Here is a 72,089-nt window from a genome sequence, read left to right on the forward strand (position 1 = left end):
CAGTTCATTTGAATAAGTCCTTGACTTAGTTGATAAGCAATTTATGTTGAGGCACAACATAGCGATTTTTTGAGCGCGAAATTTGACAACGTATCGGGTACTTTTTTGGTATGCCACCTAGGTCAAAAACTCGTTCCCTCTCAGTCTGTATTTAGACAGTAACACTTCACTCTAGAGCCTCAGTTCATTTGAATAAGTCCTTGACTAGGTTGAAAAGCAATTTATGTTGAAACACTATATAGCGATATTAGACCGCGAATTTTGACAACGTATCGAGTGCTTTTTTCGTATACCACCTAGGTCAAAAATTCTTTCCCTCTCAGACTGTACTCGGACAGCGACACTCCTCCCTAGACCCTCAAGTGATTTGATTAGGTCCTGCTAAATACTAAGGAAACCAAAGCCACCGAGCATTCAGTCTCCATGCCCTTTTTTCAATTGGTACCGAACGCTCGTTCTGTTATAGTTTCCCGAAGAGCCAACCGAAAACGTTCAACATAGTCTTAACAAATTGATACGATGATATTGTAAATCATATTAACCAGTTATTAACATAAACACTCTGATTGAAGGAAAATTGAAGATCGACCAGTGAGCATGTGGTCATTTCCGAAGGTTCGAGTTCGAAAATTGTTAAAAACTTCTGCAATACTAAACGAATCAAAACGAGACATAGCTCATTCTTCCGCTCTCAGACTGTACTCAGACAGTAAGACTCCACTCTAGACCCTCAGTTCATTTGAATAAGTCCTTGACTAGGTTGAAACACTATATAGCGATATTAGAGCGCGAACTTTGACAACGTATAGAGTACTTTTTTCGTATACCACCAAGGTCAACATTTCTTTCCCTCTCAGACTGTACTCAGACAGTAACACTCCACTCTAGACCCTCAGTTCATTTGAATAAGTCCTTGACTAGGTTGAAAAGCAATTTGTGTTGAAACACTATATAGCGATATTAGAGCGCGAATTTTGACAACGTAGAGAGTACTCTTTTTCGTATACCACCTAGGTCAACATTTCTTTCCCTCTCAGACTGTACTCAGACAGGGACACTCCTCCCTAGACCCTCAATTCATTTGAATAAGCCCTTGACTAGGTTAAAAAGCAATTTATTTTGAATCAGTATATAGCGAGTTTTTGAGCGCGAAAATTGACAACGTATCGTATACTTTTTTCCTATGCCACTTGGGTCAAAAATTCTTTCCATCTCAGACTGTACTCGGACAGTGACACTCCTGCCTAGAGCCTCAACTCATTTGAATAAGTCCTTGACTAGGTTGAGAAGCGATTTATGTTGAAACACTATTTAGCCAGTTTTGAGCGCGAAATTTGACAACGTATCAAGTACTTTTTTTGTTTACCACCTAGGTCAAAAATTCTTTTTCTATCAGACTGTACTTGGACAGTGAAACTCCTCACTAGACCCTCAGTTCATTTGAACGAGTCCTTGACTAGGTTGAAAAGCGATTTATTTTGAAACATCAAAATAGCGAGTTTTGAGCGCGAAATTTGACAACGTATCGAGTACTTTTTTGTATACTTCAGTTACCACAGAAAACCTTGCACCAAATTTTCAAGAAAGTATTGGAAAAACAAAAAAAATCTGATCATTGTCTTTTTATAACCTGGACAGTGGTCTGAATTTGGGTCTGATCATAGGCGCACTATAGTCTGGACAAAGATCTGTGTTTGGTCTGAAAAGCGGTCACTTTGGTCTGGAAAGTCTGATCATAGTCTGTTTATAGTCTGGACAATGGTCTGAATTTGGGTATGATCATAAGCGCACTATAGTCTGGACAATGGTCTGGTTTCGGTCTGATCAGAGGACATTTTGGTCTGGAAAGTCTGATCAGAGATCATTTTGGTCTGGAAAGTCTGATCAGGGGTAACTTCGGTCTGGAAAGTCTAATCAGAGGTCATTTCAGTCTGGATAGTCTGATCATAGCTCAATTTGGGTCTGGACCAAAACCTGGGTGGCAGTCTCCCCTTGTTTTCTCGAGTCTGGTGTTCTGCAGCTTGAACATTCGTCTCTCGTTTATTTCTAGCAGGTGGTGATTTTTTTTCGCCCACAATCTTGGAGAGAGTCAGGAGATTATTCATTTGAAGTTGCATTGTTAGACAGTTAGTGCATTCAGAAGCCTTAGTTTGCTTTTGTATGAGACCAGTGTTCCTAAGATCTACTCGACACTTCTTTTCAGCTAAAATTTTTCAGCTATATCAAATATTTTTCAATGGGCTGAGGCATGTAATACCGTATAGGAGTGGGAGCCTGGGAGAGCGAAAAACAATGCCGGTTTGGCGAAGGTTTTCACTTTCTACTTCACATTCCGTCAGATGCTGTGTAGTATTTTGTTCAACTTCTTGTGTCATTTTTTTGTGTGTTACCTAGCTGAAATTTTTGCTGAGGTTTATTCCACGATTTTTTTACTTCGGGGGACTATAGCACATTTTGGTCATAAGGACGTTCTTGTCCTCGTGCTTTCAAGGTCTAGACATTTCCCTGTGCTAGTTCCATTCATAAACCGAGTTGGTATCCTATTAGGATATTCACTTTGAATCTTACCAACAATCAGCGTCTTCATGTCGCCCGTACACAGAAGGGGCACTCTGAAATGAAGTTCCAGAAGAGAAGGTAACTAAGTGAAGAACATTGATATACCCCACCGGACACTTGCATCACTCATGAGCAGGTATTTTTAGCTCTTACGTACCGTCTCCTATCAAATATATAGACAAAGAGTATTTCAGGAAGACATCCATCAATTCTTACTTGGTTGATTTTATTTTACTGAAACGTTTTGTGAGACCCTTTGTCGATAACTTTCGAGAAATTTGAGTATAAGTTGGTTGTTATTAGTCGTGTTCTGATTAATTGTCTTGAATGACTTCTATAAAAAATTGTAGCATGTTCGAGCGCACTCTAATGGTTTTCTTAAGAAGACCAATGGTTTTCTTATTAGGCCATATTGGTTCTTCGTCAGAAGTTTCCGAAAGACCAGAATTATACTTTAAAGACATCCCAGGTTGAGGTCCAGACCGAAATGACCTCTGATCAGACCATTCCAGACAAAATTGACCTCTGATCAGACCGAGCCAGACTGGTTTGAACTCTGCTCAGACTAGAGTGCGCTCTAAGCTCCGTGTGCGCTTAGAGTGCGCTCGTAAACTTCCTCTGATCAGACTATTGTGCGCTCGAATGTCACCCCTGATCAGACGAGTGTGCGCTAGAATCCGCCTCTGATCAGACTGAAGTGTGCTCAAAATTGCCTCTGATAAGACTGAAGTGCGCTCGAAGTCACCTCTGATCAGACTGGAGTGCGCTCGAAATCGTCTCTGATCACACTGAAGTGCACTCGAAATTGCCTCTGATCAGACTAAAGTTCGTTCAAAATAGTCTGATCAGAGAAAGGTTTTGAACATAAAAAATCTCTCAATATTGTTATAATATATTCATTTCAAAAAAATTGATGTCTTCAGAAATATATTCAACTAAGGAAAAACCTATGATAAAAGTATTGCCAATTAAAAGAAATCCGAAGTGATGGAAAAACAATTTGTTGAGTATGACAAAAATTCATGTTGTTGACCTTATAGATGAACTTAGACAGCTTTACATAATAATGTCTTGATCTACAGTTAATCGCAATCTTTTCAAAAGGGGACCGGTAGCTGCTATCAGCTGGGCCTCTTGTTTCTGATCAACCCATCAGGCTCTCGATGGGCCTCTGATCAGAATGCGTCTGTATTGGGAGACTGCGTCTGTATTGGTATTGACTCTTGGGAGAGACAGCCTCAGTCAGCAAAAAAAAATTGAAAACAAAAATTCGCTCGAATCGGCCTCTGATCAGACTAGTGTGCTCTCGAAAGTTTGCGCTCAAAACTGCCTCTGGTCAGACCGTCCCAGACCGACGTCACCTCTGCTCAGACAAGATCCAGACCATTGTCCAGACAAAAGTGCGCTCGAAGTCTTCTCCAGACCATGTAATTCGAGCGCACCGAGAACATGTGTGCGCTCAAAGATGGTCTGATCAGAGGTCACTTCGGTCTGGCCATCTCGACCTGGGATTTCTCGAAAATACTTATGTTGTTTTTTAGCGGAGATAATGGCCTGTAGTTTTCGACTCGCCGTTTAGCGTCTTTTTTAAAGACAGTTTTGATTGCCGCAATCTTCCAATATCTCTGAAATTTTTTGAGACTTTTGCGTTTTTCATGAAACTCTGTAGAAGTGATCTGCACCTTTTGCCCTCTTCTGGAAAAACATGGGTGGGTAGCCAATTGGGCCTCAGGTTTTTGTTGCGTCAAGCTCTACCAGAAAACGAGACGTTTCTCTCCTGGAGACATCGGAGTTTGTCACCGTTCGATTCCTGTGTTGTATGTCCTGTACTTCGAAGAACTTCGTGGTTGACTAAACAAATCGTAAAAATTTTTAATTTTTCACTTTTCTACTGTGGTCAATGCGTACTTTTTACAATTTTTTAAGGCTTATAGTGGGTTCAAGTATTTGTTTCAGCTTTTCAGGTGCTTAAATATCTCTTTTGTTTCCCTTGTAGAAATCTATTCATCTTGGTAGTGTATTATATCTATTTCAGCAGATCATGTTACCATGTTTTGCAGTTCGGTAACAGCTATTCTCCGATAGCTTGTGGGTGATCCATTAGAAGTATTTCTTGCGTTTTCCTTTTACTCAAACTTTTGACGCGTTGGATTGACATTTGGGCAGTGACTGCCAAGAACTTGTTTGTCGAAGGACTGTAGTTAAGCTCACAGAGTCAAAAATCCTAAAGTTGTACATTTTTTAAAAATTGAATGGCACGTTGAAATGATTTCAACCTTCCCTACCATTTCATTAGTGTGCGCATCATCAGCTCTTACGAAGTTGCAGAAATTTTTTCTACCACCGTCTTATCCTCAAAATTTCTGCTTTCCACAAAAAAAAACTAACGACTTTCTGTTCTGAGTTTGTTGATATAATGCATTATCGATCAAGTCGGGAACTACTTTTTGGCATTATTTTCACTTATCACACTGTTCCAGTTTGCTTCCAAAAAATTAATCTCGTCACAAGAATTTGTAGTGTGTTGATTCTGCGGCATTTCAGCTAGCAGAGGACAGAGATTTTGTTTCTCCGGCGCGCTTAATGTTCAGTTGACAGAGTTGAATTCTCGGTTTTTGTCCACAATTTGCCAAGTCTTTTCAATTCCTCTATCTGTAATGGAACAAGCATGACTTCCAGTATTTTGTTTACTGCTTTCTCAGTTGGGATGAAATTTTCTGATTTTTCTGAATCCTTGTAGGCTTACAATTTTTCGGATGTTGAGATGCACTTCGCTTTTTGCCATGTCGGTCACAACCAAAGTGTTGTTCCTAGAACTTTTGGTTAAACTGATATGGCCTCAGCAGAGTTCTTGTTCAAATTATGGCTCAATGCTCGATGGCCTCATCAAATTTTGTGTCCACGCTAGTCTTGAGAGGATTTTCCATTTTCCTCAGGCAATCTTTTATCTCCTGTGTTTCAGGTTTATTCTTTTTGTTCATGTTTTCTATGATGCGGCATCTTGTGAAATTGACGCATTCATTGTTATTCACAAAATTGTCGCAGAGAAGCATTACAAGCTGTCCCAACTCTTGATACTGTTTTCTGCAACTTGTTATAAATTTTGCAGCTTGATTTGAGATCCAGATTCATTTGAACATATTATATGACACACTTCTTCTGATCAAACTAGCGTCGATAGCTTTCCCACAGGTAGAGCAATTTAGTCCTTATCTAGCTCAGTCAATTATGATGGTAGAAAAAGCCAAAGTAGAAGGCGTTCAAAAGTAATGATTTGTTCAGAATCTGGGCAATTTATTCCACTCTACTGCAAAAAGATAGGAAACAATTGTAGCAATATTGCTAATCAGGAATTTGTACATCAAATTCAATTGTATTGAGAATATTACATCAACTAAACTCACTTTATTTGGAACCAAGTTCTTGGTCGACTGTTATCCCTCGGTTTACTTTCTATTGTTTTTTATTTTTTTTATTTTCTCTGCAAAAGTCTTTGCAGGTTGGAACCATTAAATATAACATTTACAAGAAAATGAAACTCAAGGTCCTAGCCCTTGTGAATTTTTTGACAATAGGCCATGCTTTTCCTCAATTCTTAGACGAGGTCTTTCACAACGTGGACAAATTTTATGTGCAGGGTTTTCAGAACACTACGGGCGAGGATTGCACCGTAAAGTTTGCAGAACAGGATACGTTTCCCTCCCTCCTCTTAACGTTTCCCTCCCTGCTCGTGACAACCTGCAACGGAAACACAGCACTGGGCAGACACTTTTAAATTTGCTATCCAGTAGCTTCTAAACGTGCTCTTCGGTCGCCCCCTTAACATGCATTTTTGATCATCGTTAACCATAGTGCCTTATAATGTCATGCAATAGGGATGTCATGATATAGGAATGTTTTTACATATATTTTGTGGACTATTAATGGACTTGCGTGTTTGAGGTGGGCGATAAGTATGATGGGGGGGGGGGTAGTTGGAAACGTGAGGGTATGGAGGTTAGGGTTAGGTTACCAATTTTAGAGTTTTAAAAGTTGAAAACTTGTTTCAAACTCGATTTTTAGTTTCATGCAACCCAACAATTGTCCATGGAACTCCGAAATTCGGCTAAAAGCAACTAATAGGTACTGAATAATTAATTGTAAGAACTACGCTTAGAAAAGCGAAAATAATTAAAATCTAATCCTTGACAACCACATCTCTATGTAAAGTCTGCGTTTAAAAATGCAAAAAAAGTTATATGAAGTGTGACGTTACACTCCGACTTATAAAGAGTGCAATTCTTAACAAAATGAGGCACAGTGGAAGAAGAGTTGACGAGCATCCATTAGGTCAGTGGTTCGAATGTCATGCGCAGATGTCAATGCGTTGAAAATTTGTATGATCAGAGCTAAACTCAACACGAGATTATGTAAGGTCTACGCTAAAGTCAACGCGAAATATGCAAGATCAAAGCTTAGAAACCAAAAATTATGGATACATAATAGAAAACTAGCGCTGATAAATTGGACAATTCAAAAGAGATTTTATACTAATTTTGCGTCGAATGCATTCAATTTACGTCTCTAAAATCAACGCTTTCACCGGAAAATTTTTTTGTAGAAAAATTGCAGTGAATTTTCTGACTTTTTAAAACTTGCGGCATGGGTACATCTAAAAAAAATTAGTTCAATCTAGTTGAAATTGGAAGTCTATCTTGATTGCGCAGTTTCTGGGACAACATCCGTCCTCATATTTGTACAGAGGTTTTAAACTTTTAGGTGCAGATGTTTTATTCCTTTAATTAATTCCAAACATAGAGAGGCTATTGCATCTCTGTCATTTCTCTTTATTGTCATTTTTGTCACCGGATGGAGGAAAGGAGATAAGATCTCGCTCATTGTTTTAGAGGTTCTTATAGTGATCATAGGTATGAGAATGGCCCTTTTTTGCATATTTTCCAAAAACTCCTGTTCTTTTTTTCATTGTTTCGTATTCAAATGTCATCTCTCTGCAAGGGTATTGGGACGTTGAAACCATTAAAATTAACATTTAAAAGAGAATGAAACCCAAGGTCCCAGAGCTTGTAAAGTTCTTTACAATGGGCTTTGTTTTGAGTGTTCTTTTTCTTAAATTTTAAGACAAGGTCTTTCACAATTGGACAATTTTTATCTACAGCGTTCCCAGATCCCTCTGGATGATGATTGCACTTGAAAGTTTACAGTACACGATAAGTTTTCTTTCTTCCTGGTACCGCTTTCCTTCAAGCTCATAAAGAACCTGCAACAGAAACACTGCACTGAGTAGAAACTATGAAATATGCTCTACAGTATCTCCTTAAAGTGCTCTTCTGTCGCCCCCGAAACATGTAATTTTGCTGTTCGGTAACCATGGTGCCTTATAATGTCACGCATATAAAAAAGAGGACTGATTTTACGTAGTTTTGGGGACTATGAATGGACTTTTGTGTTTGAGGTGGGCAGTAAGTATGAGTGGGGGGGATAATTCGATAACTGAGGGGATGGAGGGTAGAGCTAGGTTTCTGATATTGGAGTCTCAAAAAAGACTTGTTCGTTCATTTATTATGTTCATTGAAAACTCGCTTCAAACTCAAATTTTTGTTTTATGAAACCTGGTAATTGTCCATGAAACTCCAGAATTTGGCTAAATGCAATTTTTATGAATTACGCTTAGAAAAGAAAAATTAATTAAAATCTACCCCTTGACAGCCACAAAACTATCTAAAAACTGCGCTTAGAAATACCAAAATTATGCGCTGTTTGATGTTACATACCGAATTAAGAAGAGTGCAAATTTTAACAAAATGAGGCACAGGTGAAGAAGATTAGACGAGCACGCAGTAGGTCATTGGTTCGAATCTGATACACAGAAGTCCACGAGTTTTTTAAGGTCAACGCTAAAGATTGAGTAATATCTACAGATTTACGCTAAAATCAACGCAAAATATGCAAGATCAATGCTTAGAAACCAAAAAATTTTGTACATAATTGGCAACTAGCGCTGACTAAAGATAATTCACTGAAGAATTTTTACTAATTTTGCGTTGAAAGCGTTTAATTTACATCTTTATTTTCAACGCATTCAACGCAAAATTTTGTAGAAAAATTTAGGTGAATTTTGTGACTTTTAACAAGGTTACTGCTTATCTTACATAATCCTGGCAAAAATTTGCTGCATGAGTAAAAATAAAAAATCTCAAAAAAATCTAATTAAAATTGATTGAACAACTTCTGGGACAACATTCGTCCTCTTTCCGGTACATTGGTTTTTAAACTTTAAGGCGGATTATTTACCTAATTAATCCCAATTAAACAGGGGCTATGACACATCTGTCAACTTTTTTTGTCATGTTTGTCACCGAATGAAAGAAAGGAGATAAGATGTCGCTCATCGTGTTAGAGATTCTTCTAGCGATCAAAAAGTTGAGAGTGGTGTTTTTTATATTATTTCTGAAAATTTCTGGTCGCTTTTTATCGTTTCGCATTCGGTTTTCATTTCTCTGCAATAGATATGCTCTACAGTAGTTCCTTAACGTGCTCTTCAGTTGCCCCTAAACATGTAATGTCATGAAAATAACTAGTAGGATTGATTTTACATAGTTTTTGGGGACTAGTTATGAACCTGTGTGTGTTTGTGTGTGTGAGGTGGGCGGGGATATGGCGAAAAGTATGATGGGGGGAGTGGGGAAGTGAGGGGATGAAGGTTAGGGTTACTTTAAAAATTTTAGAGTCTCAGAAAAGATTTGTTTTTCCATTTGGTGCGTGACGTGCCTTGAAAACTCGTCGTTTTGAACTCAAGTTTTCATTTAATGAAATCCAATAATTCTCTATGCAACCACACAATTTGGCAAAAATCAACTAATAAGTACTGAACATTGTAAGAATTACGCTTAGAAAAGCAAAATTATTTATATTCTATTAATGGAAAAACTAAAAGATATTTTAAACTTGAGCTTAGCAATTCCAAAATTTTGTGCAACGCGATGTTACAGTCCCACTTATAAGGAGTGCAGTTCTTAAGGAAAATGAGGCACTGTGGAAGAAGAGATGGCGAGCCCGCAGCAGGATCAACTCCATATTAAACACAAGATTATATAAGATCTACGCTAAAATCAACGCAAAATATGGAAGATCAACGCTTAGAAACGCAAAATTATGTAAAGTGATAGGCAACTAGCGTTTAGAACTCGGACGATTCCTCGCAGAACTCTGATTAATTTTGCGTCGAATGCGTTGAAAATAGATCTCTAAATGCAGCGCATTCAATGCAAATTTATGCAAGAAAATTGCGGTGAATTTTCTGACTTGTCAACAAATTTATCGCTTATCTTACCTAATCTTGGCGAAAATTAACGGCCCAGTTACATTAAAAAAATAGTTAAGTCTGGTTGGAGTTGAAAGTCTACTTTGATTGCGCAACTTCTAGGACAACATGCGTCCACAAACTGGTACATTGGTTCTCTATTTTATTTCCCCATCCCAAAAAAATAGAGGCTGTCGCAGCTCTGTCATCCCTGTTTTATTGTCATTTTTGTCACCGGATCAAAGAAGAGAGATAAAATCTCATTCAATATTTTAGAGAGTTTTAAAGTGTTCGAACGTTTGAGAATGGTGCTGTTTTTAAATATTTTTAAACAAATTTTTTGAATTACTGGTTTCAAGCTTGAAAAGAATCCATCCGATTGAATCATTTAAAAATATCTGAGAATCAAATGAATTTGAAATGTGAAAAAGTGATGCAAATCGAACAAAAAATTACCTACCAACTATAAACTTTCTAAATGGAATTGAAGGCCCCTATCAGTTAGCGTTCGCTTGTTTTATGACAACGTGGCGAAGTATAATACAAAAAGCGATTTACTCTGAGGAGAACAAATTAAAGGATTCTCTTCATAAAGTTTGTGACGGCTATTTTCCCGGGTCGAATGTCCTACCTAAAATCCTCCCATTTTGTTGTAAGAGTGGAGGAAAAATTTGTCTATGGGGGGTAAATTGATTTAATTGTGGGGGTATTTTGGGGGTATTTTGATCAGAGGGTGAAGGGGTAATTCGGTAAAATGATGTAAGAGCGGGGTTGCTATGGGAGGATTTTTTGGGTTTTGGGAAAATTCAGCTCAAAACTCTTACGTCTTTTTGGGCTGCATTAGGCTTCCAACGGGGATAAATTGGTTCAAGAGTGAGGGGGTGAAAGACAAATTATCCCAACCCCCCCCCCCACTCTTACGTCTTTTTGGTCTGTCAAGGAAGGTAAAATGATGAAAGAGTTTGGGGTTAATGGAGAAATTACCCCAGCTCTTAAATCATTTTACCCCCTTGACAGACCAAAAATATGTAAGAGTGGGGGGTTAATTCGTCTTTTACCCCCTCACTCTTACACCATTTTACCCCCGCTGGAAGCCTAATGGAGCCCAAAAAGACGCAAGAGTTTTGAGCTAGATTTTCCTAAAAAAATCCTCCCATTGCAGCCCCACTCTTACATCATTTTGGGCGGAAAAAATTGACCCGGGTTTCAGACTCGGTTTTTTATTCATATATTTTGGTAGTCGTTCTACTTTTCCCTGTCAATTTGAAAATTAATTAACATACCCGGCAGATTGCCGGAAAATAGCCGCCGTTGATTCCAATAAGCATGACTGGGATTGAAATAACAGAAGATATTGAAAAAAAAAGATTTTCGTACAAAAACATTTTTTTTAAGTCCGATTTATTTTGATGGCATTTCGTAGTTGAACATACTTCTGTTTCTTAGAGAGAGGCTACAGGGGCTACTATCAATAACAATCAGCATTAGAGAGAGGTAACTAATACTTATAGGACCGACGTTCAAATAGCGGGCATCTAAAATTGGGCTTTATGGGTTTATCCCGTTTCTATTTCTGACTTCAATTTTTTATACTGACTGTTCATTTTGAATTGCTTTGCTGAGCAACTGATGTTCAAAATCACTTTTAGCAGAATGAGAGAAGAGAGAAACTAGCCTAGAGAAGTCAAAAAGATTTCACGCAAAACGTTGAAAAGGCGGCAAAATGAGGTAAAGCGAAACATTTTTTTATTCGACGAAGTAAAAAAAAAAAAATAGGAGCGCTATAATAGCCGGCTGAGAAGATGAGGGCGGCTATTAATAATAAATTCCAATTTCGAAAAGTTAAACACAGATTAATGCTATATTCATTGAAGTTCTATGAAGTTCTACTATTCAAAATTGTCCCAGCGGATGCTTTGGATCAAAAGGTAGGACGTCCACAACATTTTTTGTCTTATAACACAGTATTAATTTATCTGTTATGAACAGCCTCTTTTTATCAATTTGTGAATATTTTATCAATTTCTAAGTATCCAAATGTCTTTGCAACGTAAGTCAAGCAAATAACAACTAGAAAAGCAATTATACAGTTAACTTTGAAACAAAATTACCCTCCTTCTGAATCAAGGTCAAATAGGTCAATAGAAAACACACATAACCAATCTCAGCAGGTCAGAAACCTAAAATTTATTGTCAGCAGTTATACTTTGCCAAAAAAGCGAAAAATTGGTGCCAAGGGCGAGTAGAGAAGCGACAGAGCTCATGATATAACAGCAGGCACAGGTTCCCATATATCAAAAATATTGACAAAATTGGTCAGTACCAAATTTATGGCTCCGACAGTATTAAAACTTAGAACAATTTATAGAGAAGAAATTAAATTGTTTGAAAAACTGTGCTTATCTATTTCCATTCTTTTCGAGGAAGAATGTTTTCTTTCATATTCGTTACTGAAAATGACAGAGACAACTTTCTTGACCTTGACTTTTAAACCAGTTCAGAATCTTCGACAACTGTGATAACTTGTCATTGACTGTTAACATTACAGATCTTTCTACGAGAAAAAACACAAAGTGGCTGATAAAACCATCTATCAGTCCAAATTGTCTACACTGATTTCTTATGGTTAAAAACAAGGGGTTACAAGCCATGAGGTTAGTTTGTTCTGCTGTTTTCGGTACTGTGAAATTTTTTGAAGCTAAACTTAATACAATTCACAAAATCGAATCATGGAGAAAACAAATTTTTTCTGCAAACCTAGACAACTAACCCGAATTAAAAGTAGCAAAACAGCATTTGACAATATGACACGGCTTGGGATCATACGGCTTTCAAGATGACCATATGCTTCACTTTTACACATGGCTCGAAGGAAAGAGATAGACCACTGGAGACCCTGCTGCGACTATCTTTTAGACAATCAATAGTTGAGAGTGTTATCCAAAGCCACAAATTGTTAGTGAAAACTAGACAACAATAAGATTAGAGAAAAGATCAAAACAAATTGTACATTTTGACTAAAGATTGATTTATGCTAGCAAAAAAAGAGCAAAAACAATCTTATGAAGCGCTAGGAAAAACAGTCCTCTTTTGAGTTTTCAAAAGTTTGCAACAGTCTTAGGTCTTTGTTTTCATCAGGTTTGGACAAAATTGTCTATGAAACATATTTGGTGCTCTTTTTCAAGAAAAATTTCAATTATACAATTATTCAGCTGAAAGAACAGGTCAGAAATTTCAGCAAACATTCTCTATCAGTGACGACAGACTCAGTTAAACTTTATTTACTGTTTGGTGGAAATTATTGCAAAGTTGCACAAACAATAGAATTTTTTGAAGTCATTGCAAAACTTTTAACCTCGGTGGCTCCCCCAAAAAAATGTGAAATCAGGAAACTTTTTTTAAGTTGACTGGGCAAAAAACTACTCGGATGAGCATTAGTTTCCCCAGTAAGTGGGATCGAGAGAATGAAACATCTCAAAAATATAATGTCCAAAAAGATATAATCTAAAATGATGGAAAAATCTAAGCAAAATGAATGTTAATTGATTGAAGTTAGACCCAAAAATAGGGAGAACTGGAAGAAAAGAAACCAGACCACTGCATTTTGGAAGCGCAAATAGACTTCCTGTTAGCAAAGTAAGCGTTTTTCAGCTATTATATCAGTGATTTTCATAGATTAAGAAAAAAATGAGTGAGGACAATAGTCAAAATAGGACAAAAGCTTATAAAAATAAAAGCATCCTCGGACTTATGAACGTTTGAAGCCCTCGGGAAAAGCAAATTGAAATTTTTTCCAATTTTAATAGTCGGCACTCGATGGGAACTCTATGTCATCGCTCGCATCTTTCTACGTCAAGGAAATCGTCGGCCAAAATTGCATCCCGGGTTGAGGTTCACACCCAAATTGAGTTAAGATCAGACAATCCAGACTGAAATTACCTCTGATCAGACTTTCCAAACCGGAATGGGTTCTTTCCCATTATAGTCCCCCTGAAATTATAGCCTCCCATTATGGAAACAATGGTATGATTTGGGGCTATAGGTTATTTTACCACTAAGCTGGGGGATATAAATGGAAAGACCCCCGAAATGACCTCTGGTCAGACTTTCCAGACAAAATAACCTCTGATCAGAGACTATAGCTAAACACGAACGGGACTTTAAGTGTCTTTATAATATGCATTCCGTAAAAACTGATGTCTCCAACAGAAAATTCAGTGAAGTCAATGCGAAATCAAAATGGGTTTTGTGAAATAAAACTTTGTTAAAATTTTAAATCGAGAATTTGCATGCCATTGCTAAGTTTCGCCGGCATCAAAGATGAAGTTTGACAGTTATTTATATTTACAGCTATTTTTGACAGAATTGTCTGAATCTACAGTTGGTTTTCCTATTTATAAAGGGACCGACCATTCGTTAGCGGTTGAACTTTTTAGTCCTGATCGTTCTGATCGAAGGCAAGGGACTTCAAATGAGTGTCTGGTCGAAAAGATATCTTTTTTGGCTCGTGGCAGAGCCATTGTCACCTACTCATTAGAAAAAAATTCCAAAAAATGCTCAGATTGAAATGCGTTCGACATGGCCTCTGATAAGACTCAAGTGCATTCGAAACGGCCTTTGATCGGACTCAAGTGCGCTGGAATCCAGCTCTGATCAGATCCTCCAGACCGAGTTGACCTCTGATTAGACCTAAATCAGACCATGGTCCAGACTATTTTGCGCTCGAACCGCTTTCCTGACCCTGTATTTGAGGTCTAGGAACACACGGGTGTGCGTTCGAGTGGGTCGGATCAGGCTTAATTTGCATCTGGACCTCAACCTGGGGAACAACAAAACAACAAAACACTTAAGTGGGTCTGAACAGAAACTAGGAAATCTAATGTAATCAGAAAACAGAATGGTTCGAAACTGTTTATAAAAATTAGAACTAATCCTTTGCCATGATATTGTCTGAACGGCCCTTTCAATCAGTGTTTTCTAAAACGTTTTCTATGAAGACTAAACTAAAATATAGTTTCATTATACACGTTAATCACTTTGGACCATGTAACTCAAAGCACTATTTATTCAAAATATCAGATAACCGACTATATAGTTTTCCGATGGTTCCCTTGGTTTTTCGATGCTTCATAAAAAATATAATCTGAGATAGATTGTGCAGTAATTAAAAACTATCGCTTCGATTCTTCGATCCGTTCACAATTTTTGTAATTTTTGCAGCAATGTATCAAATCTATTTAACTGTTCAACTAACCTTCAGGTGTAGATAAAAAAAATTAGTTATAAAAAATAACTGCCAGAACATTTACCCTACTACAATATTGTTTTTGTTTTTGATTCACTACATAACGCTGTTCAATTTGTAAAATTTATGGCTACAATTCATTTTTCCGAAGTTTTTCCCAAAAGTTGAAGCTGGATTGCAATTTTTTCCTTCGAACATCGTCATCAAGAGCTAAATAACCTCCTAATGTTTAGAACTTGAAATAGAAATAGAGCAGTATTGCTGTAGTTGCCACCATGTGGAAAAATAGAAATATTCGATTCAAAATCAGGGCTAAAATTTTCCAAATTGGCTCTTGGGATTGCTGCATTGGCGCTCGAAAGATGTTATTGAAATGCTTCAGATTTTCGCAAAGAGCATCATTAGCTCCGTTTTCCAGTAGATGATTTTCCAGGATCAAAAGAGAACCTTTGTCGGCAATTTTGCTTTTGGGCTTTGAGTTGGATGGTCGTAGGCGGAGAACTTGGACAATTTTCGACTTGACAATTTTCTCTATGATCGGACTGTGGTCTTCCTCTGAGAAGTGGTGAATATTCACGACTAAAAAAAACAAACATTGACAGTAATGTAATATAAAAAGTAACAATATAATAAATATTTCGCTTGTTTTAAGTGATTTTTTTCATTAATCGAATGAATTTGAAATATAATAATTATAATAGCACAGTTCGTTTCTCGATAAAATATCAGACACCTTGAAAAATTTGAATTGTCATGCCGTTGATTACGTTAAAAGCACAAACCAATTTCGAGCGCGAATGGAATGTAAAATTTTTGGGTCCATTGTGAACAATATTTTGGGTCAGCAGCTAAAATTTGGGTCGAGAATCAAAAATCCAGAATAAAAAAAATTGCGTGTGGCCAAAGTCTAGTTGAACGATTACGTCCAGCTAAAGTCTTTTCAGGGCTGTTTGAGTCAAGAATGGTCTTTTCATACCATTTTTCAGTCGAGCATATTCTTTTTATAGGTCAAGGTCTGAATCTGGGCAGTAGAAATTTACGTGAAGAGTAACCCAGTTTGAGGTCACAGATCAATGCGACCTCTGATCATACCATCTTCGCACTCACACAATGGTCTGAACTGAATTGCACCGCAAAAGCAGACCTGAATTGCCTCGATCAAATTTTAACAAGTGTTTTAACTTTTTTTCCATATGCTATTTTTATACATAGGATTCGTGTTAACTATGCGGAATTGGGTTATTATCAATATCTCGGCTATTTGGAAGGAAAACTGGCAATAAAGTGTCTCAAAAATACCAAATTTAGAAATCGCCGAGTCCAGGTTAAAAACATCGTAGCGGTAACTTTGAATTGGATCGTAATTCAATTCCATTAAATTGCTGGCTGAAATCTGCGTCGAATGTAATTAACGTCCCCCGTACCGAACCCCCAGAGACCATCAGGCCTGATTCAGAAAAAAATCCGGCAAAGTCCGAGGCCTGACTCAGAGTCTGATCATGTCTAATACAAGGCTGCTAAGAGAACACTCCAGAGTCGATCTCTGAGGTTTCTATTGACAGAGAAAAATTGACTGAGGTTTCTATTGACAGAGAAAAGACCTTGGGGTTTCTGCTCAGAGAAATCCCAAGTCTTGGGTCTCTCTGCCAAGAGAAGGTCCAAGTATTGGGTCACTCTGTGCAGAGTACAACCAAGACTTGGTGACCTCTTGGCAGGCAAGACACAAGATTTGGGATTTCTCTTGGCAGAAAGGATCCAAGACTTGATTTTTGTCTTGTGCATTTTCTAGGTTCATGGGCACTTTTAACATAAGTTTGGGTACCCTAATGTAAAAATAAAGCACCAATTATGAAGCATTTATTAACGTACTTTGCAGAAATAAGTTACCTTTAAATTGGCCATTTCAATGGTAACTTATTTCTGCAAAGTGCGTTAATGTAATTGATGATCGCAGATGCACACAAAGAAAACGTAAAAGATAATTTACAGGACTTAGTTGATGCTTTACAATCTTTGCAGCCTATTTTCCGCCAAATATGTAACTTAATTCTGCAAATTAGTCCTTAATTGTTAATGGTCAAAAACATGTAATTTTTTGAACATAGCTTATAAGCTTAAATCAACGCTCAAAGCCTCAAGGTGATATCTGGAAGAATGTTTAACAAAAATTTTTCCGATTTTTAACGTGATTCAATTCCGCAGAACTATGGAATTCCAATTTTACCGCAAATATATAACTGAAATGACTCCAGCTGATTTTGGTCGAGCAAAATTCGGTTAAGTGCAATTGCAGAACTCAAGCTACATCTCTTGCCGGATTATGCCAAAATCTGCTAGGAAAAAATCAATTGGAGTCATTTCAGGTATGCCTTAGCGGTAAAATTGATATTTCATAAGAGGTCGCTCTGATCTACTACGGTCGGTCTGATCAGATAGAAGTACCTTTGCTCTGGGACCTCAACCTGGGATATGTTGACATATTTGGAGGCAAAATCCGTCAATAAATTGAACTGAATTGCTCTATATAGGTTCAAATCAAGATTTTGGATAGGATTTTTGCTTTTCTGGTTTTACACCATTATGCAAATAAGAAGATAAAAATTCACAATCTTTTGGGTCAATATGACAGCGCATTTTACCTCATTTATATGCGAGAAACAGGCGCAAAATTTTGCAAGAAAAATGAGGAATGGGATAGAAGTTGCTCAATGACATAATCATTCCTTTTGACTTCTTAGATATATCTGAGTCATATATTTAAGTCAGCGCACTTGTTACGTGATTTTTTGCATGTCTTCCGCAAAGTTGGCTATTTTCAACGTATTTCAGCGCGCAATTGTTTATGTCACGCTTTTTGAACACTTGGATTTCAATGTTTCAAAGCATTTGATGCTGACCCATAAAATGAATGAAGGGCGAAAAACAGATTGAGGTCGAATTTGAGGCGGGTTGTAATTGATTAATAAGAAATTAGCTGAAAGCTGGCTGAAGGAGGCAGGTATTAGTCTGAAGGTCTTGAGCAGCGCATTTCTCTCATAATTTTCAGAAAAAAATCTCGGGTCCCGGTCCAATAACACAACGTTCCAATAGCATTTTTTGGTCCGGAAAATTGACGAGGAGTCACCCAAGGACACAAATAATTGTTAAGTTGTGAAAGCAGAAAAATGGCGGAATCATTTAGTCTCCGGTTTTGTTATAATTTTGATAATTGCGGTAATTTCTCACATTTTAAACAAAAATTATCCACAGAAAAAAGCGAACAATGCAAACTCTGAATAAAAAAAGCTGAAAATTTTCCGCCGTTTCCATTAAAATTTCCAAACATAAAAATATTGCTGTGTTCGAAGCCAGAAATTTCCCCCTTTAGATTTATAAAAGTACATTTTCTAAAAATCTCAGCATTTTTTTACGTTGATTATTGATCGGTAAAGATTTTTCATGCTCGAAAACTTTTATTTGATCATATTAATACCCAGTTAAGAAAGACAAAAACGCTACAATACGTCTCCGCTGAAATACAACAACTTAAATTTGAAGCAATTGATGGCAGAAATAAGTACCTGAAACAGTAGCAAGACAGAGCAGACTCAAATGAACAGTTAATGCCGTCACAAAGTAAGCAAGAATTGGGAACCCGAGGGAGCTGGCTGGAAATATGTCACTCAAGGTACCCACAGTCACGACTTCAGCCAATAGTATTGTCACAATGTAAGATACTTTTTCGCCCGATTCTACGGGTAAGAAAAAGACAAACGTTGAGAGAAGGTAGATCAGCATGTTTGGACCTATCAGGACAAATTGGTAGAATAGAGAGCGCCTTCGAAGACGAATGGTGGCTTGGAATTCGGAGAAAGAGACTTTTCCATACATTTTTTCCTTGATGTCGAATGTGACTGGTCGAATGAGCTCCCACTGGTCGTGTTCTACATAGCCCGATAGTTCGGCTGTTCGTCTTTGAGTACCTGAAATTTCAAAAAATGACAAACACAGTGAATAGAAACTTGAAAAACACATTATTATAGATCTTGACATCTTTTCCGCCTACCCCCCCCCCCCCCTCATGGCTACGAAAACGAGCGTGCTATGTTTATACATAATGATTTGCAGCGTTCGCAATAACTACAAAGCGTATAACGCATTGTTGGGGGGGGGGGTTGTATGCAATTACGCAAGAAATCCGGATGGCGATAAAAAGTTATTTGTAGCAAAGCGTTTAGGTATATACAAATTTTGCGTGGGTGTGTTTGTGTGTTTGTGTGTGTGTGTGTGTGTGTGTGTGTGTGTGTGTGCGTGAGGTGTCTAGGAGTGTTACCCGGGTCGAGGTTTGGTGGTGAATTTTGGTAAGAAATGCGGTGAAATGCGGTGAAAAAAAATAATTTTCACCGCGTATTTCTTACATCTTTTTGGGTGAATGCGGTGAATCGCGGTGAATTATTTTTTTTCACTGCGTTTTCGGTGGCGGTGAATTCTTCTTTTTCACCGCTTGATGCGATTAATTATTTTTTTCACCGGTGAATTATTATTATTCATCTAGCGGTGAAAAAAAATAATTCACCGCTTGAAAGAAAGCGGTGAAAAAAATAATTCATCGCATTAAGCGGTGAAAAAAAAATAATTAACCGCCACCGAGAACGCGGTGAAAAAAAATAATTCACCGCGATTCACCGCATTCATCGCAAAAAGATGTAAGAAATAAGCAGTGAAAATTTTTTTTTTCACCGCATTTCACCGGATTTCTTACGAAAATTCACCGTGTCTTCTATGAATTCCCCCTGCTGAACATTTCTTGCCTGAATCAGCGCTTCAGCTGATTTTTTTGTCAAACCAGGCATCATCAGACAGCTCACTGCAGACAATCTCCATCAGCAACAATTTTTCACTGTTTAGCAACTTTTACTCAGTTTTTTCGATTATTCAAGAGTTTCAAACAGGTTGGGGGTCGATTTTGTGCTCCATCATATCAAAAAATGTTTTAAAATTAATTTTTTTTATTTTCACTACTTTTGATTGCTTTCAACATTTTCCAGTTTCACTTGCATGCAACTGATTTTTTTGAAAAATTGCAAAAATAATTTAAAAGTAGATTACAGCAAGAGTTCAAAAACTCAGGGTGGGGGGGGGGGTCGATAATTTGCTCCATCATAAAGAAAAAATGGTTTAAAAATAAAATTTTTTGATATTTTCACTACTTTTGTTTGCTTTCAACACTTTCCAGTTTCACTTGCATGGAACTGATTTTTTTCGGAAAATTTGCAAATAAATTTGAAAGTAGATTACAGCAAGAGTTCAAAAACTTAGGTTGGGGGGTCGATAATTTGCTCCATCATATAGAAAAAATGGTTCAAAAATAATATTTTGATATTCTCACTACTTTTGTCTGCTTTCAACACTTTCCAGTTTCATCCGCATCCAACTGATTTTATTTAAAACAATATCGATACTTCAGCCCACAACAAAATCTCACATAATTTAACGCTTTTTAGCGTTGACACCTAGGCCAGGGGTCGAATAGCGGTGAATTATTTTTTTCATCGCATTCACCGCATTCACCGCATTTCTTACATTAATTTGCCATAATAGTCTATGCGGTGAATTTTTGTAAGAAATGCGGTGAATTTGGCGGTGAATTTTTTATAAGAAATGCAGTGAAAATCGGTGAATTATTTTTTTACCGCAAGTAGTCACCGCAATCACCGCATTTCTTACGAAAATTCACCGCATTCACCGCATTTCTTACAAAAATTTACACAAAAACCTCGACCCGGGTAAGAAGTTAAGTATTTTACCAAGATCCTATCAAGCCCTCACGTGATCCTGATAAGGTACTACAAGTTTTCGAGAAGTTGAAGATAAGTTACTCAAGAAAAAGTTCGTTTCTTTGGGATGTTGAATGTTCTTCCAACAATTTACATAAAAAACTTGTCAAAAACATATGCAAAATAAAAACCTACTTTATAGAAATAGAACGCTTTTCAAATCCTTTCAAGTAGTTTAGAAGTGTTATCATCACCGCAAAACTTTATTGTTCCAACCCTCAACAAAATAGGGGTTAGGAACTTTATAGCACGCATACTTTTTTTGTTGAGCCTTTTTTGGCCGATAGATATAATTTGTGGAGAGATCATATCATTGAAAAATCATGAAAAAAAATGATAGTTGAAGATATGGTCTCTGTGTTTTTAATTTCATGGAAAAATATTGACGTTTAAAGTTTTGAAAAGCTTCCCTAGTTAAAAACTAAGGCCAAATGTGCAAACATTTGCAAATTTTTGCTCGATAAAGCCAAATTTGTAAAAACTTGCAAATTATCTCTTCCGTGGTCAAATTTGTAAAATTTTGCAAAATAATGTTAAGTTTGCAAAAATTTGCAAACAATCGGCCGAGTTTGTTCCGGTCGAGCTCTGCTTAAGTTAGCAATATGGGTTATTTTCCTAACCATTTCTTTGAGATGGCTTAGTTCAATTGAAAAAAGGTTTTAAGTACACATTGTTAACAATATGTGTGGTCAAATCACCATTCAAAGCCAACTACTAGCGATTAGGGACAAAAATAGTCAGACCTGTTTGCAAATATTTGCGAATTTAATCCAGTATTTAAAAAATTTTAAATTTTCTTTACAAATAATAGCAAATTTGACATTAAAGTTAAACTAGGGTTTTCAAATTTCACGAAATTCACATTTGAAAATACGATATTAAGTAATAAAAATATGTAAAATTAAAAATATATAGGATGGCCAAGTTTCAATCTAATGAAAAAAAATCTTAAGTAAGAGGACCCCAAATAGGAAAAATTAGATTCACATACGGCTAATAACTTTCAAACTGAAAATCAGCTGAGTTTTTAGAACTTATTAATGTTCATTCAAATGAAAACACATTTGTCATGCATTGTATCTACGCTTAACAGAAAACGTCTATTTTGACCCAAAAATGCAGCATTTGGAAAGTTTTCATGTTATGACAAAATGCGCAATTGTTATAACCTTCCAGCATTGAAATTATCCGAAATCAGTCTTAAGAACACCTACATAAACTTCTAACTTGTCTGTATTGTAAGCAGTATGTTTCATCCACGCTAGACAAATGATTTTTTTCAATATTTTGATACCGAATATTTTTCTCAAAAATTTTTCGAAATAGAGAGACATTCATGATCCAGCATATAATCGCTTAGTAACATCTCACCGACAGTTTGCGACGCGAAAAAACTATATTGTTGAAAAAAGCGGAAAAATTAATATCGAAGAAGAAACGACACGAAGTAACGTCTCGAGTATTCTCGTTAAGCTAGATTCCAAATACGATGCTATTTTTGTCTTTTGATAGTTCTTGAATTTAATTTGTTGAACAGTTTCGAATTTTTTGCAATATTTTTTTGCTTATCCTAAAAGTAACGGTCTATACCGAAAAGTAACAGTTGAAAACCTGTCATTTGGTTTAAAAAACATGATCATTTCCTTAGTTTAAAAACCTATAAAAACAAAAATTCCAATCGAAAATTAAGCGCTAAAGCGCTTCCGCTCAAAATGCCCGTAAAAAACGAGCATTTCTTTTGTGCAAAATTTCAAGTTTTAGCAATAAAATTTCACTTACTGATTCTGTATCCTTTTCCTCTGACGACGGTAGGGGCAAAGGTAACAGTGCAAATCTGTTCATCAACTGGAAATTTGGTGACATCGAACCCACAGGACAGCTTCATTGTCATGTCAGAGGCTGTTGTCATTTGCCAGCCATTGTAACTTGCGCCAGCGTAGTCATGTGCTTTGTATCTCATCTCAACTGCTTCTGGTATTGCTTGAAAAATAAATTAATATTTTCTAAATCGTGAGGTCTCTTATTGAATATGAGATTAAATCTTTATGATGTTTCTTGGAATTTTTTGACGCTTATTACCTTGATGAGAAACTAGGCATTAAATATTACAATTCAGTCGAGGACACTGCGCAAGTTCAGCCTTCGGCTTGCGAAAAGATCATGCTCGACGAGAAAAACGGCATGAAAAGAATATTCCAGGCCTATGAAGAGAACCTAACTCTATTTTATTTAGGATGTTGTGCTGTGTATAGTCAATGTTGACAATATATAGTCAATGTATAGTCAATATATAGTCAATATATAGTCAATATTTAGTCAATCTATAGTAAATATATAGTCAATGTTGACAACCCACAACACTTTTAAAGCCTTTTTCTTAGGTCCAGTTCTGAACCTTGGTGCTTTAACGCGGGTCGAGGATTTATCTCGGAACAAAGAGAGACTTACTGTGAGAAGCTTTTTTTCCGCTGCAAAACTCGTGTATAGGCAATGATGTGACCGAGTTTTTTTTTCTGTTCGAATCAACCAAATCGCATCAAACAGATGCTGAATAAACAGCATTTAACGCAATCTTTGCAAAATATAAATCCTTCATACAGCTTCAAAATGGACTCACTTAATCTGAAGAACCGGCTTTTGATCCGTTGCTCGGCCGGTTTTTGACATCTCTTTCTCGCTTTATATTATCAACAAAATGAGTCTCTTCTTATTAGCGTTCACAATACCAAAACTTAAAATATTGCAGAAAATCAGTTTTTAAATCGCATTCATAGCAGTTCTCAGAAAATTTTCTATTGCATTCATCAAAATCTTAGATTTTTAACGGTAATTAGCTCTAAAACGTCAATGCAACACCTGTTTGGGTGTCTTATTTTATCAGTGCAATTTGATATTACTCAAAATTGATGCAAATTTTTGGGAAAAAATGTTGTTAAAAATGCAATTTAAAACAATAATTATTCAGCAAACTGACATTCAGACCTTTTTTTTTGAAGACAAATATGGTTAAGTGTTTAAATTGTTTTCTCATGGAAATCATTTCACAGTCTGTAATTGTGTGTCATTAAAAATTGCATAGCTATTAGACGTTTGTGTATTTGTTCGTGTTATATTAAGGAAAGAGCTTATATAAGATATTATATCTGTGAAAAAAGAATAAGACTCTTCATAGTCTTATAGAAACACGTTTGTTAAATTTGTGAGAACTTCTGTGTCATGTCTGATAACACGGGTCAAAAAAATTTAATCAGTTGAATTTTAAATTAATCTTGGAACTGAAAATATACAAAAATTAGCTCGTATTTATAGTAGTTATCTAAGCGAAAATATACAGAGAAAAAGTAGATTAGCTAAAAACATTTTACTTGATTGACATGGGGATAGAACTTAGTTGCGAATCCCGGAGGTGATTTTCTATTTTCGCCAATTTTTCATGAGAATCATATATGGCCTAGGTACAATCGAGTTCATTAGTTGGAGGTCAGTGGATGTTAGAATCAGGTTTCTGTTGGTGGGAGAATTTAATTCCGACACATGATTGATAGATCAATAAGATAATGTTAGCGCTAAAAAAAATTAGAATTGAGCTTATTTTTGTAAACCATTACTTATCGACATAACAACAAAGTTTGTCCGGTAAGTTCTTCTTTTATTCTCTGAAGCTTTAATAAAAAAAATTTCTATTTTTCTTTGTGTTTTTTGAAACCATCACATCCTCCCTCCTTTTTTAAGCAAGTTTGTGGATATAGGTTCTCCAAATCTGTCGGGTTGTTTTCTGTTTCTTGTTGATGTTCGTGAAGGCTCTGATGGTTTGGGTTGTTGTTGCTCTGCAGCTGACGTGGCCGCAGGATCTTCATCTTCATGTGAAGGTCCCACATTTGTGTTCTGAAGTTGTGGTTCGGATCGAGATATGGTCTCCTCCACTGCTGTTTCAGTTTTCAGATTGTCCTCGTCTAGTCTCGCATTTTAGTTTTCGCTCACTAGAACGTGTTGAGTTTTCGGGCTGTATGAAAGATGTGTTCAAGCCCTTCCTGATGATTAAGGTAGCAGGAATTGTCTTTGTCTTTTAATTGGCCTTGAATAGAATGGGTTCGCACAAGTTGAAGTCTGCTATGCTGGTAGTCTCACTGTGCGTCCCAACAGGAGTTCAATGTACTTTTCCTCCTCATTTTTGAAGTGTTGCGATGTGGCATCAGTGCTCTTTGCAGGACTGCTCAAAATGACACATTATGGTTGGTACTCCATGCTTTAAGTGCCTGTTTCACTGTCTGAACTGCTCTTTCAGCTAGTCCATTAGCTCTTGTATGATAGATGGGTGATTCCTTTTTCTTAATTCCCGGTGATTCAATTCAAACCACTGTTTAAGGTCACCACTTACAAATTCAGGACCATTATCCGATACTTAAGTTTTTGGTATTCCGAATCTTGCAAAGATTTGACTAAGATATATTTCAAATGTTTCTGATGTTCTAATTCCCGCGGGGAAAGCTTCTATCCAGCCAGAACCCGCGTCAACAATTAATAAGATTTTGCCTTGCTCCTTAACATAATCCCAGTCCATGTGAAGACATTCCTAAACGTTGGCTTCTGGCCTCGCAGAGACTGTTTTTCGCAGGCTAGCTCTGTTCACTTGGAAATTCTTATATTTACTAATGGTTAAGGCTAGGCCACCATGCTATAATTGTGACTGATGCCTCAGTTGCGTTCTTCCCAGGATGTGTCTCGTGCGCTTATGCCAAAACCATTTGTCGTAGTTTGGTTGGAACGAAAGGAACAACACCTCTGAAGATTATTCCATTGTGTATGGTCAGTTCATCTTTGTGTTGTTCGAATCCTTTTTCCGCTTCTGAACATTGTTTCCAATTGCCGCTTTTGATTCGTTTCATTATTTCTTGGAAGATTCTGTTTGTTCCGAGTTCAGTTTTGATTTTTGCTTGGGTCACCAAATCACTCTGAGCGAAGCAATTGTTATTGATTGTGAATCACATTCGATCGTTGTCGGACTCGTCTTCGTCAAAATTCATTCTGCTCTGAGCATCTGCATGGGGTATCTGCTCTCCTGGTGTGTATATCAACTCATAGTTAAAGCCCATTAGAGCTATTGCCCATCCTGAGATTCCAGCTGATGCTGTCTTCGGGATTTCTTTGTCTGGTGCAAAGAGATATTTGAGTGGTTTGTGGTCCGTCTGTAGAGTAAATTGTATTCCACGAAGGAAGTGACCACAAACACAATGACCAGTGCTTCCTGCTCTATGTTTGAGTAGTTTTTCTCCACTGGAGTCAATTTTCTCGATTCATATATGACTGGATGTCCTTCTTGAAAAAGAACCCGCCAATGGTTTTTTCAGATGCGTAAGCAGTAACTGTTGCTTCTTTTTGTAAACTATAAGGCTCTACAAGAGGGTTAGCACATAATTAATTTTCTATGTCTTCAAAGGCTTTTTGTTGCATTGTGACGCATGAGAAATCGCTATTTCTCATGTTATTTAAGGGTAACATTTTTGTTACAAAATCAAGAATCAGTCTTCCGTATAATTTGCTTGCCCAACAAATGACTCGAGTTGTTTGTTGTCAGTTGGTGTTTTTGCATTTTTTAATTTTTCCACATCTTTGGGATCTGGTGCTATTCCCTCCTTTGAAATGGAGTATCCCAATGAACTAACGCTATCGACTGAATTTGAGTTATATTTTTTCTCATTAATAGTAAAGTTTTTCCCACGTAGTTGGCTCTTGACTGCAAGAATTCTTCTGTCAAACTGCTCCTTGGTAGTTTCATACATCAACACATCGTCTTGAAAGATTAGAACACTTTTGATTCATTTGAGTTTTGATTCGATGCCATTCTGGAAGATTGAATTAGAGTTTTTCAATCACTGAAGCAGTCGGCACATCTTGAACAGTTCCTGAGATGTTGGTTGATTGAGCATAAACCTTTTGCCTCTTCGTCAAGCTCAATTTGATAGTAGGCATCTGAGAGGTCAATTTTGCCAAAGTATGAGGCTCCATGTAAGTTTTGTAAGATCCTCTCCATGTCTGGTATTGGGTGGCCCTCATCCATCTTCTTGCCATTGATATGCACCTTCAAGTCCACGCAAAGTCTCAGTTCTACACTCTTCCTTCTCTGCCACACCACTGGAGATGCGTTAGTGACTCCTCCTGGCTGTATCGGCTCAAGGATACCCTGTCTGACCATCTGTTCCAGGTTCTCTGTCACCTTGTCTTGAAGAGGCAGAGGTATTTTTATGGCTTTGCAGAACATTGGCTGTGATCCTGGTATCAACTTCGCATGGGTTTTGTAACCCCTTAAAGCAGGTAGGTGTTCAGTTGTGATGTTGTTCACACCGTGCTTGGGTAGAAGGTCTCTATCAAGTAGTCCAAATTCTTTATCAGACTGCAAAACTGCTAGTCGTTTTTGTGTGAGCCTGATTCCGTTCCACTCAACGTCTCAAATAAGTGATCCCAGAAGCGTTAATTGATGACCACCATAAGCTTCGAGATGTCTTATCTTACCATCCAACTGAGGTTTACCAAGCTCAGTCCATATTTTTGATGATATCATTGTGCTATCTGCACCTGTGACTACCAGCATTTTTAATTTGCAGTTATTTATTGAGATTTATTCCCATGTCGCAGACATGCAAAAGATTTGTTCATTAGTATATAACATTCCCATCTCCGATAACGGAGATGCTTGCCCTGAAGAAATATTTTCTTTGCAAAATTTTTTCTGTTCATTGTATTTATCTGAGTTTGGTTGGGGTTTGCTTCTACACATTTTTGAGAAGTGTTGCACCTTTTCACAGGTGTTGCATTTTTTACTTAGCGCTGGACAAGGTCTAATAGAACGTGGCTTACCTCCACACCTAGTGCACAAATTGTTGCTTTCCTTAGCCGTAAACTTTTCATTTCGCTTTCGAAAGGTCTTTTTGAAGTTGAGCCCAACTTCTTCTTTCCCAGTAAAGGGATTATTACCTGATGAAGAACTTGCAAAAATCATTGCATAACTTCTGAACTGTAAGCTCTCGGTCATTTCAGTATTCGACATTGTTGGTTTTCCTTGAATACCGTCTAGTAGTCGAAGTTTTGCTTCAGTGACCCTCAAACCTGAGATAAATTTTATTTTTGTCAACTCCTTTTCGGGGTTGGCCGCTGTTTTGAGTTTTCCGCAGTCAAAACAGCGTGCTTCTTCTCTAAGACGTGCTAGGTGATCGTAATCTGACTCCCCTACAACTTGTATTACGGACAAAAATTTAGCCCTTTCTACCGTTACTACTGTCTCTTTAGGAGAAATATAATTTTGAATCGCCAATCTGATGTCTTTATACAGAGTGTCTATTAATTTCATAGGACTAACTAGTCTTCTAAATTTAATAATTGCATCTTGCCCGCACGTACTAAGGAAGAGATTAATTACTTGCAGGTCCCGTACAGTACGATCGGTGTTGATTTTGTCCCTTTTCTTCTCTGCTCGACATTTCGCCACAAGAGACAAAATCCACGCAGTAGCTGATTCTGCATTCTGTAGATCCAAAATATGTCTGTCTGCAGTTGGTCTGAACACCATTGTCTTGGTCGATAACATGGGTCAAAAAATTTCAATAAGTCGAATTTTAAATTAAATTTGGAACTGAAAATAGACAAAAATTAGCTCGTATTTATAGTAGTTATCTATGCGAAAATAAACAGAAAAAAATTAGATTAGCTAAAAATATTATACTTGATTGACAAGTGAATAGATCTCCTTCCGAATCGCGGAGGTGATTTTCTATTTTCGTCAACTTTTCATGAGAATCATATTTGGCCTAGGTACAATCGAGTTCATTAGTTGGAGGCCAGTGGATGTTAGAATCAGGTTTCTGTTGGTTGGAGAATTTACTTCTGACACATGACTGATAGGTCAATAAGATAATAATAGCACCAAAACAAAATTAGAATTAAGTTTAGTTTTGTGACCCTTACTTATCGACATAACAACAAAGTTCCTCAGGTAAGTTCTTCTTTTGTTCTTTGAAACTTTAAAAAAGAAAACTTCTAAGTTTCTCGATGTTTCTTTGAAACCTTGACTTTCTGGTTGATAATCTGAAAGGAAACAATACTTTAACAATCTAATTATTGCGGCTGAGAAAATGTTTAAGGCAGTTTTAAACAAAGTTGATAACACTTTTTTAGTCAAACATGAAACCACCACAGTGACAGAAAAAATCGAATTCAGAACTTACTCGAGTTCAAAACTGTTTGTGTATTGAACGGACATGAGAAACAGCATTCCTTTTTTTTGTTGTCCGATTAAAAACTTTATTTAGAATTGATTACCAATTTTCTGTTTTTTTGTTCCTGTTTCTTATAAAATGATGGCAACAAATTATTTAAGGCTTTCAGCAATAAACAGTTATAACAAATTTTTGGAAAGACTTATATTGTTTATAGTTTTTTCGATATTAAAACAAAACCCCGTCTTGTCGTTGGTTTGAATTTCAACAACTTACAGCAATGAAAATATAAAAGAGCAGTGGAATGATTTAAGTTGAAAGAAATAAACGAAATTTTTGAGTTTTAGTACTAAAATAATGCCAACTCAGTTGAGCTGCTTCGAATTGCGAGTGAGAGCGGAAGTGAAAAAGTCTGCTCAAAATATATTGGCCTTTCATAGATAGGTTTCTAATAAACAAATTTAAAATTTCCCTTTTCTAATAAATGTTTTTTGACGATTGCAAACGTATACGCTTTTTAGGGGCGTTTTAGTAGATATTAAAAATAGCTATATGAATTTATACTGAAAGTTCGTCCGCCTTATATTTTTGATTAGGGGAAGGCTGGTCAATAAACTCAACAACAATAAACACAATAAACTTTTGTGTGCATATAAAAAAATCTTACAGATACTTAACTTAATAATTTAACAGTCGAAGACATTTAGTTCATGTTAAAATATATTGTTAAAATAAGTTTGTTGTCGTTGTTGTCCGAAAAAATGTGCGCATATCTTTATGTTTTTTTAAGGTCATCATTAGATTGAGATTCAAAACCATAACGAACTGACGTCGGGCAGAATGCTTTCAAATGGCTGGCGAGCGATTGATGATGGAGGCTAAATTTGGTTTAACTGAAGATGAGCGGGGGGAGCGATGCCCACATTGATGTGGGGTTTTGAGGTTTTAGTAGGGACTGGTCAAACTTCTCCGGGTTTCAGCTGTTTATCCCGTTTTTGCGGGGGAAAAGGGTCAGACAAAAATCGGTCAAGCGAAACAAAGCTTAAAAAATGACAACAGGACTGAATCACTGCATCAAACTTTGTTTGAGTGCCTTAAAACAATTTTTTGCTTCAATTGCATCAGAAATTTTTTTGATTAGTTCCAAGTTATCTTTCTGTCGTTTGCGGATTTTTTTTCAGGAGACTAAATTTTGATAAACAGATAGGAAAACTTAAATAATTTTTTCCTTAATTTAACAACGGACAGATCAGTTTTGAAGTGTTTCTGCTATTTTTTTTACATGGGAACACTTTATACAACAACAATATTACTTAATTGTTACACTGTTTTTCGAAAAGTATTTATTTTGTTACATTTTTGAAACTAAATTCTTTTTTTATTATTATTAGTTTATAATATTAAAATTATGGCTTCAGCCGAAAAGAGTTAGATTAAGTGTGGTCATTAGGGCACTTTCTCAATCTGCCAGCTTTTTTTGAAAGCTCTTCCGTAATAGAAATTCACAGAAGATACATTGAGACTTCTAACGGAAAGACAAGAGAAATGAGGGTTTTATTGCTTTTTAAAATACAATAAGTAAATAAAAATAATTGACCTCTTTAAAACAAATGGTAGTTCATCTTAACTGATGGTAGTTAATGTAATTGCAATTGATGATGTACACTAAAATTAATGGTCAAGTAATACTTTTTTGTGACCTTGGTGTCATCTCAAGTTCGTAAATGGAATTAAAGTAAAAGCAAAATAACATGAAATTCGACAATATTTAATTATGACTAATTAAGTTATATTCATTCTGGCAGTTATCTTTAAATGTAGATTTTTTCTGGGTTTGGTTTTTTGCTAGGTTGAGCTCAAGACAAGTAAGAACGCGGCTTAAACTGAGAATTATCAAAAATTAGAAAGAGAAAAAAAGACTTCGTTGTAATCCCTCATATTTTAAAATTTTCTTTAATAATTAATCTATTTTTTTTCTGAAAATTCTGCTTATGGCACTAATTGCAGTTAATCAAATTTTTAATTTCATTGAACAACAATTTGACAATTGTTAATTACAAAAAAATTTTCAACATTGATATAAATAATCATAATGATCTTTTATGCAAAAACAGCATACGCGCTTGTAGCAGTAAACTTTCATGATCACTAAATCGGGCTTGATTTTGTATTTGCTACAACTTTTTAACAACTTTTGAAAAAACCCAGAACTATTCAGATTTCATAGACATATAAAACTGAATCCTACTACCGGTTGTTTCGGAAGCTGGAGTTATCCTCAGTAAAGCCCTCTCAGTAAATACTGCAATACTGATGCAAAAGATCCTTTTTAAGTAGCTTTCAACTTTTAATTTTTTCTTATTATTGTTAGTAATTGATGAAATACTGTTAAAACACTCACGTGCTCATTTTAAAATGTCGATAGTCTGCAGTGTCTGATGTTAAAATGCCAGAAGTTTCTACTTAGCCAGAAGTTGAATTCCGTTGACTTTGGTCATTTTAAAACGTGCGCGTTTCGGGTTGTAAGCATGGTTAAGTGACGCTGCAGAAGTCACTTCGAAATTTTGACTTAAAATCTTTAACCGCTTCGTGGTTCTCGATAGACGCCAGAAGTTCTCAGTGACTTCAAGCAGAGTCACTTAACCATTACTTCTTGACAAAATGGTTAGGGTCCAGGCAGTACTAAGAAATGACGGAGACAAGGTAAAGGGGAACTTAATATCAATCAGAAACACTTTATGTTTCGACTGTCCGTTAACAAGATTGTTCAATGCACTTTTAAAATAGTGCAATTTAAAACAAACCATACTCTAAACAATTAAAAAAGATAGAACGATATCAAATATAAACTACGATTGCGTAATTTTATAGTAAATTTGACAGTGATTAATTTATAACTTTGTTAGTTTCAACTTGCTGCTTATAATTAATATTTCAAATCTTCGAATTTGAGAAGATCCGGAAAACGAACTGATTCACTTTTGTAAAATTTACGAGCTGATGTGAATACCTTTGCGTTTTAGCTTAAATCTACGTAAGGGTCTTTCCCATTATAGCCCCCTTGAAAATATAGCCCCCCCATTATGGTATATTTACCATGATTGAGGGGGGGGGGGCTATAGGTTATCTGACCACTAAGCTTGGGGGGGGGGGCTATAATGGGAAAGACCTGACATTTCACCTCATACATAAAGTTGAAGGTTCAAAACAGCTCGCGATATAAGAACATCAGGCAAATAGTTTCCAGTTTTTTTTTCAAAAGTTTTCCAATCAAAACTTTTCTCAAACTTTTTTTTTTAACTTGGTGAGACATTAAGAGAAAAGATTGATATCTCCGGGTTTAGACCTCGATATACGAAAAGACAATGCTGATCAAAACGTGGTATGAAAAGACACTCTTCAACCCAAGTAGCCTATGATATGACTTCAACTGAATCATAGCAAACCAAGCTGGGGGGGGGGGGGGGGTGGGAAAGACCCCTACGTATATCAGAAAGTCTTACTTATATCAGGACCCCAAAACATCTTCTCTGGCAAGTAGAGATAGTCTGTCCCGTTGTAGTCATTCGGATCCCAGATGGTCGAGTTTGACTGATAGAAGAAGACTCTTAGCATCTTGGCCGTCCAGATCCCATTCTTCTCGTCAATGTCAAGGATCTGGCCCAAGTCAAAGTGAACGTACACCGAGTTATTCCTTAAGTTAGTTCGGAAATGTTTCCTTTTACCTCTAGAGAATTTTACCTCCTCCAAAGCACAAGTTTTTTTTACTCTTTCAGTATTGGCACGGGCCCCTTTTTCTATTCTTACGTCTACATATGGTTCCATGGTTCAGAATACAATACATAACTAACCAATATTTAAAGTAAAATATGTGAAAATTTTTTTAAATCGGCCAAACATGTGAAAGTCTCTATTGGCATGATGATTAAGTAACCCGTCTTTGGCTGTGAGAAATAAATTAAAGAGCTAAAAAGGCTTTCGACAATAGTTTTCGTCTGCAAAGAATTTTTTGGTTTTGTAGTACTATCTTGAGGATTTGGGGATGCTCAATTTCTCGTTCAAAACTGGTAAAATGCTTGTTATATCTAAGTTTAGAAATTTTTCTTTTTTCAGTTTTTAAAAGTTGCTGCTTTTATCCCAGTGAAACGAAACTTGCAAGACCTTAATAGTTTTGACAAAACACGGATTATCTTACCTTGATAGGCCAAAAGTTCTCGGTACATTCTTTTAAGATCTTGCGTCAAGATCTTATCAGGGGGTTTCAAGAAATTTTCTTGATTAAACTTGCCAAGATCATGGCTAAACTTGGCAATAACAATTTGGTTAAATTAAGCACTATTACCCAAAAATAAAATAGCTGAAAGCTGATGTTTGGAAAAACAAAAAAAATTGGGGGTAAGTGGATCAAATGAATTGTATCTATTTTATACATCAAACTGTCTGCACCACCTACACAGCTGGTGAATCGAACACAAATTATAGGCTCAGAGTTAATAAGAAAGTAAAGCAAGAATTAATCTATTTGATTTAAGACCGGTTCAATTAATTCTGTTCTAGTTTCCGTAACAAATATTTGATCTGTGACATTTCAAATTTCAACAATTTTTTTTCGCTATTCTTCTTGTCTGGCTCTTCATCTATTTTATCGATCTTGGTTCTTGACACCCATGCAAAGATCTTGCAAGTTCGTACATATCTTTATATTTAACATGTTTTAGTATCTTTCTTATCAAGATGTGTCAAGTTGCGTTTTACTGGGATTGTATTCGACTAGTTTGACGCTGGCAGGAAGTTAAAAATGACAAAATGACTCATTTAAGCGTAGATTTAGACTACTATTTTTGACCAAGTTCATAGTTAACAGTTATTTAATAATTAATAGTTTTGAAAAGAGGGAGGACGATAGCCTACAGAGTGAAGCCAGTATTATCTAATGTCAAAAGACAGTAGTCTAATTCTTGATTGCTCACCATACAAAAATCCCAGTAATCATACAAGGTCATATATGATCCCCGGTAATCATAGAAGGTCATCTTTGATTTGTATGATATCCTGGTAATCATACAAGGGTCATAAAACTTTTTAAAAGATGCTTAAATAGTCACAATTGTCACCCCGCTTTCGCCTTAAGTAAGTTGAATTATGATACCAGTTTCAAATTATACCAAACATGGTGATACCTCGAGGCAAAATGAAACATATCCCTCAAGTCAATAGGCTGAGTGTGTTTTGGTAAAGTAGACTTCAAATGTTGCAGTAATCTCTCTTCATTCTCAACAACAGTCTGTGCTAACGAAGGTGTAAAAATAAAAGAAATTGTAAACAAAATCAATAAAAATAATTTCATTTTCAAAACCAATATGTTTAATATAGTTGTTCGACTTTCGACAAAAAAGTAAGGAAATTTGTGATGTCAGGACCAAACGCAGGAGTCAAAAATGAAGATTATAAGTTTAATAAAAATGTTTAGTTAATCAATAAGTTTAACAATTCTAATAAATAATAACATATTTTGTTTAATTCTCAGCAATTTTGCAATAAATTTTCAATGAAAATGAACAATGTTGCGCATAATTAAAAGAACCGAAAATTGCGTGACGTAACAATAAACGTGTTTTTAACAGATAAACTTGAACGGCAGTTGTTTAGATCCAGCGTCTGGAACAATTGTAGGGATTTGGATAAGACCCTGAATTATGGACAACCTGCAAAGTGTGTTGAGTCTTTAAAATATGTCAGGAACATTTTGGGAAGCAATTAGGGAATCAATTGTGGATTTTACAATCTTAGCTATTTTCAGCTACCTACATGATAGCAAATCAATCTTGGTGATCAAATCCCCCCTCCTCCCCCCCCCCCCCCTCATAATGCCGCACCACAACAACACAACGACCCCTTGCGACATGAGGGTCCCAGCAATGTCTATGGCGCCTCGCTTTCTCTGTTGTTTTGACAATTTGGCGAGATTGCTGTTTTCAACTGGAGTTATGTATGTACAGCAAATTTCAAATCATGTCCAAATTAGGATCTTTTTGGGTTGTACTTTCACAACCTGCTCAGAGGGTGTATGCTAATCACATGCAGCCATAAGCGCATGTATTTCTTTACAGTATCATGATTAGCTCACAGAATCAGATGTTTTTGTACGGTGGGGGTGGGAAGAGTATAAGGATCTGATCGTAGGAATAACGACAAAAAAATTGCGAAATTCTTTCCAGTGATTTGGAGGAGAACTGCGGATTGTGTGTGTGTGTGTGTGTGTGTGTGTGTGTGTGTGTGTGTGTGTGTGTGTGTGTGTGTGTGTGTGTGTGTGTGTGTGTGTGTACGTGTGTGTGCGTGTGCGTGTGCATGTGTGTGCTGGGGGGGGGGGTGGAAGTGAGACAAGACAGGGGTTAGTGAGTTTAAGAAAGGGTTAAGTGGGTTTAAGGGGACTAAAGGCTCAAATATAGAGTTTGGAGTTGAAGCTGTTTGCATTTGTAAAGCTGTTATTTTTGACAGAGCAGAAGGAAGACAATCAAATTGTTTCCAGATTTTGGCTTAATGTCAAATCGCTAAACGCAAGACGAATCTGGGTTCAATTATAACCGGACGTGTTGCTGTAAATGTCTATAAAGTCAAATTTATTATCTTTTTTTTGGGTCTCAGGTTTACTCCCCATTACGATGTGAGAGGGGGATGTTCTGACACACAAAATCCCCTTTCTCTATAGTCCGAAAGAAACGGTTGTCGTGAGGTAGTTTTCAAACATTTAAGTAAAGTAAGTTATTGCGAAAAGCTGAATGAAGCGAAACGAAATTTGACATAGCATAATCAAAAGTACCTCGAGGAAGTTTTTCAGTCTAATGACTGTGGCAGTATAGGGAGAGGAGGGGGGGTGATGTTCCTGTCCAGTTATGAAAGAGACAATAGTATTCTAAATCAAGAACTCTTTGAATCAACGCCACCACCAATTAAGGTCAAAAATATTTTCAGATTACTTGCAATTTATAATTAAAAAATTGTTCCCACCTATTATTTCAGGACGAAGAACAAAAAGTTTGTATCTGCAAAAAGTGAGCTTTACCGCTCCTCTCCAATCAATAATCAACTTTTTAAATTCTTTAGGCAATCGATGCTCGAGAGAATTTAAAGAAAACCTATACAAGAAACAAGGCGGCTCGGTAATGTGCAATGGCACATAAGGTTCCGACCCCGCCCATCCACAATTTTGGCATAATTGTCTACCAAATGAGGAACAGATAGAAAAAACCAAAAATTATTTTTTGCGAATCCCAAAAAAGCCCAAGTCTTTTTCAAAAAATTCTGTATGAACGATAAGATAACCTCCAAAACAAATAACTCAGTGGAGTAAAAATTGATACATTAGATCGCTGTAATATGTCAATATTAAGAAAGCGAGTCAAAACGAACAGCAAAATCAAACAACAACAACAACAAACATTAATTACATCAAAAAATTTATGTCCCTCTTAAAAACTAAATTTAATAACAAAGTCAACATACCGCCAGATAAACCTGAAACTAAACAAAAATAATTTTTAAATCACCAGAAAACACGTGCGACCAGTCCATAAAAAGGTTTGGTAACAATTATACAAAAAAGAACAAAAACAGAAAAGTAAAAAAAATTAACTTATTTTTTTGAAACAATTAACTTCAAAGTAATAAATACCATTAGGAATAAATTAATATTACCACAAATTTGCGATTACCACTGCTTCTATAGAAGGGCATTAGGACCTGACCATATTCATTTTTTAGAGCGGCTAAAAAGAACAACAAAGAACAAACAAAATTTCAATTGAAACTTGCCAGAAAACGCTGTCAAAACCGTCAAGCCAAATTTTGGCACTCAAAATATATTTGATTGCGCCTTCTTCAAACAGCTATAATGTAGTACGTGGCCATTCATTAGTAAGACTAGGTAACAAGTAGACAAAAAAGCGAAGTGCTAAAGTATGTAAAACTTTTTATTTTTTTTCGAAACAAAATTACATTCAATGTCATGAAAGGCATTAATTACAAAAAGAGCTATTTAAATATCGTCGTTTTTTCATGAAAAGGAAACCCTCGAGACCTGTAATTATCCAGAATATTTCTTGCATCTACAAAAAGAACGTCAAATATGACAAAAATCAAATTAATTTATTTGTTTTTTGTGAAAAAGCGGTGTCGAAGCCAGTAAGGTCATAACAAAATCTTTAAAAAAAAGATTTTGGGACACCAATCCCTTTTATTCCCTTGACACCCATAATGTCATATTTGACCTGTAATCAACTAACGAGATTAGGTAACAAAAAGAAACATAAAAAGAACCATTAGAAATAAATTAATATTACCAAAAATTTGCGATTACCACTGCTTCTATAGAAGGGCATTAGGACCTGATCTTATTCATTTTTTAGAGCGGCTAAAAAGAACAACAAAGAACAAACAAAATTTCAATTGAAACTTGCCAAAAAACGCTGTCAAAACCGTCAAGCCAAATTTTGGCACTCAAAATATATTTGATTGCGCCTTCTTCAAACAGCTATAATGTAGTACGTGGCCATTCATTAGTAAGACTAGGTAACAAGTAGACAAAAAAGCGAAGTGCTAAAGTATGTAATACTTTTAATTTTTTTTCGAAACAGAATTACATTCAATGTCATGAAAGGCATTAATTACAAAGAGAGCTGTTTAAATATCGTCGTTTTTTCATGAAAAGGAAACCCTCGAGACCTGTAATTATCCAGAATATTTCTTGCATCTACAAAAAGAACGTCAAATATGACAAAAATCAAATTAATTTAATTTTTTTTTGTGAAAAAGCGGTGTCGAAGCCAGTAAGGTCATAACAAAATCTTTAAAAAAAAAGATTTTGGGACACCAATCCCTTTTATTCCCTTGACACCCATAATGTCATATTTGACCTGTAATCAACTAACGAGGTTAGGTAACAAAAAGAAACATAAAAAGAACAAAATTGCGAAGTTAAAAAAGTTTTTTTTTTAATTTTGGAAAACGATGGGTTTGAAAGTCACAAAAGCCATCAGCTATCTGCTAATATCAGAATATCAGTTTTTCTATTCTTCCATAAAAACCCAATGAAAGCTATCACTATACAGGAAATTTCATACGACCGAAACGACAAAGTATAAATGACAGTTAAGACAAAATTAAAAAATTCAATTGATTTCTTCAAGAAAGAGGCGTCGTGGCCATTAAAACGATTATTTATATCTTTCAGGATTTTAATATGTTCAATTGTGCTTTAATTTGAATGCTAATAAGGTGACATGAGAACTGTCAATAATGTGATAATGTGACAAAATTAGAAAACGTGAAAAACTGGCAAATATCAAAACAAACAAAAATCTAAAATCTTGTAGTATCAAAGCCAGAAAACAATAATTTCAGGCTTAAAACTGCAACCGAGAATAAATGTTAACTCAGTAGAAAGAAGAAGCAGTCTTTTTTTGCTGACACTAAGCTGGAAGTTGAACAAATTAAGAAAAAAATAGAGGAAAAGTTAATTAAGCCATTATTTATTGAAAAGTCAATTATTTTTAAAAAAGAAACGACCATAAACTTTCAATTAAAAAACTAAATGCATTAGCCTGGAGCTGATTAGCAAGCGAATTGGTTGGACCTATCACTCCTGAGCTTTGATTTGATATGTTCTGTTCTTTATTATTAAAAAAAGTCTTTTTTTTTAAAAAAAAAGACCGACTGATTACAACCCGAATTTTTTTGGATTGTGACAGTCCAAGAATGGCCCAAAACTACCCCTGTTAATACTTATTGTCCGTTAAGAATAATTGATTTTTCGAATGTTGTAGATATAGATAATTTCTGAGTTGAAACTCAAAATAAATTTTGCGTTTTTGATAATCAACGAGTAAAGTTAGCAAAAAACGGCAAAGTTTTAACTACAAGGCACTCTCTGCGGACTCTGAAGTAGAAATAGCCCCCCTCTGAGTCTACAAAGATTGTATGAGTGTTGTTTGGGGGTGTACTGTAGGCAAATTTAATCAAAGTGGACTAAAGTAGCTTATTTCGTGCTGTTGTTGATGAAAAAGGCTAAATTTTGAAATGTTTATCCAGATTTTTTGACCAAAAAATTAAATCAAAACAATCAAAAATGCTTGTTCGTCTTCAAAAATAAAATCAACGACACTATTCTTAAAAATTATAACAAATTTTAGCAAAATTGACGAAAATTTAGGCAAAAATTCCGGAAAATGTGAATAAACACAACGTGAATTCACTCTTCTTTTCTCAGAAGTTTAAGCCTCGATAACTCCCTGTAGAAAACGAAAATTAAAAAAATCTTTTTAGTTCCATATTCTACGCTGGACGAGCTTTCTAATGATACCAGTCTCAACTCTCTACGATGAATATATCGAGCGGCGAAAATTCACGGAACAAAAAAAAACCCAGTTGAGTATATAGTTCCTCCCCCCTCAAGAGGGTCGGAACAATTAGGAGATTTAATTCCTAATAACGATAGGCTCCCAAAAAATTAGGAGATTTTTGCTGTTTTGCTGTAAGCAGACAGCAGATTATATGAAATTGAGATCTTGGTGATTTTGATCATGGTAAAATGAACCTGTTATATTTTATTTGATTAAGGAATCAAAAATGAAATAATGTCCCGATTGACAACAAAAACTTGTGTGGTCTTAATCCTGCTCGGGCTAAGACGTGTTTATTAATTGGACACCCTTCCAATGATTACCTACCAAGCAATTTGCTTCCGAGCAAGAACCGCCTAAAAATGTGGCATGATTTTTCCAGCCCTACAAATTTATTTGGGGATTACGAACTTAATTAGCAGTTCATTTGACAGTTGCCAACGCCAGCTTTTAGGAAACCATTTCTTACATTTGAGTATTTTTAGTGGCGAGAGAGAAAGAGAGAGAGAGAGAGAGAGAGAGAGAGAGAGAGAGAGAGAACTCAGGAAAAAATTCCGACCAGAAAATTTTCATTCAAAAATTGTGCACTATTACGAAATTTCTACTATTAACGAGAAATCAAGAAAAATGCGTTTAGAAAAAATTATCTTTACAGGAATTTTTAATCTCTGAAAAAAATCAAAGATTAGTAGAGAAATAAAAACCTGGTGTTCAGGAATACCTCTTGGCAAAATCTAAAATTCTGCAAGGAGAGTTTTTTTTCTAATTTTTTCTTCAATTTGTCATCCAATATCAAAATTAAATTTAAAAAAATAAATTCTATGAGAGTTAATCTAATATTCAAAACTTCTAAGACGGTTAGATAAAGTATATGCGGTTAATACGGACAAATAGTGAACTGTTTTACAAAAAATAAACATAGTCAGCTTTCATAGGAAATTTTTCGTTCGCAATCTTAGATTTAGTTTTTTTTTGAATTTTAATTCAGTGGGATTTTTTTCTAAATTGTTTGTTAACAAAAGGGCAATGCTCAATTTTAAAGTTAAATATTAGGAATCAATTCTTTTAAGTAAGAACTTTTTATTAAATTTTCAGGTATTTTTACTAAATATTCGACACAGAATACTTATCTTCTCTCTAATTCGTCAAAAAATTGTTTAATTGTATAAAACTTTCTTATAGGTTTTTCATTTCTGGATTCAGAGGTTTTCTGGGGCTTTTGGGGAAATTGCTTAAAAGAGAGCAGAAAACACTCAATGTCAATTAGTTTTAAGAGGTATAAGGTTTTTGATCCCTGGCCTGATCCTTGAACATTTGCTGATCTTTTTCAATTTATTGGCTTGAATTTTAAAACTGCAGGTCCAAATGAGGCCATAGTTTTCTAATTTCCAGGATCTCAGTTGCTAGTTTTCAAAATGTTTTTCCGACTCGTTCCATCTAATTTTGGTTGAGTAGGAGCGGATGTAATAGATCGGTTGAGATGATTTTCAGCTATCTGATATCATCAAAATTTCACGGAATTTGTGCTTAAATCTTAACATTTTTATTAACCGCTCTTCAATTAGGCACTAATGTTCACATTTGATGATCGTTAATTAATTGAAAAAAAATAGTGAGGGACAAAATTAAATTTCCATGTCAAATTGGTCTTCTGCAAAATTTTTCAGCTTTTTTCATTATGATTTTAGATAACTGAATACCAATCAAGATGCGCTTTATTGATAAACATATTTTAATTTTTCAATTAAGGTTTTCATTTTCATAGGTTAAAAAATTACTCAAAAACTTATATTATCAAGAGTGCTTGTCTTTTTGCAGAAAATCGATCTTTGAAACTGTGGTTTTAAACTTTGAATCAGGCTGTTTTATATCTGACCATGTCTTGCAATCTTTTAGCTAACAAAGTGGACAGCAAATTATTTTAGTTGTGTCAGTTTTGCTGCATTTGGCAATATTTTTTGGCATGTTGAGCCGCAGAAGAAAGACAATTGTTCAGCTTTAACAAAAATAAAAAAAATGAATCCTTCAAATTCTTGCAGAATTTATTGTTTTAGTAGCGGTTTAACTTTTTATATTTCCATCCCTAAATTTATCAGATTGAATTAGATAAATTATTTGAGATTATGTTGTTAATTGATGTTGTTGTCTTGAGTGAAGTGACTGGAAACTGCCTAAAATGAACTTTATGGAAAATTAACTTCTAGATGAAGACGTATAACTTACCATTTATAATAGAAAGTTTTGGTTGAATGCTATTTTTTCGTAATGATCGGCCAAGGTACCAATCATCAAATCAACCTATTAAGCATAAAAAAGCCCACCATAGAGTTTTTAAAAGTTGGCCACCAATGATGTATGTTCTTTTTCGTAATTGTTTGTCTGTTTCAATATGAAGTTTTCTTAGAAGAGGCAGTAAATCTTTCACAAATTTCACTGAGAATGATAATAGCTATGAATCCAGGTCTTACAGGTCGGTTTTTTCTCATAATTTTTTCTGGAACCATTTCACAATGTCGTAACAATAAAGCGGCCGTTACTTTGCAAAGTTTTAAAAAAGGTTTTTCCAATTATACACATTTTTTGAAGAGCTTTTTGGGTGTCTTTCGAATGCCAAAATTTGCCGTTATCTCGAAAGAGCGCACAATGAGTAAATATTATTTGCGAGAGTTGACAAAACAAACAATATAGTCTAGATACTTACAAAGTACATGCCAGACAAGCGTTAATGATTTGAATAGTGCCAATGCGAATTCTAACCCAAATTTTGATTAACCCAGATTTTAATATAGTAATCAAAACTCAATTTGATATTTACACTAACTCTTGGGAAAAATGCGGAGGGTAAGAATAATAACAAGCAAGACGGATAAGTTGTAACACTAAAAGATCTCAGCGCCAGTTGAAAAAAGTCAGCTATTATTTTGGACCTCCTAAGAATTTCATTCAGTTGAAAGCTCGGACAACAATATTAGCTTCGCAGGTCCAATATATGTCTTAACCAAACTAAAAATGGATATATTAACCACCGAGGGTGGTATTAATTCGACGACACTCTACTCTTAAAAATTACCATATAAGGTATTTGTTACAGAAAATTTGAGTTCTTGTAAAAGAGTGAACTCAAAAAAGGTAAATAATCGAAATTTTTAATGAGATTTAGGGATAAAGGAAGGGTAATGTTTATATGTTCTAAATAAACCCATCTGAGGGAATAATTTAAAAGTGACGCTGAAATCAGCAAACGGTAATGAAGCTCAGATGGCTTGCGAACATTTTCTGGTCTTTAACTTAATTATCATCCAAACATCGAAGAGGTAGCGGCTTTTTGTCCCAGTTGTTGGACAAATTCTGGGTCTATTCCTCGCAGCTTGAATGATTGATAATGTTGTGAGGATGAAATGGTCGGAGTGAACAAGTTTCCTCAAGGATTAACTTTGGTCGCAATACATAATGTCTGCAGCTCCCTTGGGTGCTAGACCACAATGACAAGATTGCGTTGATGGCGCAGACATTGGTGAAAAATTTTACAACCCCCCTCCCCCTTAGCCCCTCCCCCGATCTTAAAAATCCCCCAGGATCCCCAGTCATATTAAGCGGTCTGGCTCGGTTCATGTTCAAAAAATATATTGGGATTTATGGAGAGAGAGGGCAGATTGACAAACTGGAGTGAAAAAAAAGGCAGGAGTTAAGTAGTAAAAGTATTCACGCTTTAATTAAGTTGCATACAATTACATTAAGTTTTCTTAAGCAGGGACTGGGTGAACACGCATGTAGTGGCGCCAATTTGGCGATCAGTGAGGCGATGAAATATTGGTGGGGGGGGGGGGGGGGGGGGTGGGTAGGTTAGTAGGTTGGGTAGCATTTGGATATTGGAATTCGGAGAGAGAAAGACGCATATTGAATTTGAACTAGAACTGGGTTAAAATTCAAGGTGGTAATGTTCTCAGAAAAATTCATTAACATATGGCGTTTTACGGGCAATGTTTATATTAACCGTAGTCTATAATTTTATTTACCAAAATCATATTTTGTTTTTTTTGCACCTACTGCACCCCAAAGAAATCTATAAATCTGCAGCAACCCTATTATTTGCATTAAAAGGAAAGCACGTTGTGTTTGCTTTTGATATAGCCAAGATATCTATCCCATTTAATATAGAAGCACAAAGATTAGAAGCCTTCTAGCCGTGATCAAGATAAACATATCTCTTATCACAGAGAAAAAAGAAAATAGGTCTCAAAACATAACAAAATTAGAGTAAGAGAGCGCTTATTACGTCTGAGTAGGGCAGTTGAGGCTGAAAACAACCTAAAAATAATTGAAAAGGGGTGATCAAACCCCGTTGTCATCATCGGAATTCCAGAGGTAATCCCCAAAATTTCCGCCTTAGTAAAATTGGCTAGAAAATTAGATACATACAATGAACGAAAATAGGAGACATCCTTTGTATCTTACTTTTCGCAAAAGGGGTTCCGCTAATTTTGCGAAATAAAAGAACATTCGGAACGAAAAGTAGGTTACAAGTCTTGTAGCACGTTTCCGCTCAATTTAGGTATTTATTATTCGCACGCATTTTGAGCATGCAATAAGCATTTTAATAAAGATTTAATTGAAACTTTCAAAGCTGTAAATTCCTTTAAATACATGCAACCACAAAAACGATTTTCTAAAAAGTAGTAATAAATAGTACCAACAACTAGTAATAAAGTACTATAAGTAGTAATAAAGTAGTAATAAAGTACTGCTAGTAGCAATAATTTAGGCTTAATTAAATAAGTAGTTAATCAGTTAGGTTTAATTGGGGATTATATTGCGAAATCCAGCTACATTGCGTGCGAAAAATCGACACATAAATGGAGCAGATGCGTGATACAAGCCCTGCAAAAAATAGGTTATAAAGTTTGTACTTGTATTTCTGCGTCGTCCTCTGCGTCGTAATGATTCCAGAACAGATGAAAATTTAATGACATCAGCACGATACTTAATACTGAAGAGACCGTGAAGGAACAAAAACTATGAATCAAGTTATAGGAACAATCAAAACTACTGAATATATTCTAGAAACGTCGAAAATGGGGTGGCGTGATGGCCGAGAGGTAAAGTGTGTGATTAACATGGCAAGAATTGAGAGTTCAATCCCCTGCCTCCGTGAAGCTGTCTGTGTAAGGATGAGCTCTTACTTAACCATAGCTTCAAGTTGACCATAGCCTGACCAATGTTGGCTGCAATGATGGTACCACGTAAAAGTTTCAGACGGTTAAAAAATTGGTCATAGTCATTAAAAAAAGAGCAATGCTGCTCAAAGAAAGAATAGTCTGAAATGTGGGGAATAATAAGAAAAAAGGGCAGCTGAGAGACGAATAGTCTGAAATGTGGGGAATAATAAGAAAGGGCAACAGGCTATTGTAGGCCTAATGCTGTTTCGCTGCGATTATGCAGGAGCCAAAAGTATTATTACAATGAAGGAACTGAATCCAATCAAATTACCAGCCAGTACAGACCTCTAAAAATCATCCGTGTTTGAGCTTTTTTGCCCACGGATTTCAATTACAAAATAGTTGATTTTACTTGAAAACCTTTTCGATTGAGGATAATAATCTCGCAAGATTATGCATACTCTTCCAAGATTAACAATATTTTGCAAGGTTTTCTTGCAACATTAACATCATTTTGCAAGATCTTGCAAGATTAATTTATTTCAAGATTGAAAAATTGTGTATACTATATTCTGGTGTCTACTAAACTATTTACAATTGATGTATGCAGTATAAAAACCAATTTTTGAATCATTTTTCTGGAAACAAGCGTTTTGAATAAGTTATCACCGGTAAAGTGCAAAAGAATTTTTCTCTCTTATTACTACTAATAGTACCACTACTCTTACTGCTAGACTCTTGAGTTTCTTATAGGAGATAGGGTAAGAAATGTTTGAGTATGGCTGCTTTAAAGCGTCTTCCTGGCACTACCAACTAATGATTCAGTAGGGCAGGTTCTTCGGTTTTAATCTTACAAGATCTTGCAAGAGGATGCTAATATTGATATAATCTTACAAGATCTTGTAAGACTAACAACCTCTTGCAATATTTTGCAAGATTAACATACCGTCTTGACAAGGGTAGCGCTGCAAAACTCTGCAAAACTCTTGCAACGTCATGTGCAAATTGACGTCTTATAATTAAGATTCTTTCTTTCAATTTTACTGCGAAAGATTATTTTGACTACACCTATGATTTCTGCATTAATCTTCACACATCTTCAATTTGAGGACCATTTCAAATTTTGATTAATTTCATCTTATTTTAGTGTAGTTGACGTAGAAAGAAGAACGGGGGAAATGTGGATTTGGAATATTTTAGAATGTTTATTTCTCAATTTTCCAATGAACAACGCGAAATATTGATGCTAAAATATTTTTCCTGAAACAGACGATTTTTTAGAAACTCATATATGTTTTTTTTTACATGACAATCGTTATCCTCACATAACGGCTATATTTGATAAGTGAAGATTATCTTAGTCATTTTTAAGAGGCATACATTATAATAGTCCTCAACAAAAATTCAAAAAATCTTTCGCAAGAATCGTGCTAGATCTTTCAAAATAACACCCATTGATAAATCTTGTCTTGAACTGTCTTGAATAGGTAAATATTATAATCAAAGTGGGAGTTGATTTGGGGAAAACCTGTCGGAATTTGTTATGGGAAGTCAAATGACTGATGAAATTTAATCACGGGAAAATGTAGATGAAATGTAAAATGATAGACATAGAAAATAAAAGTTATCCACGTTAGATGTGAATTCTTAAAATTGGGCGGATTTTAGCCCCAGGAATAAACAAAATAAATAAAGCTTGAAGCTCAAAATTTTTCTTCACTTGACATAGTTACAAGTTGAAACTAAGAGTAATTTGAGTTGGATCAGGGAAAATGAGTTGGGGTATATTTCAGCTCTTTAGAAAATTTCGAAGTAACTAAATTCAGACATGACGAGAAATGAAAACGGATTGTTTTCCTACGATATGCTTTTTCAATTTGAATCAATTTTTCTGATGAAATTAAATTTGAAGTGGTCAACAATTTGTTCTCAAAGTCACCGTCAATTAACTGCACTTGCTCTATGGAAAGTTTTCGGTTAAAATTTTTTGAAGGTTTCAAATTGTTTGCAAATCTGCTTTTATTCTGAGAACTAAAACTGCAATTTAAACTATTAAGAAAAACGACTATTAAAGTCGCTGGCCAAACCAGTGCTCTTATAAGCAGTTACATTGAAGCAATTCAAAACCGCAAGATAAAATAGATTTTAAAAAAGAAATAAGCCCGACGAAAGGCATATAAAAACTTTGTTCGAAAATTGGGTAAAATTTTTTAATGGCCACTGTGAAAAGTAGTAGACCATAAGTCACTAATCCATATCTGAGGTCTCATTAGAAATATTATTCCAAATTGTTTTTAGGTAGTTCAGTGTAAAATTGACAAAAAAGTTGGCCTCGCCCGTTGTTCCTACAAAATTGCGCTACGATTTACTAGACATATATAATTATCAAATATATATATATATATATATATATATATATATATATATTTGTATATATATATATATATATATATATATATATATATATATATATATATATATATATATATATACTCAATGATCAAACAGTATAAATTGCGGTTTTTTAGAGTTAGATGCACAATAGTTGATAGAATTCGTAATTTGAACCTTATTCAGAGGTCGTAAAAATAGGGCAGGTTGAACAAATTTTAACTGAACCGAATTTTAATTCCGTTTTTTCAGAAGAATATCACTAGCGAAATAAGAGCTTTCAAAAAGACACAGATTGACTTGAAGTTTTCACAACTGAAACAGGAAACGATTGTGACGTAATTGACTCTAATTGAAAAATCTGTGAAAGGTCGAAAGCTTAACTTTCTTTCAACAAAATTACGGCTTTAGACAAAGTTATAAACCAAGTAATTGGTAAAAAAAAAAATAAAACATTATATAAACTATACTTTAGCTATTGTAAAGTCAAGCATTCATAAAACAAAACAAAAACTACTTTGTTGTGATTTTAAAATTTCTCTAATTAAGAGAAACGATAGGCGCCCTTTGGGCTAACCTGGTTAATTATGTCTGCGGGTAGAAAAGGTTAAAAAAACATAAACACTAGAGGATCTTTTAACAGAGGACAGATTTAAACTTCCTTAACACCACATAACAGATTACATGCACAAATACAAAAACTATTTTTAAAAGATAAATTTAAAAATAATTTGATGAAATTTTTGGTAATTTATAAACGATTTTTGACGAAATTAGGAATACAAAACGCGCGAACTACTAACCATTGAGACTTTTTCTTTCCATATCTACTGCGCGCGTTTAGTTTTGGCTCATTAAATACTGTCAAGTTTTTTAGATTGATTAATTGCTGATAAGTCAAATAAACTGTAGTTGAAAAAATGAATTGCAAAAGTAAACAGAACGCATTAATTAGTTCCCCCACACAGAGCTGTCAGTGATAAATGCGTATTTTTTAAACAAAGTGATCACAAGGGAGAAATTCGTTATAAGTTATAAGTTATTATAACCGATAAATGCAAAAAGTGAACACTTGAGCAATGTGCTTACGCACATCAAAACGGAAATTTTCCAAACATGATTAATTATAGGAATAGCGGGCGAAAAAATGCCGATAAATTTAACATACCTTGATTTCTCCGGAATGCGAAAAACTTCAATTCAAAACTTGAACATACCCAGGCTGTTATGGTTTAGAATAATAAAATGAAATTGAAGGTAAAATGCCACAGGAACCTTATAAAATAGTGGAACAAAATTTGGACGAGAAATGGATGAAAGAAAGCAATAAAACTATTTGAAACTACAAGATTTCTCTGGCGACTAAACCGGGGTGTGCCCTTTTTTGAAATGAGAACTGTTGGCATGAATGTAATAAATATACTCCTAATCAAAAACGTTGAAGCAGATCAGTTTTGGGATTGTCAATTTGTTGCGGGTCATGGGAAATAGAATCAAACGGTTGATTAAACTTTTTGGGGCAAAATTTCATATTGTTAACTAGCTAAAATCTTGAAACGTACTAATAATAGCGTTGCCTTATACCCATATTAGCTCTCAGCCAAGAGAGAATTCCAAAGAAAAACAAAAGTTCAAATAAAATTTCTTACTAAGGCAGCGGTTTAGTCTCCCGGGTCACCCATTATACAAAATTCTAAGAAATCATACTTAGCCACATATTATCATTGCAAGTATTCGTACCACTCAGAGAACCTAATAGTCATACAATTTTTGTTCAATTTTGTTAAAACTGAAAACAACTGTAAACGAGGCTCAAAATAGACAAGAAGTACAACAGATTTAAAACTTTTGTTTGTGCCTGCTTTCAAATAAAAAAAAAGATTTTAAAAAAACACGCCCTGAGGTTTTCAGACGGTATTCACACCTTCTCTAGCCAAGGAAATGTTTTTAAATGTTTTTTTTCTTGAGAAGAATAGTGAGCACGAATTTAATATTTTAACTTAGACGCAATACTGGGCGCGTCTAAATGGATTCCTCATCAATACTGATTCATGTAGAGATTCATGCCATTTTACTTGCCAGACCTGCTTCATCCTGACTTTACGATTGTCAGACTTGCATTAATTCTGATTTTTACTCGCCAGTGTGGGGCCAATTCTAATTTATCAAGGGTCAGACATGCAACAAATTCTCTATTTTCACTTGTCAGAATGCAGCCAATTCTTTTTTTTATACCAAACTGGCAGCAATGCTTATTTTTTTTACTAAAAAGGCAGGCCACAAATACGTTTAAAAAAGTCGGAAAAACAGTAGAACTAATTGAGGGCAACATTGGCTCAAGGTCATGAGGCATTAGCATAATTCGGGAAATTTTTTCTGTTGCTGCTGATTTCGGGACCCATAAGTTTTTGAACCAAAAAATGATCGATTGGCACAACTTGATTTTGGATTACAGGGCCCCAGGCCAGCCAGGGGAATCTGTTTTTGATCCCCACTTCAACGTTTTCCTGACAATTAGGTTAGTTTAACACTTGGTTCTACTAACGATTACAAAAATTTGCTATTTTTTTCTAATTTGTGGCTAGCTCGGCTAAAAACTGCTAGAATTAGCTGAAAACTGGCTCAATACCTCCCTCGTACCATTAGGGTGCCAATTTTCTGTTTCTCATAGCGCTGGATTGTTTTACAAGTACACAGGAAAAGTGGCAAAAATTAATTAAAAGAAATCGTCGCACGTTGCGAACTTAGTTTCAAATTCAAAATTTCCACACTAATTATTTTGAAAACTTGGTTTTGACTTGGAAAACAACCTGTTAAGTGTTATTCGTGTCTGTGATGACTAATACAATGACGATATTGTAATGATTTGTACTGAATTTTAGAAAAACTTGCATTTATACGTACTGAATCGTACTTGAAGTTCTGTTTGGGTAGTAGGCTTGTTTGAGGTAACTTTGTCGTAAGTTGAGATGTTTTGCTCCAAACAAACTTCTCAAAGCTAAATGTTTCCTTAATTGCCAAGTCACCAGCACTTCTGTTATGTTACTCATAAGACTTTCATAATTTTTTTCAGGAAAACTGAAAAAAGATGAGAATGTTTCTCAAAAGTATACAAAAGTACGTTCGCAACCTCTGAAAAAGGGAAAAATAAATGTCGAGCATAAAAAACAGCAATTTAAACTGGACGGAAATTTGTTGGTTGGATGAACCCACAGAAGGAGTTAAGAAATTCAGGAGATAGCAAAACTTTATGAAAACTCAATTCTCGCTTTTTTTCAACTTGGGAATGTCTGCGGAAAATTATATTGTATGTTTAAACATAAATTTAACTTTAAATCTTAAAAAGAAATATCAGATCTTTAGATAAATGGTACACTATCATTGATACGCGTTCAAAAGGATTAGCAATTTTTCATACTGCAACTTAGCTATATTGAAAAATAATTGTTAAGCTATATATGCTTTTTCTACGCATACGATGATTACCAAGTTTTTTACAATTGGCGTAATAAAATTTATCTTTCGTAGAAGTGACAAAACAAATGATAAAGAGAATCTTGTACATGCGTTTTTCATGTTTTCCAAATTTTATATTATGGCAAAGTTGAAAAACATTTTAAGAGCAATGAGAGGACCAGATTTTATAATTATATAGATAATACTTTAATTTAGGACTTTTAATCTCTGCATAAATGATTTTCCTTGCAAAATTAATTTTTGTTTCAATTTGTTTTCGGAAAAAATGACAGAAAATCAAAACTGTTTTTCCTTCTTAATTCGAATTTTTGACAGTCTTGGTCACTGATCTGATGCATTAATTAGGACTACATATCAGGCATTTCAAGATATAATTTTACAACAAAGTATTTTTTTTTCTCGTGACTTCAAAAATATAAAGCAACGCTTATCCTTTTCTGCTCTATAGAGCAGCCCTCATAGTTGTTCCGAAACACTTTTGTGGGGAGAAACTATATGCTCAACTGATGTTTTTGTGCAGTGAATTTTCGCTGATCGATATATTCATCGTCCGTGACTGTCAGTAGTATCACTAGAAAGCTTGCCAAGCGTAGATATTGACTTTTTTTCGAATTTTGTTTTTTCCGAGAAGTTACGGACGTTTACAGTTTTGCGAACCTTAGCCTAACTTATGTTGTTTTGTTCACATTTTTCGTAATATTTGCTGGAAGTGTGATTTGCGATCATTTTTTGAAAAAATTTGATAAAATTGTTAAAAATAGTCTTATTGGTTTTACGTTTAAAGATCGCAGAGAGTTGGCGTATTGTTTGAACCAACTTGTTTGACAAAACTTTCAGCTAAATTTTTGAAAACCAGATTTAAAAAGAAAAATGCGTATTTGGCCCAGTTTTTAATTTGACCTTTGGTGCATACATAAAAATTGCTGATGCAATCTTCCATTACTTAAGTTTGGGCTAATTTTACCTCTGGTTCCTCACAAGAATTTCTGGAAATAACATTTCTGGAAGTAACGTTTCTGGAAATAATTTTGATATAGTAGAATTTTTGTTGGGCAAAAAACTATAAGAAAATATTTTGGAATAATTGTTTATTAACAGACTCGCAGCCATAGTATTGTCAGTTTTGGTCTCATAGTTGAGTTATGAAGTTGGATTAAAAGGATTCGGTTTGTTTTTTGGGTCTGTCTTTTATGAAAAATCTTTTTTTGCAATTTTTGAACCCCTCAATAGAAAGTCTTTTCTCATTCACAGGTGCAAATAATAGGAAGTCTCGTTACATTTCGACAAGGTCTAATGAAACAATTTTGGTTTCCGTGAGTAAAGCCCATGTTAATTGCGGCTTCGATAAATTGTTTCCGTAAATTTTGAAAGAATTCTTCAGATTTTCAAGCCTCTGATGTTCTTATTGTAGTCTTAAGACTGCGTCTACTTCATAAAATTTTTAAATGAATATCTGGGGAGCTGTTAAAAAAATTATGTGACCCTTTTTGCTTATACATAGCTTTGTTTTCTGGTAAAATAACTCGATAAGTATCCAAAACTCATCGTTTACCTTGATGTAATGACTTTTTGGTCAAAGCAGCCATTTCGTTTCATTTGTTATTTATTGGTTCAAAGTAGAGGCAACGAGAGCTTGAATAGCTTTGTTATAGATGTGGAATTTTTTAGTTCAAAAATTACGCTGATTGTAATGCGTAGTGGTACATTCTTTTGGAAACAATTTTCCCATTTTTATGTTAGTTAAAGAACGGAAATATTTCAAATTAAACCTCAATTATTGACAAGTCAAACATACGTGCTCAAAGAGGCCAAAGATTATTCTTTAAAGTTCGGAGAAACTATAAGGTTTCTGGCTTCAACAAAAATTGCACAAAAATGTTCCTGACGTTTTGAGTTGCCTGTATTCAGTTTTAATATGCAGTCTTTCGACTTAGTTGTGCTAATAATATGATCCATTCGCTTCCCAAACAGAAATTAATTGAAATATCTGCCATTTTAATTGGAAGTTTACCGTTTTTTGTCTTAAAGTTTTTAAAAAATGTATTAAAAGACAATTATTTAGACTTTCCACTTTTCATTTTACTCCATTTAGCGTAATTTTATTGAAGAAAAAGAACGCATTCTTTTGCAAGTGAAATGTAATGTAGTTTTATATGCTGTTTTTATTCGCATAATAGTTTTCTGGCGTTCATACTACTAGTTTCAATTTGAAAATGTACCACAACGCATTTGTTGACGTTTTCCAATTTTGGAAGTGCTTTGAATGATATTTGGGATCGTTACATCAATTTCATATTATTGGCACGTCTCTTGTCACAATTGTGGAATTCAAATAACGTGCTATTGAATATACTATACTCACTATTTTTAGTAAATAGATTTTATCGTATAGGCGTTGACACCGTTTACTCGCATACTTGAAATAACTTTTGGACTTATGCTTTTTTTCTTTTTGTATTTGTATGACAATTTGGATAGAATTTTATTCACTTTTGTTTGATGATATAAAAGAAGTATTGAAGGATTTTTTTGATAGGTAATTGTGTCCCGACTTTAAATTTAAAAACTTTCAAAAAGTGTTAACGTATTTTCTATCTTTGCCCTTTTTGTTTTCTGTCTACTTGTCAGGTGTTCTCAATAAAAAGAGGTCTCATATTTTTCTGGTGAACTTCACTACTTTTGGTTGAGTTTGGTTTTTAAGATGTTATTTTAACTTTATCATTGTTTTTTCAAAAAGAAATGGATAGACATTAAGCTTTGGTCGTAATTACTGCTGGTTGTTTCTATCTGAATTTGCTATTGGTCTTCTCCCTTACGCTCCCTAATGGCAGTTGTTATCGGCCATCTAATGTTTTATTGTTTCATTTTCTTGGTGGTTAGAGCGAAAGCGATTTTTTGAATGGATGAACCAATCATTTTCGAACAATAATTGATTTTTGAAAGTTTTATATCTGTTCCTCAAGTAATGGACATTTAGGTCAAATGCGTGGTTGAGCGGGCTGTAAGTCAAATGCGTGGTTTTTAAAACAAATTTTTCATGAGGAACAAATGGGTTCCTTAATTTTTCTGTTATGAGTTTTAAATAATGACCAATAACCGTTTTGGCAAGTATTAGTGTGACTAGTGCAGCAGGCTCAATTCTTTTTTCAAAAATTAAATCAAATTAAATCAAGTGCATCAGAATTTCTGCTCTTAGGCGAATGAAGTAATTCCCAATATTTTTTTTTGCGGGAGACGTTGTTTTTTTTTAAAATTTTTCGTTTGAAAGATTAAAAATTGATACCAACTGTTGCAACTGTTGGAAAAATTGTGTGAGAATTTGAGGGGAATTCAAATCCGCCCTTAGCACTTTGTTTTTCCTGAAAAACTCAAGTTTTTTATATTAGTTTTTTTACTTTCTTGTTTTACCTTCTGTAAAAATGGATTTCATTTGTATCTATTATTGTGCGTAAGTGCGTCGCGCAAATTATTTTCTTATAAAAAGCGAGGACTAGAGATAGCTTTTGATATTCTTTGCCATGTCAATCATGATGTCACAATTATTGAAATTATTCCACGGGACGCAATGATTATGATAGAATTGTTCAGAAAAATTACAATAAGTTTCAGCCGATTGTTTCATTATTTATTATTGGAAATAGCGGTTCTAATTATGGGTTAATGTACTGGGTCAAATACGGGGTTAATGTTTTGAAATAGCGGTTATATGATTCGAAGAAGCGGAATACGATACGGTTTAGTTCAAAACCGAGAAAACAGCGTAGTTGGAAAAACCGAGAAATTTGTTCTGCCATATCGTGTTTTGAATGATCCACAATGACTCCCCCCTCCCCCCCCCCCTAGACGATGTTAGGTTGAATCATCACCCCTTCGTTCCTAAGATTGATGAAACTAAGCTGTCTTATTTAAAACTAATGCGATGCCCATTTATGTGGGTCAAAGCAACTTTTTGGCTGCGATCAGAATTATCCGCAATCCAAGGACATAGAATTAAAATGAAATTCACTAAAAAATTGAACCAAATATAAACAAAATTGTGACGAAAACGACGCGAAACTAGACAAAATTAATTAAATCTGAACTACAATAAAGTCAAACAGAATAAAATGTTGACAAACTTGGCCAGAGCAAACTGTCGGACAGAAGCTGTGCGCACTGTTTGAAACCAGAATGCTACACTTTCACCAAACCACTTTCTAGTGTGAAATTAGCAACTTTGGCGTGAAGTTATAATTTGATCAGAGCTTTATCACGCTTAATAAAATGTGTTTTCAACACTATAAGCTCAGCTTGAGTTCGCTGTGACAGATAAAGTTAAGAAAATATCCAAATATTACACAAAACCTCAATTTATCAGCAGTCAAAGGATAAAAATATTTTTGAATTATTGAAACTGAACTTTATTAGAAAGTTACGTCATTTGTGATATAAAATAGAAAATATTGAAATGAACTTGGGAGAATTGCGATTATATACTATTCGATAACTTTTTGGTAACTATACACTATTTGATAACGAGTAATAAAAGAAACGTTTTTAGTATGTTTTACAAAATTTTATTTAAAAAGGCTCTAAAACATTGACATCCCATAGTTTTAGTAAATATATCTCAATTTTCGTCCCTATTAATTGAAACATATGATAGACAAAGGAAAATAAATGACGGCATTTTTTAAATAAGTGTCTAACAAAATTGACAACAAAAAACAATCAAAAAGAAGGTTTTAATTGATGTCTGGAAGTCAATTGATGTTGTGACGATGTCTGGACTTTTAAAAAATGGTTCTCAAGATGGCTTGAAAGACAGCGTAGTTTTTAATTTAAAAATAGGCTTTCATGAGGAGCTATGAAAGACATTACTTCAGGAAATCGACATTTTTGAGTAATTTTTAGACTTTATCAATTATGTAAGGGACGCGCCAAAATTGACAATTTATACAGTTCTGTCTCAAATCAGAGTATTTTATAAAAGCTAGGGTGATTAACTCACCTGAAATCAATGGATCAATCGATCTCTTCCACTAAAAATTCTTAATTTGATAATCCGAATTGAGCGTCCAATCTCAATGAGCGCCGGTTTAGAGGAATTGAAAGGCTGGAAACGGTTTGTGATCAAAACCTAAACGGTTTTTTTCACAGTTAAGACTACGTTTATTTTTGTATTTCTTTTTATTTTAATTTATTTTTGTATTTTTTTTCCATTTTTCCTCGCAAAGGAAGTAACAAAATAGCAGTTATGTTAGTCGTTTCCCCTTAACATCGTGACAATGATTGAAACGCAGCTGGACATTTAAATATATTGACCAAGTATCCTCCCACGTTTTGCATAGTAGCAAGATGAAAGATTGCTTTGCAAGATTTTGAAAGATGAATGGTTATTTTGCAATCTTTTGTAAGTTCTCGGAAAAAAGTCTTGCAAGACTATGCATCACCGTATGAAATCTTCAGTCTTGGCAAACGCAGACCTAGTAAATCTTGAATGGCGTCCTAACTAAGACTTGCCAAGTTTTCGGTGTTAAATTTTTTTGGAGTCAATAACTGGAGAGGTAGGAAGGAAAATTTGTGCTCTCAGATATAAGCAAAATCTGCAAAAAAGCACCTTTTGGTGCTTTTTGAAAAAAAACCAACGCAAAACTCAGCTTTTTGGATATCTTCAACTTTAATTAATGTGACAATTATCTAGTAAAAAAAAAGATGCCAAAAGACACTGAAAGTGAATTATCATGCCAAACGTAAACATTGAAACTTTTTTTTCCGTTTAATCCATGAGATTTGATCAAAATTTTCCAAATAAAAGCTTTAAGTCAAAAACAAAAAAGGTAGTTATATCGATATATTTTTTGTTTGCTTTGCAGCAAACGACATATTTCTCAAATTGTTCTCTTCGTGACTTTTCCTGTCTCAAAACTATCTCATTTTTTGCCAAGAATATCTGTTAGATGCTATTTGAGACTTTACAATATTTGCATTTTCAATTTAACTGAAATCTTGTTTTTGGACGAGCGACATTCAGAATTTACATGCTTTACATTTTAATGTCCAGGGAGTTCGGGTATTTACATGTTTTTTCTCCCGACATATTTTTTTTGCAGAACACAATAAAATGACAATTGAAGTGGTCGAATAAACAAAAGGTGAACGCAAAATTGCCTTTTTATGGGACTATGAACAACCAAATTACTGTGAAACTGGATGTTTTAAAATACACAGTTTTTGCCTTTAATTTAATGTTCAAAAATGAGCACCAACTAAATTTTCCATTAACTGAAAAAGTTTTTGACAAAAGAAAGTTTTCAATCATTGGGTTTTTTTTTGAAAAAAAAAATGAGAACACGCGAAATTTACCAGATTGAACGAAATCTATCCATTGCACCCACTTGACCAGTTTGGAGAGTTTCAAGAATCAAAAAAAACCGTGCACACTTTTTTATGTAGACCTTTATCATTTAGAAAGTAAAAAGTCACAGGGCAATGGGAGAATCCGAACGAAACGGCATGTTTTCGAGCTAGCATATTTGACATACTTTACTGCATCATTTTTAATTTGAATTAGAATGGCTTAGATTGAAACAGTTCCTCGGAATGCGCGCGTGATTCGGTTAATTAAGTGAGCATATTTTTTAAAAAGCGAATTATAGAGATGACGGTAGTTTTTGAGAGCTACTTATGACGATCTCGCGAATAAAAGTGCGATGTCGACAAAAGCTTTAAAAACGCCGGCTCTCGAGTTTTGTTTTGGCTAAGATGACAAGAAAAGTGATAAGATTTTTCTTTATGCCGCTATCATCACACCACGGTAACAAATATGAATATAATATTAATGAAACTCGAGAAACAACTGAAAACATTTTCTGGCTGAATTGAAGTTCCATGATTCATAAGTGAATTCCAAATTATGAAAAGTGTAATTCTTGTGAAATATGAGAAGGTATCTCAGATCATTTTCTCTCAAAATGGATAAAATAGCCTCATTGAGTTTAGAGGGAGATATGCCCGGGTTTCCAATATTAGTGTCTGAAACTTTTGCTAACTGAAAGGGTTCAACCCACGAGCTGTTAAAAATTTGGGAAAAAAAGCAAATTTTTGTTCAAGAATTTATTGTTCCGACCCTCTTGAGGGGGGAGGAGCTATATACTCAATTGGTTTTTTTTGTTCAGACAATTTTGACCGATCGATATATTCATCGTACAGAATTGTGAGTTGTATCCTTAAAAAGCCCGTCCAGCACAGAATATGAAATTAAAAAAGATTTTTTAAATTTCGTTTTCTAGAGCGAGTTATCGTGGTTAAAATTTTTGTGAATTAGAGCAACTTTCCTTACTTTTAATCACATTTTCCGGAATTATCGCCTAAAATTTCGTCAATTTTGCTAAAATATGTAAAAATTGTTAACTATAGTGCTGTTGATTTTATTTAAAACACTAAAAAGTATTTTTAACTATATTGATATAATTTTTTGGCCAAATTTTTTGGCTAAATATTTTAAAATTCAGCCTTTTTCATAAAAAATTGCCCTAAATATGCTAATTTATTCCACTTAGATTAAATTTACCTGAATTACACACCCAAAAACAACCAACACAATCTTCTTAGACTATAATGGGAGCTAGTGATAACTCCAAATTCGTTGAGAATTGTCTGGACTTAAAATTTTACCGTTTTTTGCTAACTTTACTCTATGATTATCGAAAAGGCAGCATTCATTTAAGCATCCTTTAAGCATGCATTTAAGCATCTTCTAACTAACAAATTATCTAGATCTATATCATTTGAAACTTTTGTGTGGTCTTAATGGACCAACAGTAAAAGATAGGCTGGTTTTGTCATAATCTTGCACTGTTACATTCCAAAAATAATTTGGATTGTAGGCATTCGGTCTTTATAATTTAAAGAAAAAATTCGATCTTTTCTTTGTAAAATAAAGAACAGAACAATTCAAATCAAGGCTCATTGTTAATAGGTCCAAATAGCTTATCAGTTCCAAATTTTCGTATCTAGTTTCTTCACACGAACAATTTTGGTCGTTTTGACTTTTAAAAATGTTTGATTTTTAAATAAACAGTGGCTTTTTGAACTTTGCGACTATTTTTTCTTTATTTAGTCAATTTGTAGCTTAGGGTCAGCAAAGGAAGAAAGCCTTTTCCAGCTCTTCCTTCTACTGAATAAAAGTTTTGTCTTATTTGCAGTTTTACGCGTTAAGTTATGGTTTTCCGGCTTTGATATTACTAGATTTCACATTTTTTTTCAATTTTTATGCATAAGCCAATTTTACAAATTTGTTGTCGTTTCATCCCATTATCTCCTTCACGACAGTTGACATATAGCTTTTTTGAGGTTCGAAATAAGGAACAGTCGAACATATAGAAGTCTTCAGAGCCATATATTATTGTCTCCATGGCTTCGACACACCTTTTTTTCGAATTTTTTTTCATTTTCTCTTTAACTATCAATTTCACTTTGTCTTTTTAGTCGCATGAACTTTCCTGGATAATGGCAGGTCTCGTTTGTTTTTTTTAAGGACGGATAATGGAGCCTATATTTGGATTGAAATGATAGCTGATGGCTTTCATGACTTTGAAAACAACTGTTTTAAAAATAAAAAACAATCTTCCAACTTCGCATTTTTGTACTTTTTTTTTATCTATTTGTTACCTAGTCTTGTTAAATACAGGTCACATATGACATTTTTGTTATCAAGGGAAGGTGTAAGTTTACAGAATCTAATGTTTTTAAAGAACTCGATATGAATTTACTGGCTTCGCAAAAAAAGTGGACTCATTTTTAATTTTTGTCTTTCTTTGACGTTCTTTTTATAGACGTAAGACATATGCTGAAAAAATAAGTTGTAAAAGGGTTGCTTTGGACAATCAAACGTACCTGTTTAATTATTTCATTTTATAGCTAATGGCTTTCATGACTTTGAAAATAACTGTTTTCGAAAAATACAAAAGCATTTCTTAATTTTTCCACTTTTTCTTTTTTTTTGTCTACTTTATTACCTAGACTCATTAATGAGAGGTCACATACCACATTTTTAAGTATATCGATGAAGGCGCAATCGAACTATGTCTTACGGCGTCGACATCTTTTTTGCGCATTTTTTATTTTGAATTTAATTGTTTTTAAAAAATTTAAGTGAATTTTTTTTTAAATTTGCTGATTCTGTTCTTCTGTCTAATTGTTACCAAGCCTTACTATGGACTGGTCCCATATCTTTTCAAATAAATACGGGGTTTTTTCTTTAGTTTCAGTTTTATCTGACGCTATCTTGACTTTGTTATTAAGTTTTTTTTAATGGACATAAAGTTTTTTATGTATTTAATGTTTGTTGTTGTTTTTTGATTTTGTATTTCGTCTTGCCTTGGTTTCTTAATAATGACAGAACGCATCAAACAAATGCGGCGTTTTTTTATTCTACCAGATTAATTGCGTTGGAGGTCCATACACCAATTTTTTCGAACATCCTATAATTTTTGGGTTGTTTTATCGGTTCCTAATTTGATAGACAATTATGCCAAAAATATGCTGAGCGGGTCGGGTCGGACATTTATGTACGAACGCGCATTACCGAGCCTCTTTGTTTCGCTGTAAAATGAAACACCTAAATGGGATGAAACTGTTGATCAGATTCACTCGAATGAGAGTAATAAAAAATCGGCTAGTGAATTCGATAAAACCCTAAAATTGCTATCTGAAGTTGGAAGTATATAAAAAGTATAACGAAGGTCATAAATAGCTCTATCGATAAATCATAGTCAACACAGAGCTATATATCAGTACAAAATAAGGTAAATCGATAATAAATATGACCTCCAAAGGCTACACACGCACTTGATTCAACTTTTCTTATTTAATTTATGGAAACGAAGCGTCAATATTCTTTTATGAGCTCCTTGTGAAGTTGTTCGGCGAGCTTAGCTAGCTGGAACAAATTTTTTTATTACCTAAATTTCCAATATAAGAGTGCTTTAAAAGTCTTCAGAAGGTACAATAATTGCAGCCATAATTCTGTTCACATGCAATAATAATATGTTCACATGAATTCATGCAGTTCTATCTACCATATATTAAATAGCCTTGAAATTTTTTCAAAAAATACAGTTAGCCGTGTAAAATGTTGTAGAGGTGTTTTTTCTATGTAACATCATTAAACTCTATTGTTTTCAAAATCCTCCATTTTTCTATTCAGCTAGATTTTCGAGTTTTGGTCAAGTTTTGGGTATATGTTTTTGAAGTTTACTCGGTCTCATAATCGGAAGAACATATTTCACGAAGGAAAAAAGCTATGCATTTTCAGTAATCATCTTTTTTCTATCATATACTTACTTTTGATCGATTCAGAGAACTAAAAAAGCTTTATCGCTCTCTCTGTTTAGATTAAAGTTTTACGAAAAAAAAGATTTTTAATGAAGAAGTTTTCATAAAAAAGAAATGTTGTCTGGCGTTATTCTTGTGGTGAAACAAATAACGCTTAAACTGCCAGCCCAATTGACGAAACGGGTCAAAAACAGTCCAATTTTTGCAGAAGTGGGACCTTTTTGGTTGGTGTTTTTTGGATGTGGTCGTTTTTTTAGGCTTTGTTATTAGGAAAGGATCGTTTTTGATCGTTCTTCCTTACATTTCCTCTAAGACGCCAAATTTTCCACCAAGATGCTCCAATTAACCGATCAAAAATAGGTACGACCCTACTTGGGGGGGGGAACTATATACTCAATTGGGTTTTTTTTTGGCGGTTCTCAATTCGGTTTTTCAGACAATTTTAGCCGATCGATATATTGATCGTAGAGAAATGTGAGTGGTATCATTTAGAAGCTCGTCCAGCGTAGAGTTCGAAATTAATAAGATTTTTGTGAATCTCGTTTTTTTCGAGGAGTTGTTGAGGTTTAAATTCTTGTGTGAACACAGAACATTTGGCAAGATTTTGTTCACTTTTGGCATATTTTTTGTTCAAGTTACGATTTTTCTGTAAAACTATTAATTCAAGATTGCAATTCATGCCACTAATGGAAGTAATTTTGCATTCCTAATAGACGATAGGCGAAAAAATGGCAGTTTTTGTCTCAGGTGTAAGTTTACGATAAAAAACTCTAATTCTTTTGAGAGGAGTTTTTTTTATAAAAAATTCGAATTTTTTTGTTTTTTAAGGTCACTTTCAGAAAAGCCACTTTTCATAACGAGAATCCGTTGATGACAAACCTCACCTACAGTCAAATGATGCCCAATGAACAAAAAAAATCCGTTTTCTATGAGTCGTTCTTGTCTTCTACTCTGAGTTTTCGCAATTTTCAATAAAATTTGATTTATTTTTGAGATTTTACTAATTTTTGCAGTCCATTGGCAAAGACACGTTAACTAAAAGTGCAATAGTTTTGGTGAAGTGCATTAATTATATGGTGCTTTGAGTAGACGGCTAATGGCTGTTAAAACATTAGAAGTAATTTTTTGAAATTTTTTTTTGAAATTAACCGATCTCAAACTTATTTCTTTTTGAACTCTAAATCATTTGCAGTAATCACAGGATCTCCACCCTTTCTACTGCAACCCAATTGGCGTGGATTGGGAAATTTTCTTGTAACTATTGGTTTTATGACTTCGATGCCACTAGTTTTCAAAATTTTTTTAAAATTTTTGGATATTTTTTTCAATATTTTGCTTCTTTTTGAATTCCTTAAACATTGTCTTAAAACTGATAAACTCAATTTTTTTGTTGGTTGTTCAATCGCAGGGGAGGTTTTCAGAGAAATTCTTCTGGTTTAATTGGCTTCGTAGCTTTTTTCGCGCAATTTTCTGTTGAACTTTTGGTTTTTGCCTGTATTTGTTGTTGTTGTTTTCATTACCATAGGACTTATTGTGAAATCTTATTTACAATTCATGAACAAAATCAACATTGTTTTCCCATCGAGGCATAATCTAGCTTATTTACTGACTTCCTGAAAACTATTGAGTTTAATGGCGTTGACATTATTTGTTTTTCTTCAGAAATTCCGTGGTTTTCACAAACTTGTTCAAATTTTTTAATTTTTCAAAGCCGTACTTTTAGAAACAAAAGACGCATCACATTGCTGTTAACAATAATCCAAATTAGAAAGTTATCTGAAAAATTCAGTTTTTGATTTTTTTTAAAAAAAAATTCTTGCTGTCATAAAATTCTGAGAGGTCTCATAAGCATATACTTGAGGATTGATTGAATGATGTTTCTCGTTGCAATCAGTTTACAACATAAAACATAAAAGCTTTCAATATTATTAGTTTTCAAAATCTTTTCAAATCTTCCAGTTTTTGTTGTTCTTTTCGTCAACTGCAACTTAGTCTCACCACTGAGAAGTCAAATTCAATTCCATGTAATTCAAAAATTAACAAGTCTATTGATATTAGATCTTAAATGATCTTTTGTTTGGTGGACAATATCCGTTTTCATAAAAAAACTTTTGAGTGCTGAATTTTTGTGTTCTTTTTTCTGATTATTCACATAGTAAAAGCTCCGAAGATATTCAATAAGTATCGAACGAACTTTTTTAAATTGTTCGGTGTAATTTTAGCTGATTTAGTAAAAAATAGCAAATGAAATAAGGGAAACCATATTCAGATAAAAGCTAATGATTTTAATGGCTTCAATACTTTGTGTTTTTGCAATTTGTTTTTTTTTTGAGTTTTTCTTCAACTTTAGTTCGTTTCTATGGCGTAGTCTGAGCAAATACAGGTCTTTTTGTAATTAGTTTTAATTAAATATATCAAGAGTTTTCTCGTTGAAGGCTAAGGGCTTTTGAGACGTTTGAAGTTATGAAACGTTTTTCAAGATATTTACTGATTTTGTATTTTTGCCTCATTATTTCTGTTTTGTCGATTTTTTACCTAGTTATTTTAAGGAAAATTCCCATCTGCCGTGTAGTTAAGAAAAAGTAAGTTTGTGTTGCTAAAGGGTTATCTGATTGCATTTCGACGTTGTTACTAGGTGCCTTTGAATTTAATTATTGAGATTTTGCTGTGAAGTTTTAGTTTTTGCTAATTTCGTTGTTTATTTTTTTTCTGACACTTTTTTAATGGCAGATCTTGTGAGCGCTGTAGTGAGGCATGGCGTAATGTAATTCAATTAGGAGTATGTAAAGATTTTTGAACGCAAACTTTTTTTTTGCTTATCTCTTCATTTGAATGACAATTAAGTCAAAAATGTAGATGAGCTCGGGTCGAACATCATGTGCCAACGCACATTAGCGAGCCTCCTTGTTTTAGAAACAATTTTTTTTTCATAATTTTTTTGACTAGACACTCAGATGTTGTTTTACGCAATAGCAGATGATATGTTGCAGCTGTGTTACAAGAATTTTCAAGAATAGAAATTTCAGGAACTTTGCATAGATTTTCTTGGTTGACTTGGTACAATAAATACAAATCATATTTCAATAATCTTGAAAAATAACTATCTGCATTGCCAAAGACTTGCAAAAATTAGGGTTTTCAAAGTACGGGCTCTTCTCTTTCACTGCATTATAAGCGGCTACTGTTTGTGATTGATTGAGGTGAAAAAATAGTTATCTCGGAAGACAGGTACAAGAGAAGTACATGGTAATCGTCAACATCAAAGAATTTGCAGAAAAACCGCCATTGCTAAAATCTTTGAAGACTTATAATATAACTTTTAAAGGTTGTCTAAACAAATTAAATCTGCCACTGAAATGTTTTTCTGGAAAATTAAAAAAAACTTTCCGAAAAAGATGTTGATAATCATCAATTCATCAATTAAAAGTACCACTTTTGTGTTCCGATCCCACTTGGGGGGAAGAACTATATACTCAGATGGGTTTTTCTTTGTTCAGGCAATTTTGGCCGATCGGTATATTTATCGAAGAGAAATATGAGTGGAATCATTAAAAAGCTCGTCCAGCGTAGAATTCATAAATAAAAATATTTCTTTGAATTTCGTTTTTTTTTCGAAGAGTTATCGAGGTTTAAGGACTCATGTGAACACGGGATATTTAATTCATTTTTGTTCAACTTTAGCTTAATTTTTGTTTCAATTAACATTTTTCCTATTAAAATTTTATTTCAAATTTACCTTTCACGCTACAAAAGGCATCAATTTGGTGTTCCTAATAGATATGAGCGACTAAAAAGTCTAGTTCTGTTCTCATAGGGAAATTTGTCATCAAAAAATTAGAAATCTATTTGAGAGCTGATTTTTAGAAAAATTTTTTGTACTTTTTTTGCTTTTCAAGTCATTGTGGGAATAGTCACCTTTCAAATCGAGGTTCCGTTAAAGACAAACCTCATTTACAGTCCATTGATGCCCAATAAACAGAAAATTAGCTAGTCCGTATTTTTTTGCTTCGACTCTGTGTGTTCGTATTTTTTTATGAAATTTTGTGTTTTTTTGAGAATTTACTGAGTTTTTGAAGTCCTATGTCATGAACACGTTTACTAAAAGTGAAATAGTCTTGCTAATGAGCATTAAGTGAATCTATCTAGTGCTTTGAGTGGACAGCTAATGGCAGTTAAGACTTTAAAAATAATTTTTCGAAAATTAATTCTGATTGCTAGCCGATCTTAAACTTATTTTTGCGAGCAGTAAAAATAAAACCCTCATTACTTCTATTGCAAATAAATCAATTTTGATAGCTGTTTTACAATCATTTATTGGTTTTATGACTTCGATGCGATGAGTTTTCATATATTTTTTTAAAAATTTTTTGAATTTTTTTTCATAATTTTGATCCCTTTTGGAATTTATGATCATTTTGTTACTGATAGTTCCCACTGGCTCAGCGAAGAAGATGAAAAAAATGGATAAATTTTCTATAGAAGACCTGGTGTATTAAATGGCTTTGACACTTTCTTCTCGCACTTTTCTAATGAGTTTTTGGGGTTCTTCTTATGGTTTTTAACTGTTTTTGTTATTGTTTTCATAGTCAGAAGACATATTCTGATGTCTGAAAGATGACTGGTCAAAAAACAGCATTTTTCCATCGAGGCATAACGTAGCGTATTCATTGATTTCCGTTGAAGACTAATGATTTTAATGTCCTTGATACAATGGGTTTTCTCAAATATTTCGTTGTTATAAAAAAAATTGTTCATATTTGTTGATTTTTGAAGTGTTATAGTAAAAGAAAGAAGAACCGTATTGTTGTTAAAAACATAACTGAAAATTGAAACGTTTACTGAAAAGCTCAATCTCAGTGGCTTCGATACTTTTGTCTCATTTTTGTTTTAGAAATTGCTGTTTTCGCTGTTTTTTATTCTTTTGGTAGTCGTAAAATACTGAGAGGTCTCGTAAGCTTCAAGATGAAGATTGAATGAATAATATTATGGTGTCAGTTTAGGGCGAATAGTCTTAAAACTTTTGATATCATTCGTCTTAATTTTTTTTTCGTTTTTTGTTATTTGTATAGCTTTTTGTATTTTTTTATGTTCTTTTTGTCATTTTGTAATTCAATCTCATCATTGTGAGGACCCATCCAACTCCTTGTAATTCAAATAGCAAACTATCTATTAATAATAAGTCGCAAATGATGTTTTGTTTGTAGGACAATATGCGTTCTCATAAATGTTTTGTGAGTGGTCAATATTTGTGTTTTTTTCTCTTCTTTTACCATATTCGCGTAATAACAGAGCCCAATTATTTTCAAACTAAATGAGGCCCATGTGAAATTACTTAATCGTTCAGTATAGATATCATAGATATCAATTGAAACAAAAAAAACAAAATTTGGATAATAGCTAATGATTTTAATGGCATCAATAGTTTGAAGATTATTTGTAATTTCTTGAGCTTTTCTGCATCTTTAGTCCGTTTCTATGGTTTTGTCTAACCAAAACAGATCCCATTTGTTTTGAATTAACTTGTTTGCAAATTAATTCAGAAATTTTTTGTTAAGAGCTGATGATTTTTAAGACGTTTGTAAACTTTTGGTTTAAAATATTTTGACAGATTTCTGAATTTCGCCTCATTATTTTTCCTTTTCATTTGTTACTTAATCTCATTAAAGAAAAGTTCCAAGTACCTGCTGTAAACTGAACACTTAAAAAATTTGTGAAGTTGAGGTTTCGTTTGATTGCATTTTGACGCCGTATACTATGTGCTTTTACATTTAGATATTGAGTTATTGCCGTTAATTTTTTAGTTTTGCTGATTTTGTTTGTTTTATTCTCGAAGTCGTTTTACTGGCAGATCCTTTGAGCGCTGTACTGAGGCATGGCATTATGTAATTCAGTGAGTAGTTCGGTTGTGAAACGGTTTTTAAAACTCAATTTTCTATTTTTTTGTTATCTCTTCATTTGGTTGACAATTAAATCAAAATGTAGATCAGCTCGGGTCGGAATTTGATGTGCAAACGCACATTAATGAGCCTCCTTGTCTTATATCTCCTTCAATTGATTGTTCACTTTATTGCATCACAAAGGAGGACTGAAAGAAAATTTTTAAGGGCAAAAATTACAAGAAACAGTTTCTGTTAAGCAGAACATGTAAAATCTTTTTCAACTTTAACTGTGATGATTTCGTTGGAACTGCTGGAAATTAACATTTGAATTTTTACGTTTCCCAAAAAATTAATAATGTTTGTCTTAGAGTCAATTCATTAGGAACATGAGCAATTATGTTACAGACAAACACAAACTTTAGGTATAAACAGGATAAAATGCGTTTGATCCATACTCAACCAGCGCTAAAACTTTTTACGTACATTTTTTTTATGCCAATTAATTTGATCTTTTTACCTTGTTTATTAATGAAAAGAACCTTGGACTAAATAAACTCCCTCAATTTTAATTATAAAACAAAGTACGTTTTACTATAAATCACGGAAATTATCAAGTCGTTTTTTTCTCGCAAAAGGCAATATAATAAATCAAAACTGACAATAAAACAAACACTGTCAGAATTTTGCAATCAGTAGCCCAAAAAAACTCTGGATATGCCAAAACTTCAGCGTAATTCATCAAAACACAAGTAAAAAATAATCGCGGTTTCTGATTCAAAAGCGTACCAACGATGTGTTCTCTTTCAGTTGAATTTATTTTTTCTTTTCGGAATTTGAAACCGGGAACTTTTTTAAGGCAAAAAAAAGTTAATCTTGCAAGATTCTTGCAGGATTCTTGCAAGATTAACTTTATCTTGCAAGATCTTGCAAGATTAACTCCGTCTTGCAAGATCTTGCAAGATTAATTTTTTTTTTGCAAGATTCTGGCAAGATCTTGCAAGATTAACTTTTTTTTGCAAGATTCTGGCAAGATCTTGCAAGATTAACTTTTGTTCTCGACTAGGGTATGCTTTGAATAATAAATTAAAAGGCCTCTTGAGTTCTGTGGATGGGGTTATCTTGCAGACTCTTGTAAGAGTTTTACGTGCTAATCGTTTCGGGGTCTTGCAAAAGTCTTGCAGAATAACCGTCTTTCTTAAGATCTTTCAAGATAACTGTACTATACAAGAAACTTGCAGAAGGTTACGAGATAACCATCAAAGTTCGACTAGGACATATAAACCCTAACAGAAATCAAAATTCAGTTTCGAGAGCATAAAAAGTACATCTTGTTTTGGTAATTAAAGAAGTACGTTAAAGAAATACGATATAAAATTTTAATGGCGGCCGGCGGTATAATCGAGAAAGCTCATTAGAGCTCGAACTGAATAATGAAAAATTGGGACCCCAAATTAGCTATTTACGATAATCGGGTAACATTCACCTTGATTGCCCAAAATATCGCCGAAGCCTTGCTTTCAAGAATTCTTGTCAGTAAGTTGCCCCGATCGAAACCAAACAAGCTGATAAACTATCTAATTACCAATTTGTGAAATAACGACACAAATGTGAAATAAAGAACTGAATTTGCGTCATTGGGTAAATTAGAAGCCCGCACAGTTTATCGCCATAAACGCCATAAGCCGCACCCAGAAATACGGGCGACAATTTATTTAGAATCGGAATTCCATTTATTAGATAATACAATTATTTTTTTGGTGAAGTGAGAAAATTGCTCAAAACGTAGCCGAAGAAAGCTGAATATGAGCAAAATTTTAGCTAAAGGAAAAAAATCCCAAGAAAATTGGCGAGTTTTTGAGCGATGCAAAATGTTGCCTATACCCCTTTTCAGTCCTTCATAAAAGACTTCATGCGTTATGAATAGAAATAAAATGCAAAATTTTTCCCTTTTGAAAGTGCTAAGTCAATTATAAAGTCTGTTGTATTGTATGCATTACAAAAAGGATATTTTTTGCTATTTTATTATTCAGACTGTTTAAATATTTTTGTAAGAGAACTATTTTGCGCAGAAACAGATTTAGTTCAAAAATTAATTTTGGTTCTACTGCTTTCCTAGAAATAAAAATTCGGTACTTTGTCAACAAAAAAAAACAATAATTTCTACAGTTTTTTTTGAAAATTTAATGTCAAAAGATAGGGTAACTGTTTACAAAAAAGTCAAACAGCGCCAAGTTATAATAAAATTTCTTGTGAAAATTGAAAGACAAGAGATTGATATTTGTACTCTGCGGGGAGTTTAATATTATTTTTGATTCTATAACAGACTTGTTTTACGACTATTTATTGACGTCTGGCACCGAATTTCATAAAAAATTTGGGTTCGCAGGAGTTTTTCTTCACCTAAGATCAGAATTGTCTGGTGTTTTGCTGAAATTATTCGCCGAAATGGACTATATATAATAATTATACCGCAGGTACATGAACAGATGAACTTCAAATGAACTTTATGGACTTCATCACTGCATTTGTATTCCTGATCAGATTAAAACAGTAAAACAGCACTGAATCATAGTACTTCGCAGACTATGAATTTACTATGCACCGATTATGATCATGCCATTTATTAACCTGTTCAGACTGACAATCATAGTAGAAAATTCCATTTTTTGAAATCACTTTGACCAGGATGAGACCTAACTCTGTGTTTATTTTTGGTTTCTTATGGGCTTTATTTCTGAATCCATGCTTCTTGGAAATCATCAAAACTGGGCAGGAAAACGAGGAAAAGGGGTATATTATGTTTTTTTTTAAAAAAACAACAGACCCCAGATCAATTTATGGTATCTCAGCTAAAGGGATTTTCAAACTGTTAACAAGTAATTATACCCAGTGAGAATTGTTCTTATAATTATCAGCTCTCACGGAGTCCTTCAATTTCGCAATCAAATCTCGGATTGCGAAATTGAACTTGATGAAAATTGAAAGACAAGAGATTGATATTTGTACTCTGCGGGGAGTTTAATATTACTTTTGATTCTATAACAGACTTGTTTTACGACTATTTATTGACGTCTGGCACCGAATTTCATAAAAAATTTGGGTTCGCAGGAGTTTTTCTTCACCTAAGATCAGAATTGTCTGGTGTTTTGCTGAAATTATTCGCCGAAATGGACTATATATAATAATTATACCGCAGATACATGAACAGATGAACTTCAAATGAACTTTATGGACTTCATCACTGCATTTGTATTCCTGATCAGATTAAAACAGTAAAACAGCACTGAATCATAGTACTTCGCAGACTATGAATTTACTATGCACCGATTATGATCATGCCATTTATTAACCTGTTCAGACTGACAATCATAGTAGAAAGTTCCATTTTTTGAAATAACTTTGACCAGGATGAGACCTAACTCTGTGTTCATTTTTGGTTTCTTCTGGGCTTTATTTCTGAATCTATGCTTCTTGGAAATCATCAAAACTGGGCAGGAAAACGAGGGAAAGGGGTTATATTATGTTTTTTTTAAAAAAAACAACAAACCCCAGAACAATTTATGGTATCTCAGCTAAAGAGAATTTCAACTATAAACAAGTAAACAAGTAATTAAAGTCTCTCACGGAGTCCTTCAATTTCGCAATCAAATCTCGGATTGCGAAATTGAACTTGGTGACCTAAACCATTGTTGCTACTTTGAAGAGAATTTTAATCTATTGACTGAGTTTCGGACCCTCCACTGTCAGTTTTGATCCTCATTAACAAATTATATGTACGTCTACACAGCACCTTATCTTGTGAAAAATAGACGGCGCCTGGAAAAGGTGCGTACAAAGTTGTAAGCCGCTAAGTTCTTGGATTTGAATCAAATAAGATATTATTTTCGAGAATGATTTCTGTTAGGTTCTCAGAGATCATCAAAATCTGATGATCAATAAAAAATATGCAATCAAAGTTTACATTATAAACGCGAGCGTGAAATCAAAAAAATAAAAAAGTTGAAGTTCTATTATTGAATTTTATGGGAAAAGACGCAGCGGGAAAATAAACTGATGATATTGTTAACAGATATGCAAAAGATGAAAACAACAATTGAAAAATCTTCCAACGATGCGACAATTTTTTAGAAAGATGTGGGAAAGATCAGTGTATCTCCCCCAAAAGTGTATCCCCCAGTCCAAAAATTTTTACTAATATTTACGTTTTTGTAAAAACAAAATCATTTTGTGCATGTAATTAGCCTCAATTTTTTTTCCTGAATTTTCTTTGTAATATTTAAATAAATAAACAATTAATAAATAAAATAAACAATAAATAAATAAATATTAGACACTTCCACAGTGTTTTTTGAAAACGGGTTAACAAATTTGAACTAAATTAGCCTAGTTTCGCTCACTTCCACACACGCTTACAACTCTAGTCTCAAATTCCGAAGAAGCGCGGCAAAATTGTGTATGTATATTCCTTTTTTCGGACATTGGTCACGTAGTGTTCAAATGGTTCTCAAACTAAGAGGAAAAAGTTATTGACTTTTGATGGAGTGTCTGAAAGCTAATAAGTAACTATCAATTTTATTGATTTGATTTATCTATATATTGTTTTATACATATGTCACTAATTCTGAGCGTTTGAATGTGGAACATCTGAAGCAAAAATTAAAACTTATTTAAATATTTATGAATCCTATAATTAAATTGTGATTAGTTCAATTTGGTACTTTGTCCGCCTGTGTTTTGTTTTCTTAATTGAAAAAAAAACTGACGTCTGGAATCGAATTTCATAAAAAATTTGGGTTCGCAGGAGTTTTTCTTCAGCTAAGATCAGAATTGTCTGGTGTTTTGCTGAAATTATTCGCCGAAATGGACCATATATAATAATTATACCGCAGATACATGAACAGATGAACTTCAAATGAACTTTATGAACTTCATCACTGCATTTGTATTCCTGGTCAGAGTAATATAGTAAAACAGCACTGAGTCATATTACTTTTCAGGCTATGAGTTTACTATGCACCGATTATGATCATGCCATTTATTAACCTGTTCAGACTGACAATCATAGTAGAAAGTTCCATTTTTTGAAATCACTTTGACCAGGATGAGACCTAACTCTGTGTTTATTTTTGGTTTCTTCTGGGCTGTATTTCTGAATCTTTGCTTCTTGGAAATCATCAAAACTGGGCAGGAAAACGAGGAAAAGGGGTTATATTATGTTTTTTTTAAAAAAAACAACAAACCCCAGAACAATTTATGGTATCTCAGCTAAAGAGAATTTCAACTATAAACAAGTAAACAAGTAATTAAAGTCTCTCACGGAGTCCTTCAATTTCGCAATCAAA

General features: G+C 34.3%; 1 protein-coding gene across 3 annotated transcripts; it reads right to left on the reverse strand.

The window, feature by feature from the left end:
- Positions 1 to 14,844: 14,844 nt before the first annotated feature.
- On the reverse strand, positions 14,845 to 54,587 carry LOC142340220 (neuronal acetylcholine receptor subunit beta-3-like). Of its 3 annotated transcripts, none has more exons than XM_075390739.1 (6): positions 54,571 to 54,587; positions 34,334 to 34,835; positions 32,634 to 32,823; positions 22,700 to 22,900; positions 18,665 to 19,066; positions 14,845 to 15,683 (listed from the first exon to the last, which is right to left on the reverse strand). In XM_075390739.1, exons 2-6 carry the CDS (start codon positions 34,475 to 34,477, stop codon positions 15,334 to 15,336), a joined length of 1,287 nt encoding a protein of 428 aa, XP_075246854.1. In that variant the 5' UTR covers positions 34,478 to 34,835; positions 54,571 to 54,587; the 3' UTR covers positions 14,845 to 15,333. The 3 variants fall into 3 exon arrangements, with proteins under 3 accessions (XP_075246854.1, XP_075246856.1, XP_075246855.1); XM_075390741.1 differs by lacking the exon at positions 54,571 to 54,587 and adding an exon at positions 47,878 to 48,635; XM_075390740.1 differs by lacking the exon at positions 54,571 to 54,587 and adding an exon at positions 47,878 to 48,635 and having other exon boundaries at positions 34,334 to 34,934.
- Between the last annotated feature and the right edge of the window lie 17,502 nt (positions 54,588 to 72,089).

The sequence above is a fragment of the Convolutriloba macropyga genome, chromosome 5, assembly GCF_964194025.1.
Source record: "Convolutriloba macropyga chromosome 5, txConMacr16.3, whole genome shotgun sequence".
Lineage (NCBI taxonomy): Eukaryota > Metazoa > Xenacoelomorpha > Acoela > Convolutidae > Convolutriloba > Convolutriloba macropyga.

Excerpts from the sequence above, each read along its gene's own strand:
- LOC142340220 (XM_075390739.1), bottom strand. The coding sequence starts at position 34,477 with ATGAAATTATTTTTATTGATTTTGTTTACAATTTCTTTTATTTTTACA. Across the intron at positions 32,824-34,333 it reads CTCAGCCTATTGACTTGAGG|AATAACTCGGTGTACGTTCA; the intron begins GATATGTTTCAT and ends ACTAACTTAAGG. Across the intron at positions 19,067-22,699 it reads AGGAAAAGGATACAGAATCA|GTACTCAAAGACGAACAGCC; the intron begins GTAAGTGAAATT and ends TTGAAATTTCAG.